The sequence below is a fragment of the Poecilia reticulata genome, chromosome 2 (genome assembly GCF_904066995.2).
Source record: "Poecilia reticulata chromosome 2, P_reticulata-male-v2, whole genome shotgun sequence".
Lineage (NCBI taxonomy): Eukaryota > Metazoa > Chordata > Actinopteri > Cyprinodontiformes > Poeciliidae > Poecilia > Poecilia reticulata.
In genome coordinates, this window is record NC_088831.1 from 35,547,796 (window position 1) to 35,619,884 (window position 72,089).

Genomic DNA, 72,089 nt, shown 5'->3' on the forward strand with positions numbered 1-72,089 from the left:
ATGAGGATCAAAGAATGCAGGAGCCAAATCGGGGATAAAGTTATATTACAAACAAAATGTTGACCTTTCAAGATCTCATACAGAAACACTGAGCTGCTGACATTCACAGTTGAGAGAATCTGATACAGTTTGCTAAAAGCTATGTAAGGGACGCAGCAGACATGTGGAAGAAGATCATTTGTTCAGATGAGACCAAAATGAGCTTTCAGAAAGCTAACACTAATGGAGTCATGCAGAGGGGATTGTTTTCTTATCATTACGTAATAATATGATATACAAATCTAAAGTGGCAAAATGTCAAACACATGCAAAGCACTTAATCCTGCTAAGTTGTTTCGTAGTTGCTCATATTGTTGTTTGATTTGAATAACAACAAAAAACAGTTATCAGACTGATATGCTAAATTAACAGATACAAGAAAACAAATTAGAACGATAAAAATTTCAGCTTACTCTTTTACAGAAATTGTTTAGTTTGAGGTGGTATAAAAAATGTTTAAGATGAGATGTGGCTGTTGACCAGCAGATCTATAATTTTAAAAAATTGAAAAAGAAAATTAAACTATTTTCTGCTATTGTTAAAAATAAACATAGCTCTTTGTCGTAGAAATTACATGAAGGGTACTGACGGAAAAGGCAATTATGTCAACAAGAAGATGAGGACCCAGAACCAGAAATTGGCTCAGAGTTTATACTTTTCTCTTTTGTGAATGCTCAGTGCAACATTGATGCATGTGGTTGTGTATACCTCAGTTTATAATTGAGTTTTTCCAATTTAATAGTACTTTGAACTTGATTGCCAATGAGGAAAAAACATACAAAGTACATCTGTTTATATGGATGTACTTGTTTGTAGGACCACAAAATCTCTGTTAAATGAGAAAGGGTTTCAAACACATGTTTTATATTGTTTTCCAAATCATAAGCTGCTTAAAGAAGCATGTTAGAATACACTGAAGAATTTCAGTATCAGCACAAAACAATGACTGTTTGATGTTTAATCAAAATTTTATGTTAAACACACAGAGTTCCCTAAATTTCTTACCGTCTCCTTGTTAATCTTTATAATTATGTGAACATAGTTTTACAAATATTCAAGGAGCATTTTGTACTGTCTTCCTGCAGTGGAAGTGCCTGTGGTGATTCTGCAAGGCTGCCAGTGGGATGCCTGTTAGCATGTTAGTGCACGACATGCAGATTCAGAGGCTACGGGCTAATGCTAATGAGGTGCCAGACTTTTAAATACTCCTGCAATGAACCCAAACATTGGTGGGAAACACATTTTGGACAACCAAACTTCACAAAGACAGTAAGAAAAGTGGTCATTATTGTTTCTTTTTTTTATATAACAACACTTTTAGAGATAAGTTCCACACTATTGGACTGTTACAATTTCTAAAGCAAATTGTTTCAAGGGTTTTGATCTGCATTTTGTTTTGAAAATCTGACTATAATGGATCCTGTAAACAAGTGAGCAAAAGATTTCTTTAACACCACTGCCATCCAAACTTTTCAACTTTATTAATTAACAGCTATCAGTCATGCTTAATGGATCCCTCCACATTTACACTCTCAAACTATTAATCTGTTTACTATACTGTTTTTTTTCAGGTGGTAAAATATAATCTTTTATAGAAGTACGACAGTCCTGTTGAAATCTGAGCGTCATCTTTAATGGTTAAAATAATGTTATAGGAAAACAGATACAACACATTTGTGGAACAAGAACACTGTTATTGTGGATAAGTTCAAACCTGATGCATACACACAGTCTTGTAAAACTGTCTGAGGAGCCAGAGCATGTAGACAAGTACCATTTTGGCTGCTTCTACCCACTGAACACTATAGCATAACATGTTCCTGAGAAAATGTGAGACATCTATATCAAATCTGTGCTTTTCTTGATTTGCTGTAAAATTGTGTGCCAGTGGTTTTCTGTCATTTAACAAGCATTTCTGTCTAAAGTATGAAGAAACATGAAACTTAACATGAACACGGCTTCAGTGTTGCACAGGCTCCATCCATAAAAGAATTATGTTACATGTTTTTAACTGACCGTTCACAGAATGTGTTTTTTGTTATCTAATGTTTTGTGTTTGGGAGAATTATAACAACTAAATGCCAACATTATAAACATATTCTTGAGAACTGAAGATAATTCAGAACAGTAAACAGCTAACTTTCAAATGTGTCCTCTCCCTTCAGCTATGTGTCTTTTCCTTCCAGTGCATTAAGATTTGTTGATTCTCCATCTGGACATGCAGCTGCTGTGTTCCAGATTTAAAGTCCCACTGTTTAGTGGAGATGAAGAATGAGATACGTGGGAGCTGAGGCTGGAATGTTGCTGGGTTGGTACTGCTGGTCATACCACCTGGTCAGGCCACTCATGGAAAAAGAAAACACATGCAGTAGATGTGCTTCAGTCACACCAGGGAACTTCATATTGATTTACACTGAGCTGCTGGGGACTTAATCTAACATCAGTTAAGAGATTCACATCTTATCAAAGCAATCATTTTGTTGTACATGTTGTCAAACAATAGCTCCATCAGTTGGCTTTCGAAAATTAGGAGTTTTGAAGATGCTTATTGCACAAATTAACTGTGCAGAGACCAGGAAGCACCAGTCAGAATATCTCAAAAAATCCAACTCTAAAAAACATTGCTAATGTTTGCCCTTCTCTCTAACTCTGGATTACTTTATGTATCACTAATGTCACCAATGTGAAAGATGAATGAGTTTTTAGAGTGAAGTAGGTAATATTTCTTCTGGATTATTTGTCATTTTTCTACTGGGATATTACATGTCGTCTCTCGATTCCTGACTCAAAAAGTTGTCTGTCATCTAAATCAACTAAGAGAAATGTGCCTGTGTGCTGTTCTGGGCCAAAAAAGAATCAAAATGTAAAAAATACTCCTAATTGTATCAGTAAACAATTACTCTGAATGCTTTTTTCTGTTTCTCTTTTTGATGCTTTGTCTATATATTTTAAATTGGAGTCAAAGGACATTTTCATTTTAGTCTTACTGAACGGCAGATTACATAGTTATGAGTAAACTTTCAAAAGGAGTTGCATGTGGATGACAGCTGAAGCATATCAGTGAAACAATCAGTTTTCCCGTCTTAAAAAAAGTTAAGCCCCACATGAAATTAAAAAGTGCTTTCATATCTGTTGAAATATTGGTAAAGTTGCAGATTACATTTTTTGTATATAGAGTTCATTATTCAGATACTAAATTATTTCCTAGATAGACTTTTAGGAAGATATATTTTTCATGTTCAGTAGTTATACTGACACAGTAACACCATCTGACACTTCTGTAGTAATTTTACATGCCTTAGCTTTTCAGACCAAGATCATGCATGAAGATTTTTTTAATGCTGAATTATTGTAATGTATTAAGCCAACTGCAACCAAAGCCAACCATCGTTTAACATCCATGTTTGTGTCTGCACACGAGTAGTCTGGTTCAGCCTAACAAACTTCCTTTCCAGACAGGAAATGCATTCTTTTGTGCCCAGTCTGGAAATGTGTGTGGATGTTTTCAGTACAATAACTGCCTTTGGAATGCAGCAAACTCCCTGCAAGAGTGTTTGTCAGCAATGAGCTGATTTAACCTAGTTTATACAGGTTTTCTTGAATTGTGTTGGCTTTTTCTAGGCTTTACTGAAATAAATACACATGTTTTCCAATTTATTTATTTTTATTAATTTATTATATTCAACATAAAGCAACTGTATTTGAATTACACATTTCTGAAGACAAATAAGCATAGAAGTCAATTAAGCAACGGTTTTCATACACCATTCACCAAATAACAGTTTAGCATGGTAAACAATACACACGCTGCAAGGAATTTACAGTAAAACATTAACAAGGCGCCAATAACGTGGATCAAAATCAAGCTCTTTAAACAGAACTCCTTGATCTCACATTAAGTTAAAAGTCAAAAAGATTTGCACCAACAAGAGATTTTCTATTCCTACAGCTAGTAGTCTTTTGTCATCATTTAAGGGGTCGTGACAGGTCGCCACTGCATCGTTGTCACACCAGTACAAGCCTGAGTTCATTTTCATTAGGACTGTGAGGACTCATACATAAATGAAACTGTAGGTAGTGTTCTTCATCTACATTTGCATTACAGTGCTGGTCATGCAGCCATAAGGTCACATAGTTAGTCCTTTTTTGGTGTGAGCAGATAGTCCATCTTAAGATTCATCCATTAGAACCAAATGGATGTCTTCATCTTGGTCTGATCAATAGCTGCAGAGAAAAAAAAAAAAGACAAGGGGATTTTTTTTTCTTTACTTTCCATTATCAATTGCACATATTAGTGTCCAAGTAAGAAATTGTTGGGACCAGCCATCTGATTCTGAGCTGAAGAAAGTCTGGTATATTACATTAAGATCAGGCAAATAATCCAATGGCAAGTCCTGTCAGGACTTGGGAAATCTTTAGAACTTGCCACTTTTGATTTTGTTGGACAAATTGGTTTCACACATAATCTATAGGTTTGATGAACTCTTAGTGCACTTAAAGCTGACTAAAAAGTCCCAGCTAATAAGACAAAGTGATAAAGTCAGCAACACTTACCAAAGAAACTGTATAATAACACGAATAATGTTTGGCTAAGAAAGCAGCAACAGAATTTGCAAGTTACCAGCAAAATTGAACCATTTAACATTCACTAATGTGGCTCAAAATCAATCTCTTTAAACAGAACTTCTTGGTCTCACATTAAATTTAAAGCCAAAAATATTTGCACCAACAAGAGTTTTTCCTATTTCTGCAGCTAGTAGTCTTTTGTCATTATCTGAGGGGTCGTGGCAGGTCGCCACTGCATCATTGCCAGTACAAGCCTGAGGTAATTTCCATTCGGACAGGTTAGGCTGGTTAGCCTAACCTGAGAGCAGGGAAGGTTAACCAGGTTGTTTTAACAATTCAAATAATGTTTTAAATAGATAGACCGTTTTAAAATACCTGAGTCATAAGTCTCCAGGGATCCATGCAGGGCCGCAGGGGTCCAGGAGACAGCGGCTGCAGAGATGGGGCTGTTGCTACCGAGATCTAGCTCTGCTTTGCCCCCTTCGCTGTGTGGGGAGCTACCAGGGCTGGTGGCAGCTTGACTTTGGCTCCTAACACTCGGCAGCAGCAATGCATTGAATCTGGGATCCAAAGCTGGGCTGTGGGGTGAGTACGAATGAAGCATGGAGTGATGATGCCTGGTGTGGATGTGGGGATGGGACCGTGGGTGCGAGTGGTAGACATCGTGAACATTAGGATAGCCACTTGTGCCCTGGGGACTCAGACTGTAGGTCCAGCTGTCAGAGAGTGAAGCTGGAGATGGGATGCTGGCCTGGGAAAGCACATGGCTGGCCCACAGTGCTCCATCTGGATGGCTGAAGGAAACGGGGCTGGGGGAGAACTCTGGGTGGACTGAGGAGGAAACCGATGGCAGACAGGAACTGACTTGAGGAGGGAAAGGACTGCTCCAAGATGAAGTGCCCTGACCATCAGGATGGGAAACACCATCTAAAACAGTCAAAAAATGTTAACACAAAGCCATAGGATTCTTCCCCCACCCCCATCTTCTTTGTTGTTCAGTGAGAAACTTTATATTCTTACCTTTCCATAGGTTGTTAGTGGCTGTGGAAGTGATCTGAGTCACTCTAATGGGCTTGCTCTCAACACTAAAGGAGCTGGGTTGACTGAGAGCACGGGAGAAATGTTCGTCCACAACGTCCCCAATGTCGCCTTGAAAGTAGGTGAACAACACACATCGCGAGCTCAAGTATTCTGCCTCAGCTGGTTGAATACTGTCCTTTAACTCTGATTCAGCAGAGGATCTAGGACTTGATTCAGCAGTTGCTGCTGCAGGACTCTGCTGAACACCCCGATTGTTCTGCAACATCCCTCTCACTCCTCCCTGAGGTGGCTCCTGCTGCTCTGTACACTCCTGCATCTTGTTGTAAGCACTTAACTTCCTCTGGAGGAGAGAACCAAGGGAAAAGACAAACAAATATATAGACAAACGAATTAGTTCTAGACCAGTGTTTCTCAACCCTGGTCCTCACCGCTCTCCATGTCCTGCATGTTTTAGGTGTTTCCCTTCTGCCACACACCTGAATTGTATCTCTGAGTGATTAACAGGCTTCTGCAGCATTTGATGGTCATGCAATCATTTGAATCAGCTGTTCTAGAATAGAGGCACATCTAAAACATGCAAAGCAGGGGGGCAGTGAGGACCAGGGTTGAGAAACATTCTAGACCTTGAAATAAGTAGAATAAACTTGAATATTTTACCAATATAACATATTCATGTCATACCACCAGTTAGGGATCAGGTGGGCAAAGTCCACAGTGAAGTAATGATATTAGGAAGTCAAGTGATGGTGAAGGTTTCAAATATTGCAACATGCTGCAATGTTTTTTTTCATCATGGAAAATATTTATACTTTTAAACACCTTTGCCTCTCAACTATTATTACAATATTTCCAATACTCTCATTGGCCATTAGCATCTTTGGTGCTGCATTCTATAATTTATGGATCTACTGGAGTGACCCTTCATTCAACAGGCTGAATGTCTTGTTGTAAAGTAAAGCATGAAATGCTGAGCCTAATGTCTAACACGCATTGTGTTCTGATGTGCACTATCAACACTGCATACACGTATTTATTAAATAAAATTTCCTAAAAATTTTGGGACATAATATGAAGTCCTAATGTCCACTCCTATAAATTCTCTTCTCCCTTCACACTGCAAGACAGTTTTGAGTGGATGTTTTTTTTTACATTAATTAAAGAAAGAAAAGGACAAACTTTGGTGAGTGGCAATATGTATTTGTTGATGTTAATGTGTTTTCTTTGTTGTCCTTCATTATTCCCATTTGTCAGTGGCTGTTGGTCTGTCACCTAAAAGATGACAGGATCACTTACTTATGTCATAAATTTAGGAGAGCAATATCCTTATAAACTGATTGACACTAACATTTGCACGTGTCAGAAAAGCAGTTTTGCAGATATACACTTGAAAACATGAATTTAGGTTTTAAAAACGTCTAAAGACAATCACGTTTATTTTTTAAAATAAACTTTAACAAACTTCTGAAATTCTATCGTAGCTTTTGGTTTTGGTGCCACATCTCAAGAATATCAACCAACCCTAATCAAACTTTTTTGGAGAAGTGTCTGCCATTAATAACTTGTTTTACTAAAGCAATCTGGGAGTCGTGTGAAGATAACTTTTTTTTATTCACAAACTGCATTCCAGCTATTTGTCATGCTATGGTCCACATTCCTATGTGAGTGACTGGCTGTCATTACATCACTGTTTGACCGCAGGATTAATCGCTCTGTGTCATTACGCCTGACCTGAAGTGAATACTAAATCCTAGATTGGAATTTAATCATTGAAAAGTCAAATCAAAGGCGACAGATAAGAAGATGATCCCTGTATTACTCTTAGTTTAGCTTTTCAAAACTTAATAGTCACGATTATAAAATTCAAATCTTAAATCCCCATTACCATAGCTTTTCAGGAAATAATCATTTTCTTAAATCTGAATAAAATCTCCGAGAGAAAGTAAATAAAAGTCCTTGTCTGTTGCGCAAAAAAAAGTACTTGTATCAGCGTCTCACCTGTTGTTGCTGCTGATGGTGGTTATAGTATGTCGCCTTGTACGCAGCTGCGGGGAGGTAGTGCGCTCCATAGCTTTGGTGGTACATCACATCCAGGCAACTCATAGCGAGGAAGCCAATCAATTTCGAAAGATAGAGAAAGTCACATGAAAGCAAGAAAAGAGCCGAGAACAACTCTCCTTGAGACTTTAGACGGGCGGTGTCCTCCGAGCCTGCAGCGGCTCCATATATACCCAATCGCCTACAATGGCCATGCCGTCCAGTTTGCATACAAACAATGCGCCTCCCTGCTGTGCGCTTCACCAGCACCACCCGGGGCTATGAAATGAATCTAAACGGTGTAAGACTCACGGTATATCCGGGAACATTCTCTCCTGACAACTTCCCAGATTGCTTTTGATCGAGAACGAATTCCGTTCTGTCTTTTTCTCTCCTTCTGTTTTGAAGGGGAGTTATATTTAGAGAGGGCTGTGGCCATTACGCACGCCCACCGGGGAAGGGCCTGCTATAGAGAATCTCTAAACTGTTGACACTGCGGGTTTCCACTCAGCAAAGTGGACAGGTGCAGCTCACCTTTTTAGAATATTGTCAGAAAGTTCATGTCATAAATACAAATCAGAAAGTGCAACTCATTTATTACACGGATTAATTACGCAGAGATGTTGTGTCTGTTAGACTTAATGATTGTGGTATACAAAAATTAAAGCTCGAAATGAAGCACCTCAGAAATGTTGATTTTTAGATCGCTTTTCTAGAGTGCTCTGGCACTCAGGGAATTTAACTCTCAGCAAGAACTGATGTGGGCAGTGGTTAACAAGAAAATCACTGTTGGTGGTGATTTATTTATACTGTGGTATGTTCGGCTCCAAAACACCTGGCAATGGCCTCAAACCCAACTTTGCTCTTTTCCAGTTCTAAACTAATATTAAGCCACAGTCACATGTCATTACAGAAACACTTTATTAACAAAGAAACCTACTAAAGTTTCCTTGTGGATATCCAATTGTGAAGTCAAATTTTGACTTAAATTTACAATTTTCCAAACAATAATTACTTTTTCAACAAATCTTGTGAAGCTAAATGTTGTATACATGTTTTTGTGTTGATCAAAAGATGTGTACTAAATTTTAGTCTAAACAAAATGAAAACCATAACGTTTTGAAAATTATTTTTTAAGTACCCCATGTATTAGTTCAAAAATACATGTTCTATTTTCCTTCAAACTCTAACTATTTTGTCAGAGTTTTGTTTTTACACAGTTTTAAACTGTGTAAAAACACCAACTTCCTTAAGCAAAAACTGCAGTCAATCCATAAAATCTTCTGCTTTATGAATTGGGAAATAAATGAATTTATTGTACTTGGGGTAAAAGTCTAAAAGTCCAAGAAACTCTGAAAATCAATTATTACATGCATTAGTAAACTAATTATAACCTAAACCAAACACAGAAACACCTATGAATATAAACCGTGTGTGTGGTTGCTGATGTTTTCTCCTGGGCTGTTGGACTCATTAATTTACTGAGCTGTACTATCTGCTGCCACCTATTGATGAGATATGATATAACAATTCATCAATTCGACCCATGTGCTCATTATGCACCTTATAAAGTAAATTAGGTGAAATGGTAGTGAAAATAAAATATGTTTTACAAAACATGATGTCACAAACTGTAAGTCTTACTACACAAAACAAAGTTATTTCTGGGACAAGCACAATCTTCTTCAAATGCATACTGTGAGACTTTAAGTTTATTCACAACTTTGTGGTTATACTGGAAAATGCAGATGGTATTATTAATTATATTCTTTAAATATTCCAAGTAACAAACTATACCAAGATACTAAAACTTAACCTAAAATGAAAATAAGCAGAAATAATTTATGTAAGAGTAAAACCTGGGGATATATTTTTCAAAAATAAACAAAAAATGAATAAATAAATGAATAAATAAATAAACAAATGTGACCCACCTTTCCATTATTCAAATAAGAGTTTCTTGTCTAAATCACAGAAATTCATTTTCCATTGTCAGCTGCATTCATCTACATCTTATCATGCTCTATAGGATCTGAGGAAAGATTAATATTTAAGGAGCACAAAAGGAAGATTTATTATTTATATGTAGCCCATGCACTACAATGAAAGCTGACACTTTTGTTAGCAGATGTGAAGACACGTCTGGGACTTGAACAGTAACAATCTCATCAATTTCACTTATGTTTCATTCACTTTGATGACACAGAGGAAAGCTGAATTATTCAGGCCACATGTTGAAAGTGTGTGGTGTCACTGACAGAAAAAATGCTTGTAAAAAGAGACAGAAATATGTTTGAAGCGACAGAAGCAGATAAAGCTGTGAAACCATAGTTTTGTGTTGAATTTGTTTCTGACTGAAAGTGCTTTGCAAATGTATTCACATTCTTTAAACATACTGTTACCTTCCAGCTACAAACTTTTGTGTATTTTATTTGGGGCTGTATGCAGTGTGGGCTGTACGGCGAAGGAGTTGGTATCACTGTTGCCTTGCAGCAAGAAAGTTCTGAGTTGAATTGTTAGGATCTACAATAAAAGACCCTAACTCTCTGAATCCACTGTCCTGTCCTGTAACGTACAGGCCAAACATGTGAACAGGTAAAGCACACATGTTTTGACCAACAGAAAGCAGTGTGTTTAGGTCAAAATTAAAGTTCCTTCCAATGTTTGTGGTGAACTTAAACCAGATTACTTCTGGCTTTTCTTCAGGAGTGGCAGATTTTTGGAGTGTACAACTAATAGCTGCAGTGCTACAGTTTTTCCTACCTCTGCAGCTCCTCCAGAGTAAACACAGGCTTCTTCTCTGGTTGATGCTGAGCAGCCTGTCAGTTTAGATGGACAGAGCAGATCTATTGTGAAAAAGTAGATTGTTCCAGTGAATAGAGGCAGCTACTGCAAATGCACTGCATCTCTGTTTAATCTGGGAAAAGCAAGGAGCATTTGGTTATATCTTAGGATTCGCAATGGGATGAAATGTCATGGAGAAACTAATAGGATCTTGAGCCAGCGAACCAAAGCCAGCCAAAATATGAAAATAATTCAAGAAATAATACTAATTATTGCAGATACTTTTCAGGATCTGGAAAATAGAAATAACTTCTCTGTCTTGTAATGAATGAGAATAAAGATTGTCAATATAATTGGAGTAAAAGTAAAAGTAGGGCAAAAAGATTAAATAAACTAATGAAAATATTTTGATGAAACATGTCACTTTGATGGAGTTCATTCATAAGGAGGGCAGTGGAACTGTGCAGGAATTATCGAACCTGTGTAAAGTTCACAGTTCACATTACAGCACACAAATATGCACAAACTGTCTGAGACAACCCTCTGGACCTCAGGGGGGGTTTCCACAAAACATCTGGAGCAGTCGGCGCCTCCACTCCTCTGCTCCTTAATGAGGCACAGAGAAGATTATTAGTGGTGGGTTTAGAGGGAAAAGCAGAGGGAGGAGAAGGGAAAGGACTGGAATTAAAGAGAGGGAATTGTTTGCTTTTCCATCAAAGTGTCAGAAAGACCTCCAGTGCTTTTAGATCTAAAGAAACTTGATGCTTTTATTTAGCTTCCACCAGCACAGATCACAGACGTGTTTGAAGGAAACAAGGATCCGGTTTTGGGGATCCATCCCATGGAACCAAAGAACAGCTCTCAAGGGTTTTGTCCTAGATACTGTGTAACTCTCAGAGGTAAAGGAAGATCAACGCCACTGTTTGAAACTTCACACTTTGAAATTGTCACAACAAAAACATTATTCTTAATGGTGTCACAGCATTGTCCCCCCCCCCCCACCCCTCCACACTAAGTAAAGCTGGTTTTAATAATAATAAAACAAAAATCTCTCATATACTTCATACCTAATGAGCAGGTGTGTAATAACTCTGAGGTCTGTTGATGATTACATCTCACATTAGGCAGACTGCAGGATCAGGAATTTTGTGCTGTAGCTGTTCGGATTCTTTTGCCCCGGAGAGTCCATCGCAGTGTACACCTGCTTGTGTTTACTCTCAAGATGGCAGTATAATGATGATAACATTTATTATGAATACGAGATGAAAATGATTAACAATGTTCAGATATGCACGTAGTTCCTATATTGTAAATTAACCCTTTGGTCATCAATAAGGGAGTTTTTTCAATGACTATTTTTAGTGGTAAATGAATAAAAAACTATAAAATTATAATGTAATAGCAGGATGTATTGGTTCATTGTTTATATTTATTATAAACTTAAAATAGGAAAAATAGCATTGGTCATGGATAATGTTTCCCATCCCCTTACAGGACAGTGTTTGAGCTCTGGAGAGCTGACAAGCTGCTGCCTTCTATGCAGAAAGGAGCGATAGACTACTGACTGTCTTTCAACAGGTTTGTATATTGTCCTAAATAGTCTGTTTTACCCCCAGTATAAAAAAGCACAATTTGTACAGTTTCGTGTAATCCTAATACAATTGCCCATTTAATTTAGTACAGTTTTTTCATCTGTTTTAATATGTGCTTCCTTTTCCCTGTCTTTGGTGCAGTCTCCATTGATGGACCAAAAAAAAAAAAAAAAGAGTCTATTCTGTTTGTTTTTGGTCTGCTACCAAAAAGTATCTTAGTCACAACCAACTTAAAATTAAAGAGAAAAACTAAATCAAGTCACAGTTTATGTTTTCAATATCAAGATGATTTGATTTATAATGAGCAGGTTGGAGAAATGTGAAACATTCCAGTTTTGTGCAAAATAATATATTGCTTTTGTGTACTGCTTAACTTAGATTAATATTTAATAGTGTTCAATTTTAGTTTATCAAATTGTGACGAGAAAATTTGATTTATTTGCAGGTGATAATTATCCATTTTTCCAATCTAGAATGACTTTGGTATTTTTGACTGAAATTTCTCCATAAACGAAACAATTCATAATGTTTGTATCTAAAACATTAGACATATGAAGTAACAGTTACCTCAAGGATCTAGTAAGGAAATGCTGAGTTATTGGTGTTATTGGTTGTATTTGTCTCACTCACTGGCCCTCATGTTACTTTGTATGCATTTCTGTTGTGTGAGATTTCATCAAATTAGGCCAGATGCACTTTCGACTCCAGATGGCATTGTGCCTGAAAGAGGGATCATAGCAAGCTATCCATATTTATGCTGTAGAGAAGGAAGAAAAAGATTCGAGCAAACAGTTTGCACACTGATGGTTTGTGTTATGTGTGGTTTGTGTGCAGCTTTCCTTTGTAAATCTGAAGTCTTAAAGCTATCTTCAAGTCTTTTGGTAATGATCACGTTTGTGTAAACACATATTTCCAACACTACGTGGCCCATGAAAGAGAGAGGAAGACAAGTGTGAAGTGTCAAGCCCCTTAAAAGTCAGCTGCGAAAACAAAAGCGCTAAAACACATGACACAATAACAACACTAACCAGACATTTAATTGGGTACACCTGTTCAATTGCTTGCTAATGTTAACAGTGCAGTCAGCCATTCCTATGGTAACAAGTTCATGCATCTTGATATGAGGAAGGCAATTTCCTGAAGTTTAAATTACTTCGAGAAGAAAATATTTAACCTTGAGAGATAATTTTGCATGATAATCCCATTAGATCAGCAGCAAAGCTGAGAGCAGCTTGTCTGGCACCAGCAACCAATGTTCAATGTTCAAAATCACATAGAGTGGATTGTCTAAAAATAACTAATAATCCAGGAATTGAATGTTGTGTGGACAAAGTGCCTTTTAAACTTAAGGAGAAGAGGTAAGATGACAGAGTAAAGATCGCCAATAATGCTTCTAGACAAACATTAGCTAGGATTGTTGGTGTCTGATCATCTTTTATTACCTCAAAACTGTGACTTTCAAACAGAGACATGTAGGTACAGGACAGTGGATTCAGAGAGTTAGGGTATTTTATATCTTCTTATTGTACATTATAATTTTTTTCCCAGCTATGTAATTTTAAACCAGTAGACTAAGCAAATAATTTCTCAGATGTCAACATTATATGATTTCATGGGTTCAGTATCCTCTGTTTTGAACTGTCTTCATGTGGAGTGCCTGAGTTTGGGTAGGAGAGGTGTCTAACAATTAATGTATCTCAAAGAACAAAAATATTTGCAATTTTGGGATTTCAATGATCATCAATAAGGTTTGAACAAAAAAATCAACCTAGCCACTGAAAAAGAGTCCCAGCTTTTATAAGAGCTAAATATGAGTCTTGATGAGTAATTGAGTTTCAGGATGATGTACAACAACCTGGTGGTGTCATTTGCACTTTAATGAAGAAAAGAGTCATTTGTAAGTTAATGGAAACAAAAATTAAATGTCAAGCTGAGGAAAAAAAACAACAAAAGCACTTACAGAGTATCCATTAGCTCACTGATTGGGTTTTATTGTTCTCACCATTTTTGCACAGTTTTTACACGTAAATGAGATTTTTAATTGTGTTCGTTGGAAAAAGAAAAGTACATCCTTTTTTTACACTTTGCAAGCTCATGTGTTGGTACCAATGAAATCTGGCCATTCCGGAGCAACCACCGGACATGAAGTTCAGAGTCGCCACACTGACCTTGTTTAAAAAGCGCATAATTACACAGTCCATCCTCCAGCTTTAGTTCCCATTCTGCATGTGTAAAGATAATGGCAGCTACTCAGGCTACCAGCCAGAAGTTAATGAAATGATGGAGACTCAAAGGCAAGGTCACAGCAGAGAAGAAGAACTCACTTCACTGATGTTACTCCTCTTCGAAGGGTCACTTCAGGGAAAAAGTTTTCTTTTAAACAAAATGACCATGGATTTAAAAGTTAAATAGGATGGTCCACGGCAAATGTTAAGTAATAAGTTGATGTTTACACCAGACATTTGAATTTATGCTCCTGATATGTGTGAAATTAATCATGAGTTGACTTCGAATAGGATTTTACGGGGTAACTGTTAGTGTTTAAAATTTTAATGGATTTTTTTTTTAGTTTAAAAGTCCGACACATTACGAGTTGATATCTTGTGTGACTGTAATAAAGTGCTATTCAGCATGCAGTCTGAATGAAACAAATAAAAAAAACAAGAGGGAAATACGCAGAAGTCTTTTTTGCAGGCAATTGTGTGAGGGTGATATGTACTATTAGTTTGATTTTGTGCTTAAGTCACAAATATTAAAACAACATTATGTTACATTCTGTGACTCAATTGTATTATTTATTGCAAATTAATATGATAAACCAACATAAACAATCATATCATGGTGAACTCAAAGGAAATCTAGACTTGCTTCTTAAAATCTAGCCTAAATCTGAAAAATGTGACATGCATTTGTATGTCTGGGTGAGTGTACACCTTGAAGAACAACCTTTCCCTGCAATTACAAATGTTGTATTTTGTGGTAGGTTTGCATGTGTAAGCACTGAACTGTTTGTACATTGTTATTTGGAGAACATATGTGTAAAGCAATTTCAAAGACACAAATCCACAAGCTCTGGACTTTGACTGAGCCATTCTAACACATGCAAGCTGGACCAGTCAAGGTAAACCAGTCTAATATCTTTTGTGGCATCTCAGAGGTGTGTGTCAGCATTGCCCTGCATTTAGCCCCATACACCAATCCATTACCTCTGCCATGCTTTTCTACCCCTGCAGAAAAAAGGCTTCCCTACATTTCTATGCTGCCAAGACCAAATTTTTGTGTGGGGATTGTTTGCATTAGAGGTCTGAACCACGAAGCTAACAACAAACCTCTAAAAAACTCTGAGGGATAGTAAGTAAAGGTAGTAAAGGTAACCAAATATAAAGTATTTGCACACTATACTTTTCAGAGTTTTATTAGTAAAATGGTTTTAAAACCGTTTATCATTTTCATACAGCATGAAACAAAAAAATGAACAAATAAGTGGCTGTAATGTGACAAAGTGTGAAAGAAATTCCAAGGGTCTGAATACTTTTTAAGGCACAGCATAGGTCTATTGTATAATTTGGTGAAAGCCTAGTGGACTTTCAAATATTGTTTGACTGAGATTTGGAACTGTGACTAGTTTTTAAATATGTACAATTTCTATCACTGCACAGCACAGCCACCTATCTTATTATTAAATTCTCTCATCCATCTATAACCTCCCACATCTAACTTTGTAGACCTCATCCCCGTTCTACAGACTGAAGGACTCGTCCTCTATTGCCCTTCCAGGCTTAATGACTCTAATTCCCTCATGCTAATGGTTCGTCTGATCCAGGACCCCTGCTGGGACCACCAGCCCACTTCTTGTGTTTGCAGCCTGGCTTGGGGGCAAGAAGGACCATGGACCAGAGAGGAGGAAGAGAGAGTAAAAAAAAGAAAAAAAGAGTTCTGGTTTGACACGTGTAGGGCATACTCTAAAACAGATTGGCATCCCCAGGCAAAAAAGAACCTGTAGAAAAGAAAAAGAGCGTGTCATTGAATGGTGTAACCGAGTGGGTGCCCCACTGAGTGTGAAATCCAAAAAAGGTGCCAGCAGCAGATTTAAACAATAACACCTTACTGTTTGACCTTACTCACCAAACCAGCAAGCCTTTAGGATGTGTATGTGAATGTGTGTGCATGTGTTGGCATGTCTGTGGCTCATCGTTGGTCATTTGTATGTAACTCCACAACTGCATCCAAGCACTACATCTTCTATTTTTTTTTCCATGGTTCTATGTGTGTGTGGGTGTGTGTGTCATGGGAGGCTGGGGAAGCCGGGAGTGGCAGTGGTGATGAGCAAACACTACAGGGTGAAATAATCTCTCATTACCCGCTATTCCCCGATGCTGCGCTGCGTCGGTGAGCGCAAGTACATTTGTCCCACGGGCAAAGAAGAGTGGAGTCACTCACTCGATTTATTAGACCATCCCAAATTCCCCTGCCCTGCGCCTTCCCCGCTGCTTCCTTTTTCTCCCTCCTACTCTCTCAGACACCTGCTGTCGTCCATATGTCCTGGTTTCCTCTCCATCACTTTGTTTATGATCAAATAAAAATGTCTCACTTTTTACTTAAATTCTCAAATAGATTGTTTTAAAACAGGATTATTCTACTTCTCTGATTTATTACGTTTAAAAATCTTTAATCGTTGTAAATAGGCTTACAGCTAAACAAGAAGAAGTAGCTTACCTGAAACAATTTTGTTTAGTAAATATGCAAAATTCTAATTAAAACGCCTATTTAGGTCGTGCCAAAACCTAATGTGCAAACAGTATCAGCTGAAATTATGTTGTCATTCAAAGGAAATACCTCAAAACAATATATGAATATACTTGCTTTAATTTTACATTTCACTCCATATCCATGAAAAAGTACATAAAAAGTCTGTAAATACAAATGTAAGGTAATTTATTTTTAGACAGTCCCACCTGACAATAACATTTTGGTAAATAATAACCTTTACTTCTATTCCTTTCATTCAGAGGGGGTAAATAAAAAAAAAGAAAAATAGAAATAATTCTTTGTAAGTTAAATTAAAAATTTAGGATCTATTCTGATGTGAGCCCATTTGCTTTCAAGTGCCATATGAACTTGTGGTAAAGAGCATAGCACCCTCAACCCATCCAACTAGATGATTTAAATCTAGTGACTTTTTTCCAAAACATGAGGCCAATCGTCACAGAAAGGGTTTGACACAAACAAAATCCAGCTTCTCCATTGCCATCTCAGTCTGCAGAGCAAAGTCCTTTAGAAAACTTGAGGGATGAGCTGAATAGAAAATAGTATAAGACAGAACTTGAAATTGTGGACGATCTAGAGTAGGGGTCTTCAAATGCAGTCCTCGAGGGACGGTGTCCTGCAACTTGTAAGACGGGTCTCTGATTCATTGACACGCCTGAGTCAAATTATCATGTTATTATCAGAACAAAATGTTACAAGTGCTGCCTTAGAACAAATAAAAGGACATTGCAATATGAACAGCTGTAGTACCAATGATTATAGTATGAACAGAATTCCCACCAACCAGTAAAACAAGAAGTCCTAGTGAAAGTAAAAGAGCAATTTAAGGACTGTTGGGGGTTGTAAATCGTAAGCCTCAAGAGGCTGATAGAGAAAACAAAAGCAGTGTACAGCTTCAGCTGCATTTATGTTAGACTGAAGAGGGGACAGTGTGTTTGTCACACATATAGATACATCTTTGTGCCTAAAAAAACACAAGAATGCTCTTAAGCTTGAGTTTTCTCTTCTCTTCCGAGAGGTTGTCTAACAAACTATGTGTTGTCCTTCTGTTTGACAACGTCTCTGCTGACATATCAGTGGTGAACCCACCATGTATCCGTCAGAGTGAACAGGGGCTCCTAAAATCCCGAATCTCCCATTGCAGCTTCTGTCTCTATGTTCATGCAGACGATGTTTCAGCCTGCAGTTGCTTGTCAGGTGTGAAGGGAATAAAAGGACATATTTTCATATACTTTATCCTACTATCGCTCAGAATTTATTGTATGTTTGTGAAACAGGGAAATGAGACACACACTGAGGAGACTGTCGGGGATTTCATAAAATTCCAATGCAAATGATAAACCGTGATATATGATCAGATCCTTTGTTTTGCTGAAATACAGCACCAAGCTCAGCTCAGCTACAATAAAAAGGAAGCATCTCAGGAGCAAGATTGCCTGATGTCTTGCACTAGTTTGGAAAATATTGCTTCTGCTTCCCATTAAATCATAGAGCAAATGCAGGGCCTTGCAAAAGTATATGTGTATAGTATCTAGAAAATGTCAGTATTTTGTCATAATAAAACTAAAAAATTGTCTTGAATAATGATGTATCCAACTTTTTAGAGATAGACCAAAACAAATACCACATATTTGTGAGGAGAAAGTGTAGAAATACCATTCTCTAAACTTAGATCAGCAGGTGTTTTAGGATCTCCCAACATTTGTACATTTAGTTTATCTATGGGTGAAATGGAAAGGGGGGCTGAGTGCAAATGATTGAATTCAGTTTATCTATGCAGCCCAAGTTCACAATATTCTATCCTTTGTACTGACAAATTTAAATTCAATTATAAACTTTCTATTTTAATCATAGTTATCAAACAATGTGGACAAGTTCCCTTTAATATGCAAGTTGATAAAACGTGGCTGATTGCATTAAGTCACAAATTAGATTTAGGTTAGAATAGATGTTTGTAAACGGTTGAAACAATAAATTAAATAAAATAAATTAATTAAACAATCTATCATTTTTCTTCCACTTTTGGCCACTTTATTCTTTTCTATCAAAATAAATGTTTATACTTGCAAAATTATAAAATGCCAAAAAATTCAACAAGTAAAAATACTCATGCAAGAGACCTTGGGAAAAATTTTAAAATTTGGTGCAAGTATTGTGCTCAAATTACACCTGAAAACAATCCTATTTAAAGTGGTTTGAAACATTTAACTTTTTTTTATTATTATTATTGTTAGGACATAATCAGGCTCATATCTAAGCATCTGTCAATGAGTTTCACCTGTAAAGAAAAGCAAAAGAAACATCAGATAAATAATTGCAAAAATCATCAAGTGAAGGTATTTGTACAATTTTTTATTTATTTATTTAGTTTTGGCTGATCCCTCAAAGCCAAGGAGCTTGGTGTACTTTATGGCTCTGACTCCCCTCTGTTTGTGGAGAAATCTAATTTCACACATGATTGTTTCTTTCTCTCTGCTGGGTCTGTGTGCAGACACACTGTAGTTAGTGCCTTAACATTACGTTCTAGTTTGCTCGAGGCTAGATCACCCGGTGAAGGAAGAGAATGGGGTTTACTGGAAAAAAACTAAGTGGAGAAAGTAGGAAACAATCCGATCTATAAAAGCAGTGAACAAAGAGAAATAAGGATGGACGTGTTTCCTCACGTTTCCATTGTTTCTTTTTTTTATCCTTTGTTACATTGAAAAAGGAACGAACTTAAAATATAAGAGTAATAATTAAAACTAAAAAATCCTCAGTAAGATTGAGTACTTCATTGTTTTGATAAAAAAAAAGAAAAAAAAGTAATTTGTCTACAAAGCAGATAAAAAAAGGACCAAATTCAATTTCTAAGTACTGATTTACATTGCACTGCTTTGCATCTACACATTCAGCCGGACCTCTTAATGCTTGGGGCTAGATTTATCACCGCCAGGGCCCTGTGATGATGAGGCCATTTAGCTTTGGTCCCTTTGGCCCTCCTCTGATTAGTGCTAAACATCTTCTCTAATAACTTTAACAAGAGTAATGCCTCAGGACAACATGCCGATGCACAGAGGCAACTGTGCATTCACACATACTGCCCTCCTTGGAGATCAGGGAAAAGTGCTGAGGGCTACCCATCTTCCTCTTTCAAAGTCACCCTTGGCGTCTCACATCGTTCCAGGATGCGTCCCCACACGCTTTTACGGCTTGTCTTCTGTCTCTTGCATTCATTCCTGTTCTAACCAAAACACAAAATTGAGTTGGTTATGGTTCAAGAGTCCCATTTGTCCCTCACAAACTTCCTCTCAGTGTTAATATGAGTCAGGAAAAAAAGGAATATATGAATACAAACCAGACTGGATAGCTTAGCGCTCTTCTGGGGATAAAAAGGAAAGAAATGAAATTTGGAATGCAATATGTGATACTGCTCTACAGGGAATTTCATGGACTGTCTTCAAAAAGGGAAGCCACTTCACTGCTCTGTGCTCAAACACAAATGAATTTAATGTACACATGCTCTGTAGGACAAAGAAGCTAATTATTTTTAGCTGCACTGATGTCATCGGAACTGAGTTATCCAAACTTAACTTGTTTAACCTGTTCTGACTCTTGTCGACTCACCTGCAAACATTGCTGACTACAGCTCAGCATTTAAGCACTGCCCAGTTACAGTATGTACTTTAAGTGTATTATCTTTTTGTGTGTAACTGGTTGTGATTTTCTAGATAAATTGTATTCATATCCCTTGAATGTTATTGCATTTTGTTGTGTTACAGGCATTTTGCTGAGATTTTATGTAACAGTATACAACATAAAGTAGCACGTAAATATGGACAAAAGTTTAAAACAATATTGATTTAAAATTTTTGTTATTTTTTAATACAAATTTTACAATTTTGGTAATTTAGGGCTGTATCGTGTATCAGTTTCTACTGCTGATACACTAAAAACCTGGGGTCATTCTGGATGGAGTTTCTGTATTCTCCCTTTGCATGCATGAGTAATCTAGCTTCCTTATACAGTCCAAAAAATCACTGTTATGTTAATTGGTCTTTCTTGCCCTTAGGTAAGAGTCAGTTGCTGAGCTTGGTAATTTGTCTTGAGTGTCTAAGGGATGCTTTGTGATGGACTGGGTACTTGTCTAGGCACTCGCCCAAATCACTACCCTGCAAGGATAAGTGGTATAGATATTGGAGTGAGTTTTATTCAAACCCATTAAGCTTTTTCAGACTATGTTTAAAAGTAACAGTAAAACAACATCTCATTTCTCCCCTTTCACACTGATCAACTGTAACTGGACAAAATGTGAAAAAGTTCACCAAATATGATTATGTGCTTTATGTCAATTCCTGTGAATATAGAAAAAGTACAGAAACAAAGTTGCAAAGGTCATATTGGGAAGATTAATACGTTTAGCTAACTTGACTTCATTTGCTTTCTTAGCCTTTTTATGCAGATAAAATGACCATATTTCTTTGTTATATCATTAACAGACTTCCGTCTATGTGCTGCATTCAAGAGATACATGGAGTATGCTTTCAAAGAGAATTATGAAGACAACTTATCCAAAAAACAGACTAGATTTGTCAGTTATTCTTTGTCATCCTGAAAATAGTACCATTGACTGTTCTGTTCAACAACTGATGATACTTTCATGAGAGGTTTTTTTTTGTTTTGCTTTTTTTAATTATTGTTATCATTGAAATAATTGACGGTAGTAGCAACAAAGCTTAAATCCCCAAGGTTTTGCTAACTGTTTTTTAGTACAGAAGGTAGAGATAAGATACCAACACAAAAACTAGTTTAATGTCATCTTTACCACCCAAAAATAGCTCGAACGTATTGTTATTCTTTATTTTAATTTGGCATTTTTAGCAAACATATTCACATGAAATACACTTTTCCGCGGTGCACTTGAAAGCAGCACAAAGGTCCCGCCGTGACGCCAGCTGAGGGAGGAACTCCCGACAGCACAAGTCAACCAGGAAACGAAGGCTGATAACGCAGACGTACCGTCCTCTGCTGACGGTATAGACGAAAGGAATTAGTACTGTTTAAAGTACACGGTTTGAATTTAATTTCTATAGTTAGTTATATACAGAGTAGAGGCATGGCTTCCCTCTTCAAGAAGAAGACTGTCGATGGTAAGTTTATTCTGTGTTACAAAAGCTAGCTAACTTGTTTTTAGCCCATTTGTTTTCAGCCTATGTGTTCTTCCCGTTTGAATTAGCTGTCCCCATATAACTCGTTGAACCTGTTGTTGGTTTTGTTGAGTCACCAGTCACGTTACTAACCTGGAGAAAGCGTCGAAAGGTTCCCAAACTACCTGGATTCAAGGAAATAACCTAGGATAGGAATGTGATAGTTAAAATGCAAACAAATGACTTAAAAATGTCAAAGAACGTCTGGGTTTCTCACCACATAACCGAGGAATAAAAGTCAACTTATTATTTGAGGTTGTACGAAGAGGATGTTTTTATTGTCACTCAAACTTAGAAAATGTGATTTTATGCACATTAATTGAAATACAAAACAAATGACCCAAAATGAATGTCATTGAATATACTAAAGGTATATTCAATGACAAAACACCGGATTTTTGCAAATGGTTCTCAGTCGAATGTTTTGAACACCTACGGTTTTGATTACGTTTCTATTTTATTTCAGACATAACATTTACCATTCATAATTCTGCTTAAACTTTGTTTTACCAACTGGATTTTAGTACAGAAGGAGTACAATAAGGAAAAGGAGAGGGGAAATTACATTGTAATTGCGTAATGAATTTGAAAGGTTAAGTATGACGTCTTGGCATGCCGTCATCCTCTAACCTATTAATTTTAGTAACCCGATTCTGGAAAACCTTACAGTATGAATATTTTAATAATTTCTTCAGGCAACACAATCAGCCATTCAGAGTTAAAATGGAAAATCTGACACATTTTTCCTAAAAAATGTATAAATCAATTATTCGTTCTCAAATAATGACTCTCAGGACATAAAAATCTAATATCTACCTCTTCACTTTTTGTAAAAAAAAAAAAAAAAAACAATGTGTGAAAATCTGAATTAAACTATAGAACCAGGTTCAAGGGGGAAAAAAGGCATAGCAGGAGTAGGAAAATCTATCCACAGCATTGCTTACTTACTCCTCCCATCCCTGTCATTCCAGCCTCACCCACAGCAACAATCTGCATACTGTACTCACTGTGCTCCCTTACCTTCACAGTATGTTGAGTTGTCAACAGATCTTCTTTAATGCTGGCTTTTCTTTTTTTTTTTTTTTTGACGTTTCTTGTCTCATGCATTTCCCGAGTCTTCCCTCACCCTTTCATTCTCTGGACGGAGAGTTTTTGGATTTTTTTTTCTTGCCTTGTGTCTGGTCGTCGGAGTGGTTTCTGGTCGATTTTTAAATTTACTTCCCATGGTTGGTGTTGGGGGGGAAAGATGGCACATATTTGTAGGATGATATCCCTCCCACTTTGATACGTTGGCGGCACGTCACCTTATACGCACTTATGCATCATCCCTACAAGTGGTCCACTGTAGTGATGTGATTCTAACTAGTTTATTGTTTACTGACTTTGAAAGAATAGGCTTTATTAAGCTGCTTTCTCAGGATGTCATTCAGTTATGAAATAAAGCTTAAAAACTCGTGTAAAGCTGTCTTTTTTGCTTTTATACTCCTAATTTATATTTTGTAATTGTTTTTTATTATTGAAATAATTATTATAATATTTAGATATGATGGTGCTCTAATAGAAGATCAGGTCAACATTTATATTCTGAAGCAAATTAGTTTTTTTTTCTGTTTATCAGTCGTGTTCTTGATTTTTTTTTTTTTTTTTATCACAAAATTCTCCTTTTTCAAATGTATATATTCATACATTTTAAGAAATGATAAAAAATAATTAAAATTCAGACCTTGAATTCAGAATCTCAGATGTTTTTTTTTTTTTTTTTTGACCTAGTAGCCGTGTGAATTATCCTGATTTGTTCTGATTAGTCAGCTGTCATTGTGTGACTTCAGGATTGTGCAATATTTCACATGATGCTCTGGCAGCTGACTGATTCAATATTGATGTCAGCTGCCAGAGCAGTTGCCACAGTTGTCAGTGTGTATTCAGTGTGTTGCTGATCTTGCTGCGGTATTTTGGATGCAATAGACAAAGACAATCAAACAAGCCTACTGCAAAGGTTAAGACTATTGTGCTTTAGATTTCTTTCAGTAGCCATGCTGCAGACCATTGACTTTATTGTAGGAGATGAGAAATGTTTTTCCTTTTGTGTATGTTTTTTTTTTTTTCTCATTTTCTTTTTTTTATGAAATAAGTACAATGGTAACAAAAGGTTCATTTACCTATTTTTCCAGTTAGCTTTTATCTAAGGAACATGTATTTATATATTTTAAGAGTGTTTATCTTCGTCAAAAGAATCTTTGATTTAACTTTAATAATTCTGCCTTACTTTTATCCTATTAACTTTAATGACTGGTTAACCAAGATGTTTTTTTTTTTTAAGTTTGATGTTTTTATTATTTATTTATTTATTAATTAAGATTACATCGCCATTTTATATTTCATACTAAATAAAAAACAGTTTTTAATTTTATTGCTATTTTGTATTATGGTTAAAGTGTATATATTTTTTACTAAGAATCTGGTATTTTAATATTTGAATATCAATTTTTTCCTGTAGAGTAGCGGTTCTCAACGTGGGCGGTACCGCCCCCCAGGGGGCATTCAGGGGGCGCTGGCCGACATTTTTACAAAAGGGGGGCGCTGGGATGCCTTTGGGGGGCGTTTAGTCGAAGATAAACTTTACACCTCAAATGCAGAACAATGCCGGTTTAGACTTTGAGCAACTTGGTAAAACTGTATTGTGTAACATTAAATCATGCTTGGCTGCAACTGTATCGATGGCAGCTCTTCTTCTATTCAGTGTTTGTTAGCTTCTGTTAGCTTCTTGGCGCAGCTTCGTTCTCCTGCTACTGGTAGCTAAAATCACGATACCCTCACTGAGTATCCCTCTGAAAAATGAACCCATTTAAATACAGAAATAAAGAAATCCCTCCATGGGTGATACCTCGAAGGAGAGCTTTCATTTTATAGCGTTAACACAGTGCTGTAAGTGGTCCGGTATGAAACGGGGGTGATAGAACAACACAGCACTTTTAAATTTCAATAATCAGAATGCAGAAATTGTTTACGTTGTTTTTAAAGGTTTATGTCAGTCTGCCTTTTCCCCATCGATACGCTTCCCGGCTGCCTTTCGCACCATATGCGGTACATAAAAAAAAAAAAAAAAGACGCGCACATTGCGCAAAACTCTGAAACGGGAGAAGCGGGACATAAAACGGAGTGACAAACTAGAAGTGAATTATGGCATAAAAACAGAGAATCCGACGCTGAACAGTGAAAAAAATCAACGCATGATGTGAAACACATGATGATTAGGTGGCGCAGCAGGTGATGAGTGAAGATTACTGATGGTCAATAAACAATAAAATAAATCTAGCAACAGGAAAGAAACTAAAGTGGACATAGCAACAAACCAAGAGAGGATAATACTAATCAAAAGAAACTAAATGGAAATGAATGAAGAACAAAATGCAAGAGTAAACTAAGAAACTAAAGTAAATACAGAGGAATAAACTGGTATGGCAAGACCTTTAGAGCAATAATTAATACAGAGGACTGTATGACAAGAATAAACACACTTTCCAGATAAAAGGCAAAATAATATTGTTGAAATGTCATGGGTTTGTTAAAACCACATCTAGTACTGAGAATAAATGTATCTTACAGACCATAACAGTAAAGAACTGATCACTTATTTATGTTTTTAATTGGATTTGATATATTTATTTCTTCAATATTGTTTTTCATGTCAGTGTTAATGTCATGAGGCTGATGACTCCATGACACTTTCAATTTGACTCATTAAGATTTGATTAAGAACCAGATTTGTTCTTTGTAATTTCTGTCCAGTAAAACTATTAATCTATAATCAATAGGTCTATATAAAGATATAATCCATTTTTCTGTCTCATATTTGTATGGCATTAAAAGGACCTGGAACTTTAGTTTTTCCACTGAAAACTCTGGTTTGCACAATAAATGCCATTTGGGTGAAGTTTTATGGATGATACTCTGTTGTCCCATTATCCTGAAGGCAGCACAGAGCTGCACCACCAGAATTGACAGAAACACTGAAGAGAAGAAGAGTTATGATTAATGTAGTTGCAGTTCTATCCATGTTTTAATTCCCATGACTTTTTTGTTCTCTGGGAAATTATTTTTGATGATAAATACAGAAACAAGCGTAAAAATCAAAACATCTACAATAGTGATAGTAATATTAATAATAAAATAATGGTCAGTGCAAAGTAGCCTGCAAATTCTTTGGTGGGGGGCGGTGAGGGACCTGGATAAAGGCTAGGGGGGCGCTGGCCCAAAAAAGGTTGAGAAACACTGCTGTAGAGTTTCCGCATCTATAAATGGGATTCCATTTCCTTTATTTCTAAATTCTGCTAGACATTTTCTTCAGTTTTATTGAAAAGCGTAATTTTTTTTGTGATTATTGCATACGTTCTATTCCCTTTCTGCAAAAATGCCTGGTGTTAAAGTTGATTGTATGAAAAGTGTTTTACTAATAAAACCTGATTTGTTGATTGAAACATACAGTATTAACCCTTCTGTCTTACTTGTTTTTACGTTTTCAAAAGACGTCATCAAGGAACAGTCTAAGGAGCTACGAAGCACTCAGAGACAGATCACCAGGGACCGAGCAGCGCTGGAGAAGCAAGAGAAACAAATGGTCAGAATTCACACACTCTAACCAATAAAGTTCAAGAAATGGAAAGTAATAAACGATGTCCATGCAGAGGATTTTTGTTAGATTTCTACATATTGCATCAAAGCTTCGAGGACCTCCAGCTGATGAAAAAGTCTTAGAAATCCGTTTAAATCTCCCTTTCACCACTAAGGACTAAACCCAAGTGGCTCATGGATCTAAGTGAAAAGAAAAGAATGAGCCGATGTGGAGGCTTTGCTCCAAGCAAGCAAAACGCACATGCACGCTCGCTCGCTCCATGAGGCTACAGCCGTACGTTACATGTCCCGTTTCAGTAAGATGAAAGAAGCGGAGAGTGTCTTCCTCATTTAGCTGTATTAAGTAAATATCGTGTGGGACATAATTACCTCCCTGGGGAACCCCATTTTTGTTCTTCATTAATGCTTTCCGCTAATTAGTCTGGTCTTTAAAAGCTTTGTTGTACACCCTGAATTAAAAGGATCTTGGCTGACAAATGAAAATTACCTTAATCTGCAAGTTAGCACAATCATAAGGGTCCCCCATTGTGCTTCCAATAAGAAAATGTGCCCACTCTCAGATTTATAGGCACAGCCTTTATTAAAAGCGGCAGAGAACCAAAGATTTCAAAGTATGTCTTATTATGATGTATATTCTATTTACACCAGGGAACACAAGAGCAAAATGAAATGGATGTGTTAAAATGAGTCAAATTTTACAGTCAGTCTTCAAATATGCGTATTAATATTTATTGAGGTGGATTTGTGCTGCATACCAGCATAAACATAAAAAAGCATATATTGCTTTTTTATTTGCCATGAAGTTAAGGAGGGCCAGATGAACTTTGATTCTGTTTATTTTTGGACAACTTATTTTTCAGATTTGAAGCTAATGCTCACTTTTTACAAAGCCATGACCTTCCAAAACCAATTACCCTACTTTGATTTGTCTTTAAGAACTGTACGACCAGTGTTCAAAAATGTTTAATTCACGCCTTTAAGCCAAGAACTGTCATTAATTATTTAGATTAGGAGTAGAGGAGTCATTCAGAGTTTGTCAGAGAGTAATGGTAGCGTTTCACTCATTTAAAACAAAGACAGGATAATTTAATGAATAAATTATTAATTTATCAAATTATAAGCATGATTCGTACAGCTAGCAACTATAAAAAATTCTCTGTGCATCATCTATTAGGGATGGGTAGTCATTTCTTTTTTGCATCTCTGACTGTTGTCACATGCAAAACCATTGACTAAACAAAAAAATTTGATTGAATTTGATTTTAAACTGTAAATGTTTTTTCTGAGAGCAATAGACATTACAACAGCACAATAAAATGTAACCACACTGACAACTGAATCTTTATATTTATTTATACAAAAAAAAGTGATCAAAAACTGTTTGTTTTTCTAATGATTTAAGTTCAAGTTTTGATTTCTGATGATATCTGTCATTAAATAAACTCTGCTCTCTGAATCAATGTTTAAAAGTATAACATAGAGCTGTTAAATATGTATTTTTTTTATCTGTAAAAACTCAGACATGGCACAGGAGTGAACTGATCTACCAAAGTTTAGCTCTTTCTTGGAGCTGAATGACCCTCATGCCTCCTACAGACTTCAGTTATTCTAAAAATAGCTGAGTCTTCACCCAGTAACCTCTATGCCAAAATGTGTTATTGATGGTACTTAGGTGTGTTCACTGACTGGAGAAAAGTAGGATGTTTGAGTTTCTAACCACATGGGCAGAGGTAAAGGCTTATTAAGCTGAAAATCATCCGGTTCTGGTTAACTTCAGTATTCTTGGTGCTGTTTCCAAACATCAAAAGTGTTTTAGCTTGTTAAAAAATTGAAAGCATTTACTAATGTTTTCTGCAGATAGTAAAAAAATAAATGAATAGAATCGTACATTTAGACTGCTTCAGGAAAAGCACAACAGCCTCTCAGCTGAGTGCTGCATTAGATCGTGTCTAGGAGGGAGCAGCTATCCATCACAACAAGGCTCTCCTCTTGATGTCTAAAGGGAAAGTAGATATTCAGAGTCTCCAATCAATACTACCATCAGTGCTTTCTTCCCCACTTTTTCCTTGTTGATATGAGATTTTCTGACTTTGCAGTTGGTAATGCAGCTTCTTTCCTTACAGTTCAGCCCCAATGTTTGCATTTAAATTATTTACAGATGAACTTGATGCATTTGACAAATGACAGTCCATAAATGTTTTGTGTTAAGAGGCTGAAGAAAATGGCTGAGTGGAGTGTTTTTTATGACTGTATCAAATATAAAGCATTTATTATTGGTTCCTGTTGAGGATGCTTTCAGCATGCAAGACATAAACAATACACTCTGGAGCCGAGAGACCGGCTAGCTTACTGTAACCCTCAGCTTCTGCCTCATCTCTTGGGATGCTCTCACACTGTCAGGCCCACACACACAATCCCTGAAGGCAGCAGCATATTTCCTCATGTTTACTGAAGCTAAATGCTTGGCTTGGCTTGCTAGCGAATAGTATTTGATCTAAAAGACGGTATTTATGGTGTCTGTATTTATAAACATCTCTGTTGGTCTGTAGAGATTTATGAATACAAACGCATATATGTATTTAAAATGTGAAGTCTGTCTGAAGGTATTTATTTTATTTATGGAACAACAGCTAATGTCTTGAGGGTAGGTCTGAATTGACAAGAATATTAAGAAAAGTTAAAAAGCAAAAACTTCAAAGTTCCAGTCAAAACCATTGACAACCATGTTTGAGGAGAAAACAAATTAAGATTGTACTTGGTCTTGTGCTCATTCATTTATAATTTTTTTTCTTTTTCTCTCTCCCCAGGAGTTGGAGATCAAGAAAATGGCTAAAAGCGGCAACAAGGAGGCTTGTAAGATTCTTGCAAAGCAGTTAGTTCAGCTTAGGAAGCAGAAGAACCGGACGTACGCCGTGAGCTCCAAGGTTACCTCCATGTCAACGCAAACTAAAGTCATGAACTCTCAAATGAAGATGGCTGGTGCCATGTCTACCACAGCCAAGGTAAAATCCTACACCATATTAGTTGCTCTGAGGTCAGATGTGCTAAATGTTTAGGAATTACTTCCACTTACATATTGTACATATAAACACCCAGAAAAATGATCAAGTTTTTTGGGGATTTTTTTTTTTTTTGTCTTAACTTTTTTGTGTCATAATGGAAACATTATGAGAAAATGGTTATTGTAGGAGCTATATGTGTTTTAAGGGAAGTCCCAGCATCATTGTTAATGAAGTGTGACGAGCGTTTAATGGCCAGGAGCGAAGTATTGTACAACCACACACTGACAGGTTAAATATAATTAGGCTTCAGATTAATGGAGGGTGATGAGGTGTGATCGCTTTAAGTTTATTTTTGACACAAATATATGGGTGCAGTTCTCTATGACGGAAAGAAAGAGAAATATTTGAACCAACTGAAAAGTGCGTCAGTCAGCAGGAGATAAGATCTTGGGTATGATGTCATCCTCAGTGACCCAAGTAGGTCACATTTATGTTTGCATGACGTGGAAATGAATGATCAGTCTGTGTTTAGACCTACCTGCTGCTCTTATCTCTGCGACAATGGAGGCAGTACGAGACGTACGGCCTCTTATCTAAAACCAAGCTAATACCGTATTTTCCTGACTATAAGTTAGACATTTTTCCTAGCTTGGCTGGTCCTGCAACTTATGTATGTTCCTCCCCCCCAAGATTTTATCTTGCTTCCTTTCTGTCGTTTGAAGACGATGCAGGCCGTGAATAAGAAAATGGATCCGCAGAAGACACTGAAAACCATGCAGGACTTCCAGAAGGAGAACATGAAGATGGGGATGACCGAGGACATGAGTAAGTGCACATGATGCACAAACACATGTGGTGTTTATAAGCTTTTAACAAGGATTTAGAGGGTTAATATGAGAATGTATGTTTGGTAATAGAAACAAGTGAATAAAAATCAAGATGAAAGAATAAACAAAGAAAAAAAACCTACCTTAGAGTTTCAATTTGACTTTAAAATTTTGTGTTCGTCTTTTTATTCCCCCTCCCTATATCTTTATCTGTCCAGTCAACGACACTTTAGATGACATTTTTGATGAATCTGGGGATGAAGAAGAATCTCAGGACATTGTCAACCAGGTCCTGGATGAGATCGGCATTGAGATCTCAGGGAAGGTAAGACACCAAGTCTGATGTCGTCTGTTTAATGTTACTCTAATACATTTAAGCCCTTATGCCCTCATCATTACCTAAAGGAGAATCATAAGCATTTTGGGAGGATACAAATAAATGGGTTTTCTGCTGATTTTTACAAGCTTGTCTTTCCTAAATGAGGTAAAAGCTCTTGGCTACAAAAACAATACACTCTCCACATGGCTTTTCTTTTATCCGCTGTTAAAATGCACAACAGCTGCCGCACGGTGGGGCTCGCCTACAGCTCTTCAGGCTCAAGCGCTGTTACTGCCACGCTCTCCGTCTGCTGTATGTCTGGCTCCCCCTGGGGGGCTACATGAATTATTACCTCTCTGCACACTGCAGAAATCCACACGTCGTCCAACAAATGTACCCACAGCTGCAGTGAACATGGAGACAGCTTGATAATATTATTCTTTGTCTATAAAATACTGAAAGGAAAAGTCTTTCATCAGAGCTTCGGCAATGCGTGAAATTCATTAAGGTGGAGAAAACAAAATTGTTCAGTTTAAAGTAGTAGAAATGTGCTAAGAGTGCTTCACACAAGAAAATTATTTCTCCTTTTTTTTTTCCATTTTTGTTGCATCGTATTTTGTTCTTTAAAATTTCAAAGCACTTGTATAATACCAGGTATTCTGTGTCACAAAAGGCTGCAACACTGGATGGTTTACCGTCAAAGATTTGGCTGCAACATGTGCCAACACTGGAATCGGCTATAAACTCTCTAAAATACGGCAACGTTTGTGTTTTTCTTTCTTTTTTTTTTTTTTTTTTTTCCATACAAAGTTGCTACGTCTTCTCGCACATTAGGTTTCTAAAATCTCTGAAGCTGTCATCTCAAAGAAAAATATCTTATTGTACAAGAAATCACAGATAGCTCACCAATTTTAAATTGTTTTTTTTAATTTATTTTTGTGGTACGGTGGAAAATCTATTCTTTACACTTGGTGACTAAAAAAAGGCTGTGTGATTATTTAATAATTCTTCCTGCTCATGGGATTTCCTGCCAATCTTCTGGTTTCAGATGGTCAGAGCACCAGCTGCAGGAAAGAACGTCCCCGGTGCCACCGCTGCCTCCTCCAAAGGAGCCACCATTTCCGACGACGAGATCGAGAGACAACTTCGAGCTCTGGGAGTGGATTAGTTCTGTTATTGTTCAGGTTCTAAGCTGGTGCAACTCAAAACTGTTTGATACGGACTCTTGTCGGATGCACTAGTTCTGTCATTGTTTAAAAGCTGCATACACTATTCTACACACACAAAGTCAAAGGCAAAAAGGCAGAATTTTCTCACGTTGTTATGCATATTGCCTTAAAGTTCATTGGACGTGTATTTATGAAAAAATATTTATTATGATACTGGAAAGGCCACAACTTGGCCCAAGAACTATGGTAATCTGCCTTTGGAAGGGCTAGAAATGCAGTTTGGAAATGTCTTTTCCATTTGACTGTTAGCCAGCATTTAGTTTGTCCTGTAATCAGTGACTGATGCTCTTTCTCCGGAAAGTTTTAATGCAAGACTTGGTGATTAAAAACAGCTTTGGGGTTGTCAATAAACAGATGGCTCTTGCCTTCTTTTTTTCAAATCATTTACCTGATGTTTGTGTTGCTTTGGGTTCATTTAAACCCATCTGACTCGTTTTCTCTGAGTGGAACCACCTCCATTAGAACTCCCAGTGGACAATTTTGCTTTCTTTTATCGCTTACAGGACATTTACAGCCAGGTGTTAGAATAACCATCACTAACTTTGCCGCTAAAGTTTAATTCAGGCTGGAAGACTGGCATGATTTTAAATTAATTGTCTGTTGATGTAAAGTAATTAAATAAGGTTTTATTTGGCTTCTAGGTTGTTTGATTTAATCAGCGATTGCAGAAAAGCGCTGGCTCTGCAGTCTCTTTTCTCTCTCGGCTGCTGTGCAGTTACTTTCTTTAGGAATCTTCAGCTGGCTCTTACAAAAGAAACTACACACACATGCACACTACAGCTACAAAATAATGGACGCGTATGTTGAAATGACACTGTGATTTCAAATGTTTTATGTCTGACTTGCTAACAAAGTGAATTGTTAATGTCAGCAGTTTCAGGCTCTGTGAGAGACGGTGATGTCTGTTCAATGAAACATTGTATCTTTCTCTCTCTGGCCGTTTAGTTCCACGTCGTTCATTCAAAATGAACTGAAAATGTCATTCTTGCACGCGTGTGACACACATTGCCCAACACACTCCTCTGAGGTTTTGCTCATCATTTCTTCCTCTATCATGCACCAGTCTAACATAACAGATTTTGATGAGTGCCGTTGCCTGGGTGGGAGTTTGTTTTCAAAGACATGCGTACTCATGTTTGTTTACTACTTTGTTATTGTAAATTGATTCTGTAAAAGGTTTATGGCTTTTATAAGGAATAAAGTTTCCTCAGGTACGATTCTGATTGGTTCTCATACTGTTTTTCCATATGAAGGGTCCCTCACATAAAATACTTTGTGAGGGAGAAAGTTAATTTTGAACTTTCTTGTAACACCAGGTGTCTGCCTCAACCATAGTGTAGAAAGAAGTCGTGACAAATTAACTTTTATTTTATTTTTCAGAAATGACATCCTAGGGAATTAAATGTCCATCCCCTTTTTGCAAAAGGTTTGTTTTTCTTAATATTTGTGTGTGTGTTTTAGATAAAGTTGAAGTTCTTTAAAAATGACTATTTCCTCTGGTATATTTAAAAATAGCAAGTTGTCTTTTTTTAAAAGGTCATGCAACATTTGCGATTAAAGTTTTCTGTAGCTGGACCGAGTTCAAAGATGGCTCGTTAGATTGTAAAGACTCCAGACTTATATTTTTGCTGTATTGTTCTTAGAAACAAAGTGAGTTTGTTTGGGATCATCGTTTTGCTTAGAACATTTATTTCAGTTCCAGCTTCTTACCCAGAATGCCGCAGTACATTTCTATATACACCATGCCTTTGATTACATGATGTCAGTTCCTTATGTTGGAAAACAGCCAGAAACAATGTTAACACCCCCACATCACCCCAGAAAATATTTTTGTGGAAATTTGTTCTATTTCGTCTCCAAATATGGTATTAAAATGACATCCAAAGAGTTCAACTGATTGCATCTCACCAGACCAGTCTGGTGAATAAAGTCTGAATATTTGGACCGTCCAAATATTCTGCAGCTCATTTTAAATTATCTTCATCATTTTTCTTTAGCAGTGCTGTCTACATACACTTTTTGGCACTATCCTTGGTCTTCCATTGTTTCCAATTTTTACTCCCTGTGTCACTCTAAAGTCAGTGAGGTGTGGTGATCATTACTGGTGAGGCGATGGCTTTTTGGAACACTTTTCCAGATTTAGAAAAAAAAAAAACATCTAATGGAAATATCTAGTTATATGATTGACATATTATAACTTGCTCAAGCATTTTGCATGGAATGAAATAATGCTTAAATATTGTGGAGGTTGAGACAATTCAACAGAGACCTGTATAATACATGTTGATCAACATGACAAAAGCAATTGAAAATGTAAGAAGAAGCAGAGAACTGAGCCTGTATGATGTCTGATGTCCAAAAGCTTTGCAATTTGTTGAAAGGAACAAGAAATAATTTTTTTGATGTGTCCAAGTGACAAATTGATTTGAAAATTAAACAAGTAGTTTTGAGAATTCCATTTCTGTTCTGAGAAATGCACCAACTCAGCAACAGAGAAAAACTGTAGTTTGGTTGTTGCTGACATCTAGTGTGAGTTTCATGTCAATACCTTTATTAGAAATGTGCTGAGAAAAATACTAAATATGTCCCTGCTGTAAGCCTAAATTCCTTCAAAATAAATTCTGCACATTAATCTATACAAAGAAAATGTTTTTTTTAGAAATATGCTGACAAGCCAATGATTTTGGCTCATTTCTGTATATATGGCAGCCTTTACCAACATTTCCATCATATGGTGCTGTTACAAAGCAAAATATGACAGTTTAAAGATTCATTAGCAAGCAATGTAATTGGGGAGAGATGGGGTGAAATGCAATTATTTAGTAAGTGAATGAATTACAGTAATTCCAAAACCCTTATTTGCAATGCAGAGAGCAAACCAAGAAAGTTGAGCAACTGTTATTGTTGCAAAAAGGATTCGAGTGAGTGATCGTTTCTTCTGCAGTGTGGTGATTGTTCAAGATCAAACCTTTGGGTGGGCTGGGATCAGGACCTCAATGGTGCAACTTCAACCCAAGCGAAACATCAAGAAGAAAATAATATTACACAAAATGTACGCCAGGGCTGCTTAAATGTTTTGTTTTCTGCAGAAAAATAAAAATCCTTTAGGCGACTTGTACCATCTGTGAAATGGACTGCAGAGATGAAAACTATGAACCTCACCATGAATCTTGTGCCACGCTGTGTGAAGTACCTGAGAGCATCCTAGTCTGGGGATAGTCTCTCCTCTAAGGGAGTGGGTTCACCATTTTGGCCTAAAACACTGCTATGACCGAGGGCTGATATCAAAACATCGTCCAGGAGCAAAGTGGTGATGAACAGTGTTTTCCCCAGCATGGCGGTGGAGCATGTTCCAGGGGAAAAGCGATAACTGAGTGGTTCAAGGTCAAATAGAGAAATTATGGCTCATTGCCAGCACTTTATTCAGATCTTAATTTCGCTGAGAACCTTATGCAATGCTTTGTATAAACTGTATGCATTTCTTAATGAAAGCCTTCTGAACTGATAAAATGTTTATTATCCACTTCTGTGTGCGGTAAACATATAACATTGAAAGAAAAACGATTAAGCAAAACTGAAGCTGTAAATCTGGAACAACTACATTTATCTTAAAGGTTTTGATCATGACTGCACAGCTACAGAATAACTTGACTTTTAGAGCTTGTTTACAGACAACTCTGAAAAGAAACAACCAAAAAACAAGTAAAGACACTAGAATGGTTTGCACTGACAAGAAATTACATGCATTATTTAGTGAAAACAGTATTTTGTTGCTTAAACAATATATATGACAACTATGATGTGTTTCCTTTACAATAGCATTAGGTATTTACATGGTATGACAGAAAGCAGGTAATACCGTCAATAATTTGCTGAGTTTAGCTTTGAAATTTACTGCATTTTAACTAACTTTCAATCTCACATGCATAGAAAGTTAAAAGAGACACAAAGACTAACTTATAAATTTGCAACACTACCCTCACAGCCAGCATCAATAACACAAAGGCACTTTCACTCTTGCCAAAGAAGCTTTTCACCAAGTCTCTTTAAGGCATAACTTGTCTTTAACTTTTCACGCTCTAAGAATTGCACTGGCGGTCCGTAACCCCGCCGCATTTAACTCCCCTGGCAGCACTCGAGTTATATAACCCAACATAAGTCACAACGGAAACAGTTTGTTCCTGAATGAAAGCGTTGGCTGGTTTTATTTATGAATCCCCACTCCGTCTCCCTAATGTGTGCATTGATTTGATAATAGAGCTGTAAAAACAAGACTTGGCACTGGTGACATATTTAATCATAAAACTCAACTCACCGTTTGAACCTAGAGTACAGTCCAGTGTCCACAACTCGGACAGCCGGTTCATTTTACCAGATGAGTACTGGACATCTTTGGCAAGAATAAAGAAACTGTCTATCAGTCTTGCTGACATTTTATGTAACATATATATCGATCTCATAAATCAATTTCAAGCTGTTCCAGACAGCAGTTACTGGCTCTTGATGTACGTTGCAGTTGCAGTAACAGTAGCACAAGGTCCAAACTGTCAGAATCCTCTCGTTTTCTGTTTAGACATTTCACATCAGTCAGTCCAACGGGGTCAGGGTCAGGGTCTGGGTCAGCGCTGGCCGGTGATTCTCATTGTATGACACGTCAAAGCAACACAAAGCAACACCGAAATCAAAACATCACAGAATTGAGAGACTAAAAAGCTCTATACTGTCTAAAAGTTTGATATTTAACTCTAAATTGTCAATCAAATTAACAAATTGCAGCAAAACATGATGGCGCAATATATTAGTTTTCAAATAAATAGGTTGTTGTCAAAATTGAAATATATATTATATAGTTGGTTTAACTTCAGCTAGAGGAAATTAAATATTTTTTCAAGTAGTTTGGATTAAGAGAGAGCAAAACAAAAACATTCGAATGAAGAACACAAATATGAAAAAAGAAAGGTTTTATAATTATTTTTTTCACTTTTTCTTGGAACAAATAAGCACAAGTTGAAGGACAGTGTTGTGGATTAAAGCTTTCAGGAAGGCACTCAGCTGATGGTGCCTTCAGAGAAAATCACATTGCGTGATTAGCTTTTACTGCGGTTCAATGTGGTTCAATTCAAATGAACTTCAACTGAAAAAAATAAAATAAAAATAAAAAATCAGTCCTCAGGTGTGCAAAGCCGCTGGAGGCATGCATACTTGAAAAGATTTGCTGCTGTACCAATTAAAGTTGGTTCTCAAAAAAAACCACACAGCTAAAAACTCAGACTTGATGCCATCTGTTAAAAAGTGTGAATATCATTTGTCATTTTCCTTCCACTTCATAATTTGGTACCATTTTGTGTTCTTTCTCGATGAAGAACATGCTGTATGAGGCTATGAATATTTTTTGCAAGGAACTGTATTTTGCCTGAATTAATTTCTAATAAATTTCAATACATTCATAGTTAATACAAGAAACACAAGGAATTTTTTCTTTTTTTTTTTACAAAGGTTTTCGCTTCTCCATTCCTGCATGTTACTGAATTTATTCCTCTTGGATCTGCCTGAAAAGTTGTGGTCATGAAAGAGCCTCCATCGCGTTAGCTCAGAAGCCACTTTAGCGCTTCAGTTTACGTCAGTGGTCTCTGGGTTTTACTTATTTGTGTGAGACAGTTTGGGCTGATTTTGGTCAAACAGGAGCTCAGGCTCAGGCTTGTTTTGACACGTTTCTCTCTTTGGCGTCTGTTGCAAAACCAGACTCTGACCACCTCCTTCTCCAGATGGAGGCCTTTGGCTATCCGGGCTATTTCCTGAGAGGATGGCTTAGTTTTCTCCACAAAGCTTCGCTCCAGGGCCTCCTTAGCTCCCAGGCTGCAGAATCAAACAGGGAACAAAAAGCAGAAAGCAAAATCCTTAAACACTGAGTGAGCTGGATGGTTATGCACTTGTCGTCCTCACTAAGTGTACCTGATGGTTGTTCTCCTTTTCCTCTTCCGCTCATTCATTCCAGTTTTATCGCTGTACAACGCTACAAGGAAGTCAAAGAGTATTTTGTCATTGAAGCTTATGAACGATTGAAAAAAAAAAACATTCAAATGCTACAAAATTCAAGCATAGCTTTGTTCACGTAAATTTCTTAATTAATTTTGTCGCTTCTCACTTTGGCTGAATTAGTCTTAATTAATTAAACATCAATTGACTTAGCTCTCTCAAATAGCAGCAGATTTTCTCTTTTTTAAATTCTGCAAAGAAAGTAAATGACTCATGTGAAATCAACCAACAGCAGAAATGAAACAAATAAGTTGCATTTATGTCTGTAATTACATGAACCCAAAGCGAAACTTTTGACGATATATGTAAGATTTCTTTTATCACTTCAACTCAGTTATTGTTGTCAAGTAATTTGAAAATTATGCTTCCCTTTTTCAAACCCGATTTATCTATGAACATATTTAGACACTTTCATACTGTTTCAGGACACATTGCTTCGGTTTATCTCTTAGCATTTACATTCTGCTGATGCTCTGAGATTTTAACAAGAAAAATCTTTAAAAATCCTAATAATATTCTTGCCATAGAAAGTTTTCAATACAATGTTTTAAATTGTTTTGCTGCTTCTCATATTAAGCATATTTGCCACAACATGACAACATAAACGAAGGTTTGAGGGGTATGAAGACTTTTCCCAGGTACTGTGTATATATTTTTAGACATCATACTTTTGAGATGTTGCATAATCCCTATTCTCAGATGAAAACTAAGCTTCTATTTCAGATGTTGTCTTCTCCTTCATCTTCAGAAAAAAAAGCCATAGTACACTGGTTAAAATGGAGCAAGAACGTACATTTTTAGCACCCCATCCTAGTAATACCACTTATATAAAATACTATGGCAACAAATCAAAGGTGCAGGTTTAATGTTACTGGATAAAGATGACACCTACTGTAAATAAACACTGCATGGGGGATGATGGAGTGGATTCGTGTGACTCACCACCAGCCAGCTCAGCCTCGTCGAGCCATTTTGCCAGAATGGCCTTGAGTTTGCAGGCGTTCTTAAAGCTCAGCTGCAAATTTTCAAAGCGGCAGATCGTGGTCTGGCTGAACTCTGAGCCGTGCACTGCGGCAAGAGCCTCGCCTACATTAGTCTGAGTGTAGCCTGGGGTCAAAATAAAATAGAAATAGCAATGCCTCACAGAATGCAGCCAGCAGTGGGGAAGCAAGATGATTGCCGAAAAAAAAAGAAGAAAAACAGAGCAGAACAAAACAAAGCAAAATTTAGATGAAGAGAAAGCAGGTTGTTGTAGGTTGTACTCACCCAGTTTGATCCGGCGTATTTTGAAGTCATTAGCAAACATTTCCAGTTCTCGTATCTGCGGGGAGTCCATAGGGGGAGCTTCTTCCTGCTCCCGCATCCCTTTCCGATGTGCGTCACCTTTCACTTCTCCGCCGGGGCCTCCAGAGACCTCGTCGGCTGAAAGGAGTGTAGACGGCAGCGAGGAAAAACCGTGGCTTAGAGCACAAGAGCTGCTACTGAGTCCGTGGTCTGGAAACTTATATATGCAAGGAGTCAGAGAGCCTGCAGAGAGGAAAGTATGACAGAAAGAGACGATGTAGTGAAGGTGAGACACTTAGAGAGACGCCCAATGACTGGCAGAAAGTTTCTGAAAGTTTCTTTGAGTTCTTGTTCATTCTTTTTTTTTGAAAAATTATCTCAGACTGTTTGAAAAAATTCTTTGAACAGCAGGTCTGAACTTTAACTAGGCCATTGACAGGTTTTTCTCCTGCAACGCCTTGTATTTATTTATCTACTTCGTTTTATCAACTCTGGCAAACTTTCTTGTCTCTGCTGAACAAGCACAACAAGAATGATACTGCCACCGCCCTGTTTCACCATAAGGACAGTGTTGTTAGGCCGGTTTTCAATGATTCCCCCCCCCCCCCTCCCGTACACAGAATTTTGTATGCAGGCCTAAAGGTTCCAATTTTATTTGGTGTGTTCCTTGATCTCCATGATGTTGATTTTACACTATTGTTCTGAAGTCTGCACAGTACAGCGGGTTTTTTTTTTTTTTATCAGAGTCTCTAAAAATTTTTTAATCCTCTAAATGTTTGTGGATCTTTTAGAGTCTTTTATTGGGAACCAGGACTTGAGTTTCTTTTTGCAAAACCTCTGAGGAGAATGATTGCAGTTTTATGAGCTTGATTGAATGTGTTTCTTAGATAAACACCTCATAATGACAATTTCCACCCTTTAGTGAATAGAAGGTTTAAACCTAATCAGCGCCTCCCTCTTCATCTTCTTTTTGTGAAACAGCAAGTAGACTTAAGCTATCATTATTGCATCTACAGACAGGCACACACTCACAACCAGCGCCCACCGCTGCGCTTGTGGAGATATTTGTTGTGCGAAATTGGTTCTCTTTTTGAAGCTGCACACTTGGGTGACAGCTGAGCCAGTTCAATTTACTGATAAAAACAGAGTGCGGCGTCTGAACAAGGTAGTCTGTGACATGAGTGCTAAATTAATCTCAATGTATTTTTTTAAGGGACTTGCTGAATAGCTATTCTTTTCCCTGTCACTTAGCACAATATGCTGAAGTTTACCGGTAATTTAACAAAACTCACCTTTGGCTTCGGGATTACAACGCACAGATGAGTTCCCTGCTTGCACTTATCTTTTAAAACTCTGCATTCTGATGAAATACAAAAAAGAAAATCCGCTGCTTCTATTGAACATTTTTGCCCATAGCTGTTGGAATAAAGTACTTAAGAGTGGAGGCGATGACTCTGGCTGGTAATTATGCATGACAGATTAATGACAGACATCTTCCAGAGAGTCATGCAGGGAGGAATCAGATGCTATGATTTGTTTGAGCGTCAGAGAGAAACACGATGGCCAATTGTCTACGAAATGCATAATTCTAATTGCATGAGGACAATTATAAAACCACTGATTGATCAATCTAATATTCTTACTGGAACAATTGCATCACTTTTATTCGTGTCAGGACTATTTGAACATTATAACACCCACAGTGAGCCATGCAATACTCCCCTTTGTGTAAATATGGACACAGTGCAAATTGTTACACAACAGCAAAAGAAAATGAAAATGTCATCCTTTCTTTGTCATAAGTTAGTTGGCTCATAGCGCCAAGTCAGTTTTTCTACCTTTTTTTCATATATATAGCCACATTTTATTGTAGTTCTGTTCCCCTTTTTTCATGTTGGCCTGATAATATAGCAAATATCTTTACTGATATTTAGAAATAAAAAGTGTAAATATTTGTGAATGTTGTGCGTGCGATGCTTGGTTAATTGTTAGCAACTAGAAAGAAATCTCACACTCTTTGTGACCATCAGCACGCTCTTGTAACAATTACTCCTGTCATCCTAACGAGACTTGGCTTTTGGAAATATATCCATCCATCCATCCATCCATCCATCCATCCATCCATCCATCCATCCATCCATCCATCCATCCATCCATCCATCCATCCATCCATCCATCCATCCATCCATCCATCCATCCATTTTCTTTATACCAGCTTTTGGAAATATATGTATACCATATATTTTCAACAGGTTTGAGTTTGGAGTCGTCCAAATTGGATATTTTGTTGGAACCCAACTGTGTTCAGGTTCAAACTGCCCAGCTCCTGCTTTCAGGTCTAAAATGTTGTGGTAGCTTGGTAAACTTGAACTCAGTTGGGTTGTTCCTCATTATGAGTGGAGAGCAATCTTAGATTGGAAAAGATTGGAAAATGTATTTGAGCTGGAAAGGCAGAGTCAGATAGCCTATGAAGCACATCGGCACTATTCTTTGTTGTTGCTCAGATGCATGCCATGGCAGGAAAGTTTTGATCATGATTTTACCATAATGTATATATATTATAAAACAATCTTTATATAATTTAATTAAATATGAAAGGTGATTTTTCATATCCAGTTAACCCTAAAAACACAAAAATAAGAGTTCAAATTCAAAGTTAAAAACAGATCCGACTGATTTTGATAAATGTCTGGCTGGCACTGCAGACACACCTCGGAAAAAACAGTCACCCACCAAGTCTGTATCAATTCTTTCCGTTCAGACACAGGAGCCTAACCCTGCAGCTATTCAGGGAGAGACAGGATATTGCCTGGACAGCAAGCTGCCATCACATTACAATGCCTCCGTGCAAAATTATTGTTAAAAAGTGTTATCTAATGTATGCAATAGATAATCTATTCACGAAGGTGTGCTTTTGTACCATGACAAACGTGTTTATATCACTGACATTTTCAAAAATGTACTGTTTGTGCTGTTTTTCACACAATTTATGATGTTACATGCAGTCTCAATATTAGACAGCTTTGAGAAATCAACATTAATCCTGATCAATGTCACTATGACCTGGTAACTTCAACACTAGTGGATGGATGGTTTCTGAGGCAGATAGGTTTTCTATTTCCCACTCATCTCATCAAGGCATTTTGTAATTTCCACTCAGTTGTGCCAACTACTTATTAAATTATTTACCTGTTCCCTCTGAGGCCAATTAGTTACAATGAATTGTATTCTGAGGTATCAAAATAAAGGGGGAAGGAGATCTGACATTTTTATTCGTATAAATTTTAAAGACAATATATTGCTTTTTTCTTACCACTCCCTATTTGTCCCCTATTCATATCTGAAATATAGAATTTCAAAGACAACATTTAAAAGTTTTGTGCTTTTCTTTCTTAGGAGAAACTTTTCTTTTTCACCCCAGAGAATAAAAAAAACTTTTTCTAGTTAACACACCTTAAGGTATTTCCCCCCCCCACACACACACACTGAGCTGGTAAGAGAAAGTGGACCTTTCCTGGGCTCTACCTAATGCATCCACTGATGTTCCCTGGGGAAACAGCCATGCTACAGCGAGCACGGCAGTTGTTTGTGTGCTATGCAGACGTACCGGGCAGCAGTCACTCCCCACTGCCCTCCCACCATTACACAAGTGGACTCACTGGCTGTATGAAGGCTTCTTGATAGCCTTTTTGCCAGAGATTTGTTTCCTTAAGCAAAGCCAAAAGGCAAAAAGAATGCAGCAGCTACACTTGAATGCATATTCACAGCAGATCTTTTTAAAATAAGGTTTGGTTTTGTTACAGCCACTGCCTTATCTAACAGTACCTATTTGCTATCCTTCTAAAAACTGGTTTTACTCTACGTCAGGTTTAACTTTCGTTCTTTCTTTAGCTCTGTTTTGCCAATCAGCCACAGTAGAAGACGAAATATGGCCTTTGACTTGACAGGATGGCGCACGGATACCTGTAGAAACTTTTCATATATACTTCCAACCAGAGAAAACTTTTCGATTAATGTATATTATTTCAAATGTATATCTGCGAGGTATATGAATAATTTAAGGCTGATGTCTGGCTCTTAAGTCATTATTGCTGCATAGATCCATGTGCGTGTTCACTGAAAAGTGCATAATATGCATTACAATTCTACCCTGCAAATAAAAGGGAAAGTATCTAAACTGGGTGCACCGTGGTGAACATTTTTTTCTTGAGCTATAAAGGCTTAAAGATTGGAATAAGGGAGCAGAAGCTCCTTTTTTGAAATCCAAAAATTTAATAAAAAATACTTGAAATGACAAAACCAGCTAGAATCTTTTGCCCAGAAAGAATTTGGAAGTGATTAGATTTTAATTTCATGCCAGTTGGTCTGCTGAATTCCCAAACATTTACAAATACTTTCTAAACTTTTATTGAAACGAGCAAAATCTGAAATAGTCAAAAATATTTTCCACTATCCTTGCATTTAACATCCAGTCAGTATTATTCTTTGCCAACTGATTTAATTACTACTAATGAAACAATTTAAACCCATATATGTCTTGGTAATTCACTTTAATGAATTACTGTAATTAGAAAATGTCCTAAGTCTCATGTATAATTTAATTTAATTCATATTTTTTTGAAGATTTTATATTACAACTTTTTCCCATTGATTATTTTTCAATTTATTATTGAGTCAATTTAGCACTATCAAAATGAAAAAGCTGTCACCCCTGATCAAAATAAAGTAACACTGAACCTGCGCTTTTGGCATATCTAACATTTTTATTACATCATTGTCTTATCTTTTTACTAATGCCTGGCCATCTTGGAATGAAAATCCAATGTTCTACATGCTGCTGCTCCTGAAAGCAGAAACACACAGCAGAAAGCTCAGAATGCTGTGAGTCGGAGCCAGCAGTGATTCAGCATGCCTGAGTCTTCGTCAGCGCAGACAGAAGAAAACCGCACAGCTAAACAGCAAAAGAGGCAAAAATGACCCTGCTGAGTATTCTGTGATAACTCGTGCTCCACATGCTGCAATTTTTCTATTGTTAATGCAACCCCCCCCCCAAAAAAAAAGAGCATATCTTAGGCACAAAAAGGTCTTGTTTTTTTATTTTTCACATGTTACAACAATACCAACTCTATATCCCCTTTTGAGCCATAAATCTCTTTGAGCAAATTAAATAACCCTCATTTTGGTGATTCATGTGAGGCGACTATCCACACCAAGATCCCACTTTAACGCTTCATTCACATCTCATTACATTCCTTACTGATATTTCTTTATGATGTGGCCTGTCAGTCCACCAAATGGTAATACTTATTTCTTCTCGTGTGAATCAATATCTTTTCGTGCTGGCATGTATTAATCCAGATACCTTCATTGTGTTCCTTTCTTTAAAGCTGACAACAAAATCTGCACACAGGCCTATCTTTAGTGGCCTGATTTCACCATTTATTCACTTGCTCGAAGAAAATCTAAGATCATTGAAGTGACAAATTAGTCTTCCTTCCTCCCAGTGGTGCGGAAGGTGGGCCTCTTTAATTTCATCTTAATGTCCTTTAAGCACAGTCTTTGACAGCATAAATGGATCAATGCTGTCAAATTGTTCCAGACAGACAGTGGATGTCGCTGAGATAGACCTCAAATAATTAAAGCCATTAGCTTAGGAAGTAATGTCTGAAGCAATAGAAAACATTGTCAACAACTGTAAATTATTTTCAGGGAACAGGCTTCTTTGGGTATGAAATTATTGTTTAACAAATTGTGAAAAGTCGTATATAAATTTACATCAAAACCACTGATCACTTTCTTCAGAAATTGAATGAAACAAACATTGATTCTGGGGATAGAAAGAGTTAAAACCTGCATTGAAACTTTTGCTCCTGCTGACGGCTAAATACCTCAGCTCCTGAGAGGATTAAAAGGAATTAGCAAGACATTTGTCAGTTTTGGTCAGCTGCAGCACCAGATTGTTCAAAAGAAAGGTAATAAAGTCCTGAATTAATTTTATCTGACAGCAAACTCGAAACTAATCACAAAGTAAACACATTTCCTGCCTAATTTAATGGAATTAGCCTGCAGGCGAGGGAATGCGTGAATGTGCGAGTGTGTGCAGAGTGAGGATCTGTTCTTTACCTTGTAATGGATTTGCAGCACTCACCATGTTGGGGTGAGGGACGCCACAGGTCTGCAGGATACGAGTCTGAGATATACTGGCAGAAAGCATCTCCTGGGCTGCAAAGAAAAGAAACACGCAGTATCTTATTAGAACTAATAAAACGCAGTTGTGGATAAATTCAATGTAATTTTGGTTAATCAAAATCTGTTTCAACATTGCAATATACGACAAATGTTTAGCAAGTTATTGTTTTCCAAGTTGATGTACAAGGGAAGGAAATTAAATCCTAAGATTTGGGTATGAAATTGGGGTACGAACTGGCAAAGGGGTGAATTGACCTGTTGCCATTGGTGACTTGTCATTGTTAAAAACTTTAATTATTTTTGGGGTGCCACTAATTGAACCACTAATATGTTTTTTTTTTCTGCACTGAACAAATGCAGTCAAATTAAACATTTTCTTGTTAGTCAAGACTAAGACTTCTCAAACATCTTTGCCAAGAGATGTGGAGGGTGACATCATGCTATTATTTTCTGAGTTAATTTCTAATGTCATACAATTTATTGCTTCTGACAAAAACACTTATTTGAGTTAACTGTCTACTGGATCGGTACATAGCATTCTTTACAGTATGACTACTCTAACTGAGTAGTTTTACTGCAAATTGGCCATTTCTGCATTTGGATAAAACTGGTGTAAAATAACAGCGTACATTTTTCCTGTTTTTGCTGATTTACTAACTAATTTGAAACTCTTTGACCTCATTTGCTCACCTGTCATCATGCCATAGGTTGCTTGCTGGTTGCTGTAATGGCAGGGGGTGACTGGGTAATGCAAACTCGGAGGAGCGTTACTGAGGGCGTTCCCAAGAGAAGAAGTGGACAGGTGCATGTGGGACCTCTTAGAGGTCTGACCCAGGGACAATCCTGACGATACCGATGCGGAAAACCAAGAAAAAAACAAAACCTGTTTTTATTTCCCATACAGAAAACACTGGTTCTAACATTCAGAAAATGTTGCCATGTCACTGATGTCTGATAATATACAACACACATAGAAATGTTAAATTTTGATAGACAATTAGAAAAACATCACGTGATGTTGAATAAGATTGAATTATGTATCAAACAGTGACTTCATAAAAATGGATTTTTTTCATGTTTTTCCTCTGGATTCAAGTTAAAGCCATTTTCATTCAAAGGGTTATTATTAGTCATATATAATTATAACATCTGTCCCAATTGTCTGGTAGGAGAAGGAAAGTTGTCCAGTTTACCCTCCTCCAGAAATAATAGGCATTGCAAGTATTTCTGAGCTGTTTTACTGATTTGTTACTCATTGCCTATACTGCTGTGGGATGATGCTGGGAGGAATACAGATTTGGTGACAAAACAAGACACATGCTTTGATGATGGCTTTTATCAAAAGCTCCGATTTGCATGTCGCTGTAAATGATCTTGCTAACCGCATAATTATTCATGGTTCATCTTCAGGCAGTTTTTTTTTTTTTTTTTAGCTCACTCCAGGCACTAATGAATGCTCACTGCCATTGTTAAGATCAACACAAAGTACTAATGGCAATGTGTTTCAGTGAAAACAAAGATAAATACGGTACCATTTTATGGCTTTCTGACTGGTCTTACTTGTGAAACACATGTGTTTAACCTGCATGTGATTTTACATGTTCTGTTTCTGCATCTGCTACATGAACATGTTCTGTTTGATCTCATCCCATCTCTTGTGAGTCTTTGCATTTAGAAGGAACTTCAATCCAAATTAAAATGTTTTTCCACAATGTTCCGTCATGAGGAAGCGTGCAGGGAGATTGAAACAATTATATTCCCAGATTGCTGGGCCAAAGTAACATATTAGATACATTTTTCATGATTAAATTCAGATTTTGAAAAAAAAATGCATCAAAGTTGCATTTAATTTACTGGAAGAAATATGTTTTGATTAGACTTTAACATTTATGTGTGTCTTAAACTGCCAATAGATCATTTAAGAATTAAATCAATTAATATTGATAAATAAATTCAATAAACTTTTATTACAATAAAGAATTTTATTTTTCTTAATAGGCTTTAATGGACAAAGTGGCATGTAACCTCAGGTGTACAGGAATTGTCTTTACCCCCAACATGTACCTGTGATAACAGTTATGATTAGTTAGATATGCCTGAAGGGACGTCAATGCTCAGGAAATCAAAAGTTCATATCTTTCCTGGAAGAGAAGGATTAGAGCGATTGTTCTTGGCCTTCACCGCTACAGCTGGGATTTAGCATCTCGACAACACAATGTGGATTAAGGTTCATGTTAATTACGCTTTCAAAAGCTTTGCTGCGAAGCGTTTTTGTAAGCTATTTTTGTCTAAAAAAAATTAAAGGAGCTTAAAAGACAAAGACATCAATTGAGCTAAAAGAATTTAGAAATAACCCTTAACAATAGAAGTATAATCTCACAGACAGCGCATAACAAGTAGGAAGAACATTATGGACTTGATTTACCTGCAGAAACCATACCGTGAGCATGGGATGTGGCCGGTAAACAGTCACCGGTGGAGCCATGGTGCATGAGGATTGGTAAGGGTGAATCGCCTGCCAGCGGGGTGAAGGAATCAGCACCAAATCCCTGACATGCCATGTTTCTTTGGCTTTCTTTAGCAGTCTTAGTGTTAACTGATGTCTGTCTCTTAAAAAGCTTTCTTTTCTTTAACGCACAATAACTCACTTTATTTGGTCTTGTCTTCCATTGACGTTTTCTTCTCTAAATTGCATTCTTAAAATCTGTCATCTTGCCTTCTTTCTTGAGATTCCGTCTCGTCTTCTTTGGCCTCTCTTGTTCTGCTGTCTTTTTCTGACTGCGTTAGTTGTCTTACACCTCGAGTATCGTCTTCTTTTCTTGTCCTTTTTTCTCTGGCTCAGTCAAGCATGCATCTCCCTTGAGGCACTTGGGGAATATGAGGGTAGAAAACTGCGAGAGGTTATTTTTTTCGTTTCAGCAACTCCGCCAAAACTCTTTAAAGTTTTAAGCAGAACCCTCAAACGAGGTGAATACCAAAATGGTTCATGTTCGATTCAAAATCACTATTACACCTGCTGAAATGTGAGTCTCCTCTAATGAGAGCTAAACAATGCAGCCCTGCTGGTCTGTTCTAACCTTCGTCGATCAATGGAAGTCAGCATCTGTCATGCCCTCAGCATTTTTCTGCCCTACTCTACTGCAGGTATTTATATCCCACCTACATCTAACCTACCCCTCTCACAACCTATGAGATTCCCCGTTTCCTGTCTAGCTGCTCTCCCCCCACCTTTCAATTCTATGTCAGTGCTGTAATTGCTTGTTGTTTGTACTTACCTGTGTTCTTCTCATCCCGTTTCCAAATCCAGGATTAGGGTACAGAGCTGCCGAGAAACCTGATCTCCTCTTCCCCTCTGCCTCTTTACCTCCGTCTCTTTCTGTCTCCATGATTACAAGATTGTGAAGAAACAATAGCAAAGTAAAGCAAACACAAAAATTCTATAGTTTCTTAATGTTTATTTGGAAATACAAGTTAGCAAATGACATCGGTTGAAATTTCTACTACCCGTAGTAGTAGAGTTCGAGATGAATTCAGTTCCCAGAGAATCATTTACAACTTGTTTTGTTTGTGAAGTAATAATCTTCATATACCAGTAAAGGAAGAGCATGACCACCAAAAGCTTGTTCAGAATGAAAGACCTGAACTCTTAGTTCTTTAAAAAAAAAAAAGGTCCCAGACCTTTTTTGTATGGCCTCATAATAGTTTTCATACACTGAACATTTACAGATTTATTTATTTTTGTTATAGTCACAAACATCAATATAATTTATTTATTATTTCATGTGCACAGACCGAACGAAAGTGCAGCATTTTCTCTACTGCTTTGCAAAACAACTCAATTCTGTCAGATTAGATGAAAAGCAACATTCTGTGTTCATCTCCATCAATTTCTAATGAACTTTGACCTGCTTGCCTGTCATGACGTTGACACCACCATTTTTATGAAGATGATGGAAAGTGCTTTACTATACATAGCACTTCTGCATTAAGTTGTTTGAACGCCTACTTTCACTTCCGGCGTCATCACAACACATGTTTTGCATGTTAATATGTCTCCTAAATTGCTACTGGGAAGTAATAACAATTTTCTCCATAATTTTCTTAAACTTCTGAGAACCTCACAGAACTGCTGTATTTATTATGAAATTATATTAAAGAAAGGCAGACCTTATTTTACTAATTATGTAATTTCTGAAGACAATTAATAACAATCAAGTTAATTTAGGAGTATCAGAATAAAGGGGTTGGGACCAAAACACACATCAAGTTTCAGATTTTTACTTTATATAATTTTTTAAGACAATGACTTACCTTAGCACCACTTCACAGATATGCTCTATTACATTGCACATAAAGCTTTGTCCCCTTAATGTGACAAAATGTTGAAAGTTTCGCTGTAGCATCTTGATATTTTGACTTGTTTAAAGCAGTCTGATTAATGTCTCTATCGATTAGGTGTACTTTAACTCTTCCAACTCCGTTCCATTAAATTTCATCAATGGGAACATCGAAATAGGTGCTTAGCACTCAGGTATAGTGTGGAGTTTATGATTGAATTCATAAAGCAATTACAAAATGAGAGTTAACGTAAATGATGAAGGTCAAGTTTGGGCTTTCAAAAGCAGATTGTAGGACTGATTGAACCTAATAATCCCATTTGATTGCACAAAATACTAAGAAAGGATCTGTCCACTCTGCAAAGCTGCAGCTCTACTCTGCTCTCACGTTAGCACATATGAAGCCATGTTTTTCTAAATCTTCTAAATATTTTAGAAGATATTTTTAAGGGAAATATGTGCTGCAAAACTGTGGAAGCAAACATTACACCTGTGTAAAAGACTCATGTGTGGCTTCCATCTGGGGATAATGATCTCAAACACATGTCAAAATTCCTAATGATTTATCTCTGCAAGTGCAGGCAAGGTGTCTTTCATATCCCCTTCTTTTGTGTGAGATTAATATAGACTAAGATCTGTGGATAAGCCTTGAGAAAGCACCTCATGCAAATGCAGAAGGATTTGAAAGTTAAAGTCAAGGATAACCTGTTCCTGAAATACGGGTGACATTCCTTTTATTATTATTTAAGGCGGGTTACGAAGAAATTACAATCCAAGTATTCAAATGTCTTGATTGCTACTTTTGAAACGGTGAAAGCTAAAGTTAATCGCCAGTTTAGCTTGAGACACTTTTGTTCAACTTTTGAACAACTTTGACGAACACGTTCCTTGAACCACACGCCTTGACATGTCTTGCGGGAGCTTTGGGACATTAATTGCCTCTGTTTTTGTTTCAGGTTGATGCAGACTGACCTGGAGTTCTGACCTCAAAGAGTCCAAACCAAAACAGAGCTACTGTTCGAGAAGATAGGTCACAATTACCATTGTTTCAGAGCGGTGTATGAGTTGTGCTCTGGATGCAGAGAGCTCCAGGTAAAGACAATGGGTCTCATCAGTGTGAATAGAGGTTAATCTGAAGAGTGTGACCACCATGCGCATTCTGTTGTGTCTGTATTTGTGTTTATCCTTAGCTCTGCTTCACTATTGTGGGTGTAGGTGGGCACCAGGTGGAAAATAGCTAGTGGGTGGCAGGCACGATTCAGCTTGCTTAAGCTCATGCAAATATAGAGAGAATGCACTGACAATGTTCTTCCTTGGAGTAGGAACTGACACGAATTATCCTGAATGAGTTTACTCGTCCTTTTAATCCCCCCAAAATGAGCAAAATTAGTGATGGGAGAAACTCTTAACTTGTGTTGTTTCAAATTACCATTTATAAGTCATAAATGGAAGCATCAGCCCAAAAAAATATGGAATATAGTCATTTTCTGCCACTGATTTCTTTTATTTTTTATTAAACTCCAATATTTTCAGAATTTAATTAAACAAAACAAACAAAATACTAAGCACTATTATCTTTGAATAAATCAAAGCTGAATCTAAAGCATTGCAAAAACAACTGACTGTAATGGTGATACAAAAAATATCTCACCAATACCAGAATCATCCTTAAAATAATTTTTCTCTGTCTTTTTTCTCTAAGCCAAGAACTCCCACTCAGGCTGTAGACCAAGGTCCCAGCTGGTGAATTGCATGACTACTTGTACACTGTGAGAGAAAACCATCATTGTTTTAAACAAGTTTTATGCAGAAGTTATATTCCAATTCTTATATGAGTTTTCACAGAAAAAAAATGACCACTTTGTCTGTAATAAGTACATTTTGAATGGCAGACGTATATGAGCACCAAGAGATTGGTGACAGAAATCTCAAAATTTTCAGCTTCATCAATCCTGAGTGGTCACCTACCAGTCAGAAGCTCAAAACTGTGACTTTTTTTCTTTTTTGATCCATGAGTGAACTATATTGAGCTCCTGCCAGGTGGTGCGAACAACAGCACTCTTCATTGTAGAAGCTGTTGCAGAATGAAGATTCTGTAACATATCACGGGGTTTGCTCTTTTTAGTATCAATGATATGTTTAAAATGAAGTCAGGGGAAACACCTTATTTTAAAGGGGACGTTGATTTCTTCTCAACAATTTGAAACTTGAGGGTGAGAGAGATCCGGTTTTTCAGCAAATAACAGGAAGGCTGTGACAAAAGTTCTCTGTGTCAACAATTTGGAACTTTGTTATGTAGCACGCTTAATTTAGAAAGGTTAGCTGGGTTTTGTAAATCTAATTAAGATAAGAGTAGGATTCCATTTGTGTAATGCTAGGCACTCTAACTCAAGGAAAACTCAGGATAAGCCGAAAATTGGCATTGGCAGGTTAAATGTGTTGAAAATTGGACATTTTAGTAAACTGGTCGTGTGAACATGACTGACTTGTCATCTCTCTTTGTGGATAAATAGTAATTTTATATTCAGTAAGCTTTATAAAGGGCTTGCTTTATATCAATTCAAACAGATCTTTTTATTTTAGTACTAGATATGTCCAAGTTGGATTATGGAATATAATCGTTTTAAAGAGCATGATCAAAATATTTTACAAAAAAAAAAAAGATTGGTCAAAGATTACATACACGTAATGTTTTTTTTATTGTAAAAGATTAAAATCCTTACAAAATGCTGTGGACATTGTAAAAGTCTCAAATGCGTGCACACTGCTAGGAAGTATTTTTCTTCAGCCCTTTTAGACAATATTCTGAGTATTCTGAGGTACGGTGAAAACCCAGGTAATAAAAGAATAGGATTGCAAAAAAGGCAAAGCTTTCCCATGAGTACGCAAGAATACACTTCTGCACAAACCAACACACACACACATGTGCATATACAGACCCTAAACCCAATTAGTGACGAGACAAAGAGTCAAAGGGGTTCTCTTAAAGCACCTGTCCTATATCACCCCCTTCTTCACTTACACACACAAACACGCACGCACTTTTGAGCATGCACTCACACACAAATATAATTTTTCAGCATTCACAAATGAACAACTTCTCTATTATTTTATACAAATAAACAATATGATCCATCCTGCATCAACTGAGGTGCACACAAATTTATTCTGCACCTCCCAAACATTCAAAGTCACAAACAAGAAAGCGCATATCCTTTCACTGCTCCCACTACTGCAGTGGGAACAGTGCTGGGTGACACATTCTCACAGGTATCACATCCATGCTTACAGTGTGCCAGGTGTGTTTGCCCGCGTCTATGTGAGCGACAACAACAGAGCTCCCTGCAAAATGTGATGGCACAGCCCGGCGGGGTTCATTCTGGTGTACATGTGCGGGAAGCCGTGCTTGTGTGTGCCTTCTGCCTGCCTGGAGAAAACAGCCTTAAACTCCTCCTGTTATCATGAACATATCACGGGGTTAGTTTTAATTCACCTTTGTATGGTGCCAACCTGAGAACAATGTCAGAAAAAGACCAGGTGAATTATGTTCAGAACATGTTCAGCAGGCAGTGCATGTATGGCAAAAAGGAAATTCACTGAATATAGAATGCTTTTAACAATATACTTTGAGAGTAGGAATATTGTGTTGTATTATTTCTATGAACAGCGATTGAATATAGAATATAAAATCAAATAGTTGTTCATTTAACAACAAAAAATGTAAGCAAAATAATCATTATGGGAATTATTGTGAAAATTGTAGAGTTCATAGTTATTAGCATTTTAGAAAGAAAAAAAAATCACTGTTACTCTCATCTGAACAGAGTCCATTCTTCAATTTTTGCTGTTTCCCATTTATAGCTTACGGCAAGCCTAAAGGTCCAAATATGGTTTGGTCAATATTGCAGACTGAAAGGAATTTGAGCCAGTAATGTCAATATCACATAGTTTATATAGCACTCATTGTTTCTCTGTCTGTAACAGCCTTGCTCTTCAACAACTTTAAGAAATAATGAAGCAGCTTTTTGGGTGCTGATTGACAGAAAATCAGAGAGTGAAGCATCAGGTAAATGTAGTAAAATAAAGGTCAGTTCGACATTGTGTGCATCACACATGACAAATGAGGCTGTTTGGCTTTTATGCATCAAAATTTACGTGGATACGACAAATTGTAGTTTTTATGAATCATTGTGTTTATTGTAATTCAGTTTCTTATGTGCTTTGCTCTGCAAAGGATACGTGTGTTTTTTTTAACACAACTATATTATCTTGGTGGTTTTTCAGATAGAAGCTGATAGTATTATGACATATTGTCATAAGGGACAAAACCTTCACTCGAGTAACAGTGTTTGAATGATTAAAGCTGATTTTAACAGCAAAAAAGCAAAAAATAAATAAAAATAAAAAAATCACTAAATCACTAGTGAAAATTTATATCCAGGATTTAAAAAATCTTATTGATAGATGTATTTACAAAATTCAGATGAAAAGCTGAATTCTAAGCCTTTGCCACAACCTAAAGTCAAACATTTTCTGTTAACAACTCCACATTTCAAAAAAGAAAAAGAAAACAAAATTATTTACTGACACTTTTATAGTGCGAGATGGAGGGCATTTTCTTTTCATCATACAACATGAACTTTATTGATTGACTCTGCAGCACTTTCTACGCTTTCCATTTTACCCAAGCAACCGGTGACTGCAGAGAGGCAAAGATGAAACTGAGATGCCTGTTTTTCACTTTCTGCCTCCATTCATTATGCAGAAGGGAACACAGAGGTAAGTTTGTTGGATGCTAGAATACATCATGGCAGAGGTCAGCTCTCCTGATGAATATCAAGCAAACCTTCTGCAGCGCTCCTGCTGCCATCTGCCCGGAGCTGAGCCTGACTCACAAACGACGCCTTGAACGTATCACAGAGGGCTAATTTCATCAACATATTCAAAAAAACCCCATTCGAACCACAAAGGTTAACCGTGCAAAGCGAGAAACTGGAGCGGGTTCTGGATGTGCTCTCCTTGGCTCCCGCAGATTACTATCACTCTTCATTAGGCAAATGTCAGCTTCAGATATTTGCGAACTAAATGACAGCTTAGCAGTTGTTATTTACAGATTCTGGCTCAACATTGAGGGACAGCACTGATTTGAGAAGAACTTTCCACTACATTTTGAGATTTTAACAACTAAAACATTTGTTGTAGCCAGAATCCAATCTGACTTAGACCTGTCTTTGAAAAAAAAAGGTGGTGCAAAAGAGGACTTTTACACTTCTACAGATATTGGCAAACTAACCCTACAATCCTTGGATGATAAAAACTGGAAAGCATTTTCAGTTGGAAAGAACTTTGTCTCATCTGTCTTTGTCTGATCTGCTGACAAGGTTAGAAACGCTGCAATCAAATGGACAAAGCATTTACATTTCCTTGCAAACAACTAGACAGGTGCAAGTATCTCTCTGCAAAACTGCATTGAAATGCCTGAGCAATGAAGGCAGTCAAAAGCAACAAGCCACAAAAACAATGTCAAAAATGATAATAATGTTATAGACCTACTGTGAAACTCCATCTGAGGTCTCTGACCATTGCATTTCCCTTGAACCTAACATCCAACCAGAGTCTCTGCCGCGAGCTCACCCAGTATTGCTTCTGAAAAACACACTAACGCTATTAGACTTGCTAAATATATTTATTACACAGCGTATTGCATGTTTAAAGAGACTTTTATTTTACAATCCATATACAGTTGTGGCGCTCGCTGAGTTTCGCCCACGGCCCTTTACATAGTCAACTCTACAGATGCTGCTCACTGCTCTTTGTGACTCTGCTTTTTTCTCTCTCTCTCTCTTTCTGTCTCCTCCTCTGCTTTCTTTGGTGGTGACAGCATGAAGGACAAATCAACTTGAATAAGAAAATGCTGCAGAGAGAGACAAGAAAAACTACTTGGAGAGAAAACTTTGTTAAAATCCGCGGTGAGACGACGAATCAAAGTTTATTTCTCTGGTAGTTTCCAAAGAACATCTGCTGAACAAATGTATAACAGGATGTAGAATATTTAATACATATTACTGAATGTACCGTAAAAATCAGCAATCTCTAAATAAAATTTGTCATTTAGCGCTGTTCTGCTAGGTGTATTTAGCATGTATGGGGATGAGACGCATCCAGATGAGTTGAGTAGAAACGCTCTGGTAAATTAACACTTGACAGAGGTGAGGTGGGACTTCAAAGCAAATCAAATCAAATGTGAAATTTCACTTAACACCTAAAGTTCACCATCTTTTCTTGAGGGCTCGGTTGGGCTTTTCAAGAGTCTGACAGCTGATCAAACGGGGAGAGAAGAAAATACATAAAAGCAAACGAAAAGAACGAGACATGAAAAATTACTATACATGAATAAGCACATGCACACGGGATTATTTGCATGTAATTTAATCAGGTTGTTTAAAATTTGAATTGCCACAGAAAAATGCGAAAAATAAAAGGGGGAAAAAAAATCAAACAGGCAGTAACCAAGCAACAAGAAGACAGTATAGTTTGCTCATCTGCTTCATAAGGCGCCAAGTCCTGTGAGTTTCCATTAGTTTTTTCCAGTTATATAAAAAAAAAAACCACGTCAACAATAAAAGCTGATAGGAAAACACTGTTAATTAACTTTATTTATTTCATGCTGCTTTTGCACATTAACCTGTGAGGTTAAGCATTCCTGTTAAACATGTCATGAATCTCTCCTTAGAGATTTTAAAAAGCTTGTATGTTTTCCACATTTTTCTCCTTCCATCAACAAACTTCAAGGTTTTTTATGTTGGACCAATGCTAAGCAGTTGATAATTGTGAAGTGGAAGAAAAAAATGAACAAGGTTTTCATCTCTTGTAAAATCAGAGGCGATAAATTGCCTTAAGAAGTCACCTAATCACTAAAGAAAATAGTTAGTCCACCTGTGTGTAATTTAGTCATAATATAAATCCAGCTGTTCATTGATGACCTCAGAAGTTTGATAGAGAATCGTAGGAAGCAAACAGTGTCATTGAGATTAAAGAACACAGATATCAGGGATAGATATTTTAGATGCAGGGTTTGGTTAGGAAGAATATCCAGAACTGTGAACAGCTCACAGAGCAATGGTCAAGCTTTCATCTACAAATACGGTGAGTATGGCACAAACACAGAGCCAGGAATCCCAGTGAAGGAGAATGAATACTAATGCAAGCAGCACATCCATAATCTCATCAGTGTGCTTCCCTTTGGTTCTCAGTTATCATGATCTGAAGTTTCTATTGTACAAGCAAGTTAAACTAAAACTAAGCTAAACTCATAGATGGTTGATGAGTCAGACTCCCATCTTGAAAATGTTTTTAAAATGATTGCAGTTTTTCCTATTAAAAATCAGTGAACCACCAGGTTTGTTTCATACACATAAAAAGGGCAACAGACACTGACATGGTGCTAGGAAAAAATGTTCTAACAGAGCAGCTACAACCAAAGACCCTTCCAGTCAATCTGTCAATCACAACTGATAAACTGAACACTAACGTATAGTATAGTCATTGGTTATATGATCCTGAATGCAGAATAAAAATTATGATATTTAAATTTAATCTGAAATCTACACTCTGATTCCAAATGTTTCATCATAAAACCTTGTATTGCAATGCATACAATGACTCTGCATACAAGTAAAATTAATGAATTCAAAATGTATTTAAGTAACAATGCAGACCAATTGGGATCAATTGTAGTTTTTAATATAAAGTTTATGGTATGAACATACTACAAAGTTATGTGTATGATATGTAAAATAATCAATTAAAGGCTGCAGCTGTAAATTTGCATATGTGAGCTGTTCCCTTACCTGACCACCAGGAGGACACAGCAAGCACAGACATAATCAAGCTTTTTTTTTTTTTTTTTTTTTTTTTTTTACCCCTTTAACAAATAGCTGCAAATTCAGCAGGGGTTCCCGTCTGCTGCAGAGCTCATATGAAAGAAGTTTAGCAGAGAAATTAGAACTGGTGTTACTTGGAAACTCCTTATGCTGGATCAATACATTGACTATTCTGGGAAGGTTTGCACAGAATGTATTTTGAATCATGACAGGCTCCTGCAGGTCTAACAGATAAGGTAGTCAACGTCACATTGGGTGTTTATGTATCTGGACTCATCCATGTGTGCAACACTGGCAGCTGTTCACATACAATAAAAGACAGCTACAGGTACAATCTCAACAACTTTCCCAGTGTGATCGGGCAAACAGTTTACACAACAGATTCTGATGTAGCTGGTAAAAACCTCACATCTTTCAAATGTACAACTCAATTTCTTGTAAAATGTAAACAAAAACACAAGAAATGTGTCAAGCGCAAAAGAAATATGTGTCATATCAGGTCATGTCCCAGTTCATGTGACTACGAATCTCAAAGGAATTTGGTTCGGAAGCTGCTCAGTTTCCCCAATATGTCTTCCACATGGTCTGTAACTTACTCTACTTTCTTGTGAATTGGGTTTTACAACGTTTGAACTGCGAACAGCTGCCAGGTGCAGACACAAATGACATTGTGGAAGTTGTGGGAGAATAAGCACTCTCAAGTTCATCACTTATTTTACACTGCAGATTGCAAGCTGATCTTATGGCGCTGTGTGTTTAGAGCAAAGAGGAGGAAAAAAGGGAGAAGGAAAATGAGCGAAAGCTAGGAAAAACATCATTTCAGTTAGTTCTGAAAAACACACTGCAATTTCACCTGAACTTGATGTTTAAATGGAAGAAAATTAACTCTACTTGAGGTAGACCTCCCTTAATTGGTTAGATTTCCTCTTGTTTTCTTAAATGTCAGCTTGCACATAAAACTAAGCGTGACTGATTAACACCATTTCGACAGTAAGAATGTAAAATGGTTAGGCGTTATTTTAACACTGCATTTAGTAAGAAACTGTACATCAAAGCCCAGATTCTGCAAAATCAAAACTATCTTAACTTTTCTGTATTTCATCACATTATAGATCCACAGCCTTTGATGTATTTTTTATAGGACTTTAAGTGATATGTATATTTATTGTGAAGTGAAAGATGTGATTAAATCTTTACTACTTTAGAGAAACTTGAAAAGTTTGGTTTTCATTCATATTCATCCCGCTTTACTATAATACCCTTAAACCCTCTAGTCAACTGCCTTGATTAACTTAATTAGTAAATAAATTCCACTTGTGGGTTATTTTGCCTTATTCTAGGCAATAAAACCAAGTACCATACTATAAAGCAGGGAAATGTGTCAAAATGTGAAAAAGTTCAAGGGGTGGGAAAACTTCTTAAAGCGAACATCTACAAACATTAACTCTAAACATTTTCAGAAGATGTTTTAAACAGGTAAAGTCAGCTAAAACAGACTTCATACATTTATCTAGCTGTGAGCGTCATTGCTTGAAAAATGCATGTACATGTTCAACAAGCAAAAGTTGATGACATTTGTCTATTTGAAGTAAAGGAAGTATTTTTAATCTCACTTCAAAACACTCCAATTAACCCATTAATCCAGCTCAACTCCTCTAGATCCTTAACCAGGAAATTCAAAGTTTATTTCCGTTCATCCCCGTTTAACTGACAGTATCAGCAAAAGTGCCAGCAAAGGAGTGTCAGACAAACAACAAAAACCGAGCCACTGAGTCCATAAATTTGTGTCCAGGCTGCCTTGGATGGTGCCATAAGGGCAGATTAAATATAAAAAGGCTGACACTGACAGGCAAAGGGTCTGCCACTGGTACACTGATAACAACCCGAAAAGCCAGTGTATCGGACAGCTCTGGTCTTAATATGCAGGCCAAGTCTCGTCTGTAGTGACAGGAAGACGAGAAGAAGGAGACAGCATTACTGTGTGCCTTTGGCATTTTTTTTCTCTCTCAATTCAAAGACCTGATTTGATAAAAGAAACAATGTAAGTGAATTAAATAGACTGATAACTACCCAGGTGAGAACACAAAAGAATTAGTCAAAAGATAACATGAATATGAGTGGGGAAAATGGGCCACACAATAGATTCTAAAAACAATAAGTCTTCTCACTCTTTTTTTTCTCTCTCAGTGTCTCTGTATGTGGTAAAGACCGTAGCTCGGAGGCTCAGATCAAACGGTCGTGGTGATGAAAAGAGCAGGTCTCCGAGGGTTGATAGAGAGAGGAGGGTACGAGACACAGAGATCAGAGAGAAGGAACAAATGAAGGATAATTTGCCCTGATGATTCAGAGCGTAATGAAAAAGCTTCAAAGATTGGCAGCATGAACTCTGGATCATTGGTCATATTCTGTGATCGTACACAGATCAGCTCAATGCAACACCAACGGGACTGTGGAATAAAATGCAACTTAATCTGAATCAGCTTCTCTTTGAAGATCTTTTCCTATTAAGGACAGACTTACATTCTTCACTTCGACTGCATTTCTGTTGTTACCGTCATGGTGAATCTTGGCTCTGTGGAAGTGAGCTAAAAGCCTGTTACTGCATGTTCTCAGGCTGATTTCAGGAAACTATTTATAACATGTTGTATGAATCTGGGCAAAGGTTGCCCTTGTAAATTATTACATTTTTTTTATTTCCCTCCACATGGCTACTATCCACCTACAAGCTTCCATGTGAGCTTCATGCCATATTTCTTAGTTTCATCATCCTACTTAAATGGAATAAATGACCATGAATATATGCAATTAACATTGTTAAACAATCGCAACAGGAAATGCAAATACTCCAAAAAGTATCAAAACTCCTTGAACTTTTTTTTACTTTTTGTCATGTTACAGCAACAAACTTAAATATCTTTAATAGTGGGATTTTTTGTGCTACACTAAAACAAACTAGTGAACCACTGTGAGGTGAAGTTTTTGAAAATGTTCTCTCTAAATATCGACATTGTGCGTTTGTATCCACATTTTAGCTGCAAGCGTTTTCAGGTTTCTCTCTCTTCTACTGTGAAAATCCCATTTTTGATTGCTCTCTCATTCTTAACTAGAACTTAACTCTGGACTTTGTCTGGGGCATTTTAACTCAAGATTGTGCTTGTCAAGGAATCTGGTATGGGTGTGAGATCTGTCCAGGTATACGCAGAAAAAGGCCTGGGAAATAACAGTATAACCCTGATTAATGATTAAAAGATGATTATAAATGTTAAGTGATTATAAGATGATGATACTCATGCCAATGAAGCAATGTGTGATAATATACAGGCCAGTGAAGAAATGTTTGTAATGAATGATCAAAACATGTATTCTGTACCTTTAATCAAGTGAATATTATAATGATGTATGCTCTGTATTCTTAAATCCATTGATTCTACTACATTATGAAAGGCTAAAGGTTGTACTTTTGAGTTAACCAACAAATAACATGTATTATTAAAGATCATAAGAGTACTTTTCACTAAGCAGAAGGCTAGGGACAGAAGGGTGAGTCATCTAAATGGGGAAGGAAAACAAGGGTGCGGCGGAATTGGAAACAGATGGTCAACGGAAAAAACAGGAACTGCCCTGATGGAAAAGGGAACTGCCCCGACTAAGCGAGAGGCAGGGATGAGTCATTGGAAAACTTGAGAAAGAGCCCGGTACTTTCCACGGGCAGCCCTGCCCTTCATGACATCGGGTAATGACATAATGCGATGGGCAGGTTCCATGGAAACACAAGTGCATAAATACCGATGCACGAGTCAGAACGAGCGTACTTCGTTCGCAGCGCAGAAAGGGAGTCAGCAGAGGAAGCTGCCTAAAGATCTGCGGAGGATCACACCGAGGGACCAAGGGTAACTACTCCATGATTTCACGCTGCCTAAAAGGGACGAGTTCCACACGCCAACACCCCTGGTTCCATATCCGACCGAATCCTCCGCCTCTACTCAACGCTCTCAACTCCGGTGCAGCTGACTTGGAAAAGAGACGGAGGTCTTTCAAAGACAAAGTGTCTGCACGTTCAATGGAAAGCGTGAGCCTTCTCTCCGCTTCTCTTCAGTAAAGAGGATTTTGCTCCGGCTGGACAAAGACTCTGACCAAGGACCGCAAAAGATTACAGCTGCCGAGATCAAAGACCATCGGGTATGAGGTGATCAGCTTCTCCCAAAGCCTCGCTCAGTGAATTTAGTGAAACAGGTTAGGAATGAGAATAAGGAAAGGAGGTGATTAATCCTAGTTGATTTCATTATATTTTTGCTTCTTTTATAACTCTTGGAAATTAATTTGTTGTTATATGCCCCTGCTAAAGCTTGCTTAATAAAATTATAATTCTAAAGATTCTAATGAGAATTGTGAACAGTGAGTTTAATTGTGTCAGTCTCGATTATTGTTGGTTCTCCTAAATATAGTAAAACAATATACATGATGCTAGAGACAGGGTGGCTTTGTGTTTTCCTCTGGTGAGTGTTAAAATAATGACCTTGGGACTTAACTCTAAGTCACTAAATTTAATCTAGCCGTTAACAAGTGCCGTTATTTTAGGAAAGGAGCTACCGTTAACAGGAGTGGTTGTAGGGGTTATGTCGTTGTGAGGGCTACTCAGCGGATTGCCCCTCAACTGTAAAAGGTCATAACTTCTGGATTGAAGGTAGTCAGAGCTAGACGAGTCCTTTCCGACCCCAGTTTAAATAGATAATTCTCCACAAACTATCGCTAGGGTAAGACCCGAGTTTCTGGGGGTTTTCCGGACCTGTTAGACAGAGAACTGGGCAGTAGTGAGTCCTAAGAGTTGTGAGGAGTGGGCGGGACTTACTATTGGGAGTAACAGACATGGCGTCCCTGGGTGGGCCCGACCCTAATGAGTAGGAGGGCCTTACTTTGACCAAGTCAGTAAAAACAGACGAGAGGGTCTGAATAGCTCACTTGGGAGACCAGCTCTTAGGGAATAGAGTTGGGAGCGACTGATGAGGCTTATCAGTCGCGACCCTTGCAGTAACTGTACAGCGTGCAGGCGAGGGAAAAGCTTCAGCTGAGGATGAACGATTCGCATCCAGAAGGGAAGCCAGTAGCCAACCTAGCCTAGACCCATCCCTGCTCTAAGGTACCCTGAGAGGCTTTGGGGGATAGGCGACTCGGAGACAAAGACAACCATGGATGCTGCAACTGAAGCAGCAGGGCTCACACCAACGTCGAACATGGAGCTGGATACCAGCCCCGACAGAACCGAGAGGGAAGAACGACTTCGCCTCTCCCAAAGTGGGTTACGGCAACTTCCAGTGAGGCTGATACTGCTGGGCGACGGGTACAACACCTGGACGACACCAAATCAGCAGATGCTCTGCGAGGCCCATCTTGCTGGAAACCCAAATGGATCACGAATCCTGATGGAAGTGACATTGGAGAATCAACAGATCTACTTATGCCCCAAGCTCAAACACAACCACCGGCTGATGATCGCCCGGTGCCCGGTGAAAATCGCCAAGAGGACGGAAGTTCAAGAATGGCTGGAGTGGTTCGCCGGCCTCCTGGAAGAGTGGCCTGACGGCCAACTACGGATGATGGATAGCCCGTCTGAGAGGTACGACGGCATAGTAAAGCTGGTGGCATTGGCTGCCGGTGTGGATGGGATCCTGGTGAACCATTTGGCCCGACAAACGTCCCGCCACCCCGAGTACACGGACGTCCTGCAGAAGATCGGACTATACAAGAAAAAGAGAGAAGAGTACCAAGCAAGGGACCGTGTGGACTCGGAGGTGGCTGAACCTCCGTCACGGCAGGATAGCCGAAACCCGTCCCCTCAGCCGGGACTCCCCCTAGTAGATCTGACAGAGGACAGTGATGGAGAGATCCAGGGTGAACTCCCTGGGCCGTCGGGTAAGGGAGAGCCGAGCGGAACACCGGTTTGGGAGCACGAGATAGAGCAGTGGGATAAAATGATAAAGGAATGGTCCCTCTGGAGTGAACCAAAAAACAAGCCCCTGCCGCAGGCCCACAGCACGGAGAGAAAGGCACCAGCTTCACCGCCGCCACCATCAGGAGACAGCTCGGACGACGAGGAGAGCGACGCGGACAAGGGCAAAAGAGGGACTTATAGCCCCAAGAAAAAGACTCAGAAATCAAACACCCGGAAAAGGTCCCGAGAACTGCCCCCGCTGCCAAAAAAAGCACTCAACATCAGAATGCAGACTGGGCTCAAGGTGTATCAACTCGTCGGAGAACCTTGGGAAATCGAAGGTGATGGGCTGATCGTATTCACAGATGAGAGATACAAGGTCCACAACCGAAAGCTCAGGTCAGAACTTAAACTCCAGGCTGGGGACGATTACCAGAAGGATCTACACCGGCTGAGAACTACGGGCAGCAAAATGACGGATGGGGAAGTGGTCACATTGAATGGCTACAACCTGACCTATGGGGAGATTATCCTGGTCCCTATCGACGCTTACAAGAAGGGAAATAACCTCGAAGATTATCGGAAAAAGATGTGGCACGGCCTGGAGCGAGGCCTCATAACCGCCCACAACCGACGGATGAGAAGGGTCGTAGTGAGCGTGCAAGGACTAAGGTCACCGGATCTGCGGGGAGACACCGCTCAGTCGGTCGCGGAGAGAGGGGTGGTGTCCATAGTCACAACTAACAGTCACTTCTTCTCTATCCATGAGGTGGTGGTAGTGGTTGACCCCTACCTACACCAACTTCAGACCGAGCAGGGCGTGCGGAAAGCGGCGGAAACGGAGAGGCAGTACCGCGCCGAACGTCAACCTGCGGAAACCAACGACCATCCCCAGGAGATCCCGAGGAGCGACCCCCCGGACGATACTCCGGTTGGACCAGCTAAAGTCATCAAGGCGGCGAAAGTAAGACTGAGAGCATATCCAGTCGAACCGGCAGACAGGGCAGCAGAATACATCCGGAAGCTCTCAATTGAACCAGAAGACGAAGGACAACAAAACTATGATGTGGACCGGCCAAAGGAGGGACCGCAGGCGAACGCGGAGGACGGAGTTACAAAACCAGCAAAGATTCAGCCGTTGAATGCCCCCTGGGGTACACCCCTTCGACAGTCGCAGTTCAGCGACATCAGCGACCCAGAGGAAGAGAGCGAGCACGAGAGCGCTTTCTCTGACCCAAAACTCCCCCTGGTCAACTGCAAGCCACTCCGAACGGGCCAACATCGAGGAACGAAGAATGAAGTGGAGGTGTATGACATCGAGAGAACCTCCGAAAGACTGGCGAGAGACATAACCTGGGGCCCGGTTCAAGCCAAAGATGGGAGACGGGCGTATGTGCCGGAGGTCGACCAGACCGACTATCAGGTACCACCAGAATGGTCCGGCCGCCTGGAGGACCGAGTTACCCTCGGGGTCGAGGCGACCGTGGGAGAGTGGGCCAATATTCTGATGGCGCCCTCCCGCTCCACGCTGGCGGTGTACAATTCCCTGACTTCCAACTTCAGGATGAACTACATTGGGATCATGCACGACGTGATGCTGAGGCGTCTAAAGAAAGCCGCCTTCAAGCACTCCCGAGAGACCCGGCAAAGGCTGGATGAGGTGTCCGCCGACGAGGAAGAGCCACCAGAAACCTCAGTAGGGCCATCGCTACGGAGCCCTGTGGCTCCTGGGACGGAGCCGACTCCGCCGGTTGCCACCGGTGCCGGCCAGGATGCCTATGCTGAGCTCAAGAACCTCAGACTGGTGATCAGAAGAAAAATGGGAACGAAAGCAATGAGGAATATTTGAAGGATGTCTGGCCAACAGTATTGTCTACCACCACCCATGAAGGGGCTAAGAAGCTATGGCTGACTAGTGTGACTGCGGACCCGATGGTTGGATCAGAATCCGCCCAGAGTAACTACGAGCGGTTGGTGCTGGAAGACGCGGATGACGAAGAATCTCAAGTGAAAAGAGCCAGGGGGCGGCTCGACAAAGGGAGTCGGTTGGAACCCCTCTGGCACACCCTCAAGCACACCATCCCCCCGGCAAAGTATGTGAAAGTGCTGCGTGACGTGACGAGAGGCCGGAGGGGAGAAATAGTGTTTGTAAAGATGCCAATTAGAGGCACCACAGTCGCCCAGATGGATGTGGCCGTGAAAGGATTCGACCTGGAGCAGCAGTACTACGAGGAGAAGAGGAAAAAGGAGGCGAGTCAGACGGTGAAACCGGCCAACAAAACCACCGCAAAGCCTCCCCCCAACTTCCAAGGAGGACCGTCACCCAGCTACCAGGGCAGGCCACCGCCCAACTTCCAGAACAGAACGTTTCAGCCAAGACCACAAGGACCGCAAGGGAGACCAAGCGGCCAGCCAGCACCCCCGCGCCAGCCGAGGGGAGGCCCCTACCTCTCGGAGGAGGAGTACAGAAAATTAAGCCCTGAGCAGAAAACGGCCCTCCGCGTTGCCCGTGAGAATGGGACCGGAGGGCCGCCACAGTAATGACGTCCAGGTCGCGGGTCACGCTAGAGAATGCCTACTGGGAGGGGGACGAGATCTACGCGAGAGTGGAAGGAGTACCCTACCTAGTGGACACTGGAGCAGAGGTGTCGATGACCCGCAAAGACCTGAAAACAACAGGACACCTAAAAGTTCAATTTGCCAACGGAAAAATAGAGAAAATGCCATATGGAACCTGGAAAGGAGTGGTATGGATCAAAGGTCCATACAACCTCCTCACCGTCAGAGACTTGGACGAAATAAGTAAGAAAAAGTGTAATCATCGTGCTCTCGAACGAAGGTTGACAAGTCTAAAAGCCAGACTGGTGAAAGTCGGCCCGACACAGACAGGACCAGAAGCGCAAGGCTGGTACAAACCAGTGGATATACCAGCAGTGACGGAGCAGAAAATCGAAGAGAGTGACTTCTCCCCGGCCGGGAAAGAGGAGTTGCTTAAGATCATCGCCTCGGCGGAGGTGGCCAGATTCAAGAACGACTGCGGAGATTTGGGCCAAAGGGTTGTGCACCAGATTGAAGGTGGGGTGCACCCCCCTGTTCGGCAATACCCCCTGAATCCAGGGGCAGTCGAAGAAATGGACAAAATAGTGAAGGAGCTGAGTTCCCTGGGAATCATCAGAGAGGAACTCAACCCCATCACAAACAGCCCCATTCAGGCGGTGAAGAAACCCGAATCGGCAGGAGGGGGTTGGAGGCCAGTAATCAACTTTAAGGCTCTGAATCGGAGAACGGTGGCAAATAGAGCCAGCCTGATCAACCCACAAGGCACCCTTAAGACGCTACGAGTCAAGAAATTCAAGTCCTGCATCGATCTGGCTAATGGATTTTTCTCTCTCCGCCTCGCGAGGCAGTCCCAGGGTAAGACGGCATTTACCCACAAAGGCAAGAGCTATGTTTGGCAGAGATTACCCCAAGGCTATAAAAATTCACCGAACGTTTTTCAGTCAGCCGTGATGGAAGTACTGGGAGACGTGGGGGCAACTGTGTACATAGATGATGTTTTTATTGCCGATGACACCGAAGAAGAACACTTGGTGAGGTTACGGACTGTGATCGAGAACCTCACCAAGGCAGGCCTAAAACTGAACCTCAAGAAGTGCCAGTTCGGACAATTCCAAGTGAATTACTTGGGGTTCCAAGTCACGTCGGACTTGGGACTCTCGGATGGGTACAGGGACAAGTTGATGGACATTCGGCCCCCACAGTCAGAGAACGATCTGCAGAAGATATTGGGACTATGTAACTATGTCAGGGACCACGTACCCAACTACCAGAAGTATGCCAGACCATTGTATAACTGCCTAAGGAAAAAGGAGGAGGACGAAGACGCAGGGCAGAAGCAATGGGTTTGGACGGCGGCCAACCAACAAGATCTGGAAGAATTAAGAAAAGCCATTCAAGCCGCCGTGAGACTGGAACCAAGGAGTTTGTCAGAACGAATGGTGGCAGAAATCAGCTGTGAAAACGACGACGCTATGATCAAAGTGAGTAACGAGAACGGAGGCCTGGTTACTCTGTGGAGTTACACCCTGACTTCTGTCGAGAAAAAGTACCCACAAGAAGAGAAAGAACTAGCGGTACTGGCACGATACTGGAGTGTGCTAAAAGACCTGGCACAAGGGCAACCGATCAAAGTCATCACACAGAGCCAGGTCCACAAGTACCTACGCAAAGGCACCGTCGAAAGTACTAAAGCAACAAACACCCGATGGGGAAGATGGGAAGACATCTTGCTGGACCCAGAGCTTGAAATCGGGCCAGCACAGCCCCCAAACAAGAGACGACCGCAAGAGGCGCCTGAGACACCGGAGCAGCCAGAGTGGACACTCTACACCGATGGATCAAAGAAAGGGTCGGACCACGTGGCCTACTGGGGGTTCATCCTGAAACAAGACGGTACAGAGAGGTACAGACAGAAAGGGAAAGCCCCCGGCAGCGCCCAAGTCGGAGAAGTCACAGCAGTGTTGGAAGGATTACTGGAGTTGGCCAAAAGAAAAATCAAGAGCGCCAGGTTAGTGACGGACAGTTACTACTGTGCTCAGGCCCTGAGAGAGGACCTAGCCATTTGGGAAGAAAATGGTTTTGAAACAGCTAAGGGCAAGCCGGTGGCCCATAGAGACTTATGGAAGAAGATTGCCGAGTTAAAGATGCAACTGGAGCTCCAAGTGGAGCACCAACGAGCCCACACGCATGAGGGAGCTCATTGGCGTGGAAATGATGAAGTGGACTGTTATGTCCAACAGAGAAAAATTGTCTTTGTCGGAGCCGAGAAGTGGGACACTACTCCCAGAGGACGGGAGGTCCCAGAAGAATACGTGGATGAGGTCGTGCGGAGCGTGCATGAAGCCCTTGGACATGCAGGCGTACGGCCTACCCGTAAGGAGCTGGATGAGTATGAGCTTTGGATCCCAGTGAAACAAGTCCAACGCGTGCTACGGGGCTGTGAAGTATGTGGACAATACAACGCAGGCCGCCGAGGGCAGCGGTTGGAAGGATTGACCATCAAGAGCACGATCCCCTGGGGCTCAGTCTGCATGGATGTAGCAGGCCCCCTGGGAATAACGGGAAGAAAAGGTGAGAAGTACCTTTTAGTGCTGGTGGACTCAATGTCGGGATTTGTAACTGTAAAAGCAGCCAGGAAGGCTAATGGCAACAGTGTTGTCGGCATGCTGGAGCAAGTGTGCAGCGTCCTGGGAATCCCAAAGGAGCTACGTACGGACAATGGGACTCATTTCCGTAACGCGCAGGTTGACCAATGGTGCCAGAAGTTTGGCGTGATAAGGGTTTACTCACCCCCTTACACCCCTCAAGCCAACGGGGTGGTGGAACGGACCATTGGATTAGTCAAAGGCTGGATAGCTAAGAATGCTAACGACAGCAGCTGGAGCACCGTGGCTGTGGAAATAGGACGGGCCCTGAATGACAGGAACAGAGTCGACAGGCCCGCCCCATCCATGGAACTCAACCAACGACCGTTTACCACGAAGGAAACGGGGCGGGGCTCCAGTGATAAAAAGGAGAAGCTGACGCCCAAAGTGCCATTCAGAGTGGGACAGCGGGTGTGGATCAAAGCAAGAGAACAACCTGTGAACGCAGCAGTAAAACCTAAGTTTGAAACAACAGACACCGTCAAGCAAGTACTGGACCGGAATACGGTACTGCTAGAGAAACGGGGGATCCAAGGAGTCGAACAGCTCAAGCCAGTTCCTGACTAGAGAGAAATAGAAGCCGGTGAAATGGCCAGTGCATCATGTATCGTTCCACCCTATCTCGGACTGGCCACCGTGAAAGGGGTGGTTGTAATTAGGAGAACAACTTCAGGGATCTGGGCAGGACGAGCCCTGAAGAAATTGGATTGGGCCAAAAATGGAGTCCTGTCAAACGAACCTGAAATGCTGAAGTGGAGTAGCACCAAAGACCGTTGCCCAGTATGTCTAACAGTCCTCCAGCTCCCCCTCACCTGGGAAGGACCAGGCCGCGAAAAACCCTGGCGGCAGGAGTCGACGGCAGACGGGCTGCGAAGCCTCCCCGTCTCCCCGGTTTCGGTCATAAGCATTACGGTTTGTGGAAATTGCCGAATAGGATACCTGCCACGGACCCTGGTGATTAATCAATGGGGATGGCGAGAGGAAGAACCAAAAAGATGCCTCTGCCAGTGGGACGGAGAAAAACTGATCTACTGTGCGACCTGCGAGGAACAGATCCGCAGGGACGAGGTAACAGCAGCGGGACAAGCTGATGGCTGGCAGGTGAGAAGATACTACAGCTCCCTAAGATTCTTCCAACCTTGCGTGGGGGCCCAACCCACTTATGGGAGCCCCATACCCTCAGTATATTGGCCTCCAGGACCTTCAGCTCCCCCTAACACCCCAGAGGGACCCTCGGTCAGAGAAGACTGGATCTGGAGAAAAGCAGAGGGGCCGCATGACTTTCTTTGGGAGTCTGTCCACGCTGCATGGCCCTATGATCCTGCACGAGCAAGCCTGTCCTTCCCCCCAGTGAATACCTCGTATTCCCCGGTCATTTTCCGAGTGCTGCGGCCTCAGGTAGGCCCCAATTCTGTAGAGGAATTAAGATGGCTCCCGGATGACACCTTAGCCCAAGCGGTGAATGGAGGCTGGACGGGCCCCTGGGAACTGACTACCTGGGCACATCTGATTTTGGAAACCATCAATGACTGCACCATCCCGATAGTGGATTTGCCGGATGTGCCAAGAGAGGGTGAGATACGCACGTCGGATCTGTACTATTGCACCACTGAGCTGGATGGGTGGGGCAGCAACGCGGCAAGACCCAAGGAGAAGTCGACCCTGTTCCGTGTAACAGCAGAATGCAACTTTCGTGACGGGGTCCTGCAGGTCCCAGGAGGCGTGGCCCATAGAGTGAAGACGCCCTCTGATCCCGACACTACCCGTTCGGTTCAACTGTCAGTGCAGATGCTCACCATTCCATATAAAGGAGTCTATTCGGTGGGAGCAACAATCACCGTGGTCTCGGAAGACCAAGTCTACCCCACTGTGTCCTGTGCTGAGCCAGAGAAGCCAAGAAGAAGACTCGGAGGCGGCGCTTGGCGGTCGCTCTCCTCCACTTTTGCACGAAGGAAGAAAAATTAGAAACTGATGGATACACCGGCAGAAGGGGGTCAGGTCGTCAAGTCTACAAAAAAGCGAAAAGAAAGATATCAGAATGGAAAGAAGTATTTTATAAGTAAATTGTTTAAAGTGGGCACGGAAGTCTGGTCTGGACTCTCGGACAGAGGACCCTTTTTGAAGCTCCCGAACGGTTCCATTTTACTGGACATGCCTCGAGAGGATTATACTGTTTCCTACCCGCTCTCGGAAGCCTATTTCCTCAACCACCTCATCTATATTCGACCCACCGACTGGCAGGAGGCGAAGGAAGTAAGGAGAAGCGAGGAATCAACGCCACGGCCGTGGCATGATCCGTTTTACTTTCTCCCCGTGGAATACCCGATTTGGAAAGGAAAGATGTCACCGGATGCAGTCAGTCATTCGGGAGGTACGCCGACCTGCCCACAACGGCTCCCTTGGATTTTCAATGCAGTGTACCTAACCCTAGGAGGGACAGAGATACGGGTTCGTTGGGGGCCCCATTATCTAGAACCTCTACAAGGTCAGTACTGTGAGATATCAGTAAATGATATGGTCATCTGGACTACATCACCGGGAATGGCCAGAACAGTAGTGAGAGTGGAGATGGACCCCGATGAATATGTTTTCAACAACACCAGGCTTCCACTAAAATTGGAATTGGACCGAATATACCCTAATCCGCCGCACCAAAGGATCTTTGCTCCACCACCCTGGGGTACCGCACACGACTGACGCTACATGGGCAGTCGTTGTGTACGTACATTACGGTACCAGCGCCTATAGGCTACTCGCAGCCCGCCTGGAACGATCCAGTATTGAGACGAGGCGAGGGCCAAGGCCCACTTCCCCGACCGGACTGCTGGAGAGTGTTCCTATGGAAATGGGTGTGGAGGGGGCTGGAACCTAAGTTGCCCTACCCCTCTCCAGTATATAGCTCACTACTGCGAGGACGAGCCATCAGACGAGCTGCTACAACCACTGTCTCTTGGCGGCGCCCCAAAGCCTTAGCAAAAGTCGGCGAAAGGCCATATACCGCAGATCCTAGAATACCATTAACCTACACTCTAAGGAACCCAAAATGGATGTAACCCGCTTAAGGAGGGTGAAGACAAGATCCAGCTCGCTGGATGACCTTACAGATTCGGATGACACCACAGACGACGAACCGGACACCCCTGAACGACCCTTGCTACGGAAAGCGACTACGAGAAAGAGCATGCTACTTTGCATTAAAGCTTTGCTTACGC

At 39.4% G+C, this 72,089-nt stretch overlaps 3 protein-coding genes and 1 long non-coding RNA gene across 9 annotated transcripts; 1 reads left to right on the forward strand and 3 right to left on the reverse strand.

Annotated features, from left to right (window-relative positions):
• Positions 1-3,690: 3,690 nt before the first annotated feature.
• vgll3 (vestigial-like family member 3) lies at positions 3,691-8,071 on the reverse strand. Its single transcript, XM_008403706.3, has 4 exons — positions 7,642-8,071; positions 5,626-5,986; positions 4,981-5,532; positions 3,691-4,263 (listed from the first exon to the last, which is right to left on the reverse strand). Exons 1-4 carry the CDS (start codon positions 7,909-7,911, stop codon positions 4,223-4,225), a joined length of 1,224 nt encoding a protein of 407 aa, XP_008401928.1. The 5' UTR covers positions 7,912-8,071; the 3' UTR covers positions 3,691-4,222.
• An 11,083-nt stretch (positions 8,072-19,154) lies between these two features.
• Positions 19,155-23,219, reverse strand: LOC103461387 (uncharacterized). Its single transcript, XR_533106.3, has 3 exons — positions 23,027-23,219; positions 22,100-22,150; positions 19,155-20,043 (listed from the first exon to the last, which is right to left on the reverse strand). It is a non-coding gene; the product is annotated as an uncharacterized LOC103461387 (long non-coding RNA).
• chmp2ba (charged multivesicular body protein 2Ba) lies at positions 21,770-33,238 on the forward strand. Its single transcript, XM_008403696.3, has 6 exons — positions 21,770-21,949; positions 26,533-26,624; positions 29,446-29,640; positions 30,363-30,465; positions 30,686-30,792; positions 31,835-33,238. The coding sequence occupies exons 1-6, from the start codon at positions 21,916-21,918 to the stop codon at positions 31,952-31,954; spliced, it is 651 nt and encodes a 216-aa protein (XP_008401918.2). The 5' UTR covers positions 21,770-21,915; the 3' UTR covers positions 31,955-33,238.
• Positions 33,239-35,747: 2,509 nt separating this feature from the next.
• Positions 35,748-57,563, reverse strand: pou1f1 (POU class 1 homeobox 1). Of its 6 annotated transcripts, none has more exons than XM_081604512.1 (7): positions 55,415-57,563; positions 47,950-48,904; positions 46,215-46,367; positions 45,459-45,557; positions 38,994-39,578; positions 37,968-38,028; positions 35,748-37,871 (listed from the first exon to the last, which is right to left on the reverse strand). In XM_081604512.1, the coding sequence occupies exons 2-7, from the start codon at positions 48,083-48,085 to the stop codon at positions 37,631-37,633; spliced, it is 1,275 nt and encodes a 424-aa protein (XP_081460638.1). In that variant the 5' UTR covers positions 48,086-48,904; positions 55,415-57,563; the 3' UTR covers positions 35,748-37,630. The 6 variants fall into 6 exon arrangements, with proteins under 6 accessions (XP_081460638.1, XP_081460640.1, XP_081460639.1 ...); XM_081604514.1 differs by having other exon boundaries at positions 47,950-48,391; positions 48,800-57,563; XM_081604513.1 differs by having other exon boundaries at positions 47,950-48,415; positions 48,800-57,563.
• Positions 57,564-72,089: the final 14,526 nt, after the last annotated feature.

Bases quoted from the DNA above. Each gene is read 5' to 3' on its own strand.
- vgll3 (XM_008403706.3), bottom strand. From the start codon at position 7,911: ATGCAAACTGGACGGCATGGCCATTGTAGGCGATTGGGTATATATGGA. The intron at 5,987-7,641 runs GTGAGACGCTGA...TCTCTCCTCCAG, and splicing joins ACCATCAGCAGCAACAACAG to AGGAAGTTAAGTGCTTACAA. The intron at 5,533-5,625 runs GTAAGAATATAA...TGACTGTTTTAG, and splicing joins CACTAACAACCTATGGAAAG to ATGGTGTTTCCCATCCTGAT.
- chmp2ba (XM_008403696.3), top strand. From the start codon at position 21,916: ATGGCTTCCCTCTTCAAGAAGAAGACTGTCGATG. The intron at 29,641-30,362 runs GTAAAATCCTAC...TGTCGTTTGAAG, and splicing joins CCATGTCTACCACAGCCAAG to ACGATGCAGGCCGTGAATAA. The intron at 30,793-31,834 runs GTAAGACACCAA...TTCTGGTTTCAG, and splicing joins GCATTGAGATCTCAGGGAAG to ATGGTCAGAGCACCAGCTGC.
- pou1f1 (XM_081604512.1), bottom strand. From the start codon at position 48,085: ATGGCATGTCAGGGATTTGGTGCTGATTCCTTCACCCCGCTGGCAGGC. The intron at 39,579-45,458 runs GTAAAGAACAGA...TCCTCTCTGCAG, and splicing joins TGCTGCAAATCCATTACAAG to GCTCTCTGACTCCTTGCATA. The intron at 37,872-37,967 runs GTACACTTAGTG...TTGATTCTGCAG, and splicing joins AAAAGGAGAACAACCATCAG to CCTGGGAGCTAAGGAGGCCC.